This window comes from Coregonus lavaretus (assembly GCF_964263955.1).
Source record: "Coregonus lavaretus genome assembly, chromosome: 15".
Lineage (NCBI taxonomy): Eukaryota > Metazoa > Chordata > Actinopteri > Salmoniformes > Salmonidae > Coregonus > Coregonus lavaretus.
Window position 1 is genome coordinate 23,358,622 of NC_140002.1, and position 72,089 is coordinate 23,430,710.

At 43.5% G+C, this 72,089-nt stretch overlaps 1 protein-coding gene across 1 annotated transcript; it reads right to left on the reverse strand.

Moving 5' to 3' along the window:
* Nucleotides 1-10,879: 10,879 nt before the first annotated feature.
* On the reverse strand, nt 10,880-58,573 carry LOC311143195 (G protein-coupled receptor kinase 6-like). Its single transcript, XM_084178982.1, has 16 exons — nt 58,486-58,573; nt 49,118-49,213; nt 35,273-35,385; nt 33,269-33,346; nt 32,938-33,038; nt 32,164-32,256; nt 25,409-25,472; nt 24,819-24,959; nt 23,359-23,549; nt 22,806-22,843; nt 21,801-21,890; nt 21,397-21,605; nt 19,173-19,310; nt 17,426-17,563; nt 16,298-16,432; nt 10,880-14,609 (listed from the first exon to the last, which is right to left on the reverse strand). Exons 1-16 carry the CDS (start codon nt 58,535-58,537, stop codon nt 14,559-14,561), a joined length of 1,728 nt encoding a protein of 575 aa, XP_084035108.1. The 5' UTR covers nt 58,538-58,573; the 3' UTR covers nt 10,880-14,558.
* Between the last annotated feature and the right edge of the window lie 13,516 nt (nt 58,574-72,089).

Genomic DNA, 72,089 nt, shown 5'->3' on the forward strand with positions numbered 1-72,089 from the left:
TTATTTTATTTTATGCCTGCTACTGGAGAGAAGAATGCTCGATCGTGAGGTGATATAGAAAGGAGCTGTTGTTTGGCGAGGTCTCTCTAACTGAAAATACACAATCTAAGTGATTGACAGTTCGTATTCTGCAGTCATAAAAGTATGCCTTATTTACTTTGAAGAACTACTAAAATAGTGATTTTGTCAGCTAGCATAGGCAGCAGCTCTATAGAGTTTAGTTGACTTGGAATGAAATAATAAAGTCATCAAATAAAACAAATGTAATATACACAACAACTGAAATATTTTATTAAAGTAATGTGAATAAATTATGGTTAATAAGTGATAAGCCGTAATGGGCAGTCACTACCATCATGGGACTTTTGTTTTATTCTGCATTTTTACAGCATTCAAACATAATGCACAGTGCATTTAAGAAAATTATAATAATAATACTACAACGGAATCCTTGATCATTATTTTTATAATCGAACAGAAACCGAACAGACCTCAAAAATCACTAATTGCTCAGCACTTCAGCTAGCACATAAAGTTCTGAGAACCATATGTTTCTTAGAGCTTGGTGAGAGAGTGGTTGTCCTATGCTTATTTTGCATACACCCTTCCCACACCTGTAACAGGTGTGGCTAAAATAGCCAAATCCACTAATTTGAAGGGTTGTCCACATACTTTTGTATATTTAGTGTAGGTTCTTAATCTCCCAACCCCATAATTGCTATCAAGCCATTTCAGGCTATCAATCAAGTTAGAGTAGCTAGTCTAACTATCTTAGTTAAGATAACCTGTTGAAAAATAGACATAGCTTTTACCCTCGGAATACCACCCATACCATCTTCATGTTGCCTACTTCAAGCCCCCTCTAAAATAATGGGTGCATGACGCCCCTAAAGCAATATTTATTTAGCATGAGCACCTGATGAATGTCAGGTTGGGAGATACAGCTTGCCATTTCCATCAAATCTGATCATGAAAATGTCAATACAACTCGTTGTTTACCTTTGTTGCCCGTGCGTTTCCTTGCGTCCTGATAGGTTATCCTGATGGACTGAACTCAGAGACACGACTCGCTCCGTTCCATTTAAATGGCCGTCGAGCTCACAGTTTATGACAGCAAGAGAAACCCTTGAACCAAGGTGTTTCGGATGTATTTATCAATAAAGTAAATACAGATATCATAAAGTATTTGTTCTGTTGTCTTGAGCGCAAATTACTTCCTCTCCATCCCCACAGCATGCAGTCATTCAGTGAGTGATGTTACGCCTCCGTTCCACGCGAACTTCCTCTGGTTCCTTTGAATCTCCTTTCATGAACGATGCGTGGCAATTACGAGCGCTGTGTCGTGTTTGGTAATGAGGGCTAGAATACCGTAGGCTACATTCACCTTGGCAAACTGGCTCCTCCCTTTCTAGCTATCGTTTATTCAATCAATCTCCTCCTTTCGCTCCATCGTAATCGTGACATTCAAGCGGTGTAGTTTATACGGCCACACAATCAATGCAGATAGGAGTTTTCCAAGGACGTGAACTGAGAGGAGCGCAAATACTGCAGCCTGCTCTTGAAAAGGTTCAAATTCATCTTTGATATAGCAGGGCATGATTATCTCTCTTGAATATTATATGCTGTGTCATTATCCAGACTTGCAAATGGCACACTTGCTGTTCTATTTCAAATAGCATGCATCATAATACTTCAAATGTAGTCAATATATATCCAGGTTCAACTGATCCTGTAAGACAGCTCACAGCTGATCGTGTATCTGCTCCAACAAATAAAATATTCAAGGTACCATTTGGCTAATGACACAACACTACAAATTGTGTGTGTAGGCTACTTTACTGTATTTATACATGGGATATTGCTTTTCAACAGTAAAAATCGCTGGAGGACAATTCCCTATTAGGAAAGAGAAGGTAGTAAGTAGCCAACACATGCTCACATGACTGTATGGCTTTGTTTTAGGATTGTGTACTTTAGGGAGTTGTGAGCCCAATTCAAAAACTTGATTTTGCTCATCTGCAATAATGGCACCGCTAACCTGTGTAATTAGCCATTGGAGATTTCCACTTTTCCTCACTGACAGAGAGCCAGCCTGTTACACTACTCACCATATCCACTCTCTCACAATACAGCTATTGTGTGTTCATGGATCATTGTTTGACAAGTGAGGCTTAGATTGAGAGGTAGACCACACAATACAGCCTCAGAACAATACAAAGAATCATCATTCAATCGTTATTCTTTGTTAATACGAGTGAAATTGTGTTGCCATAAACTTCTGTCAAAGGGTGGCGGGGAGAGGAGGGTTTGACGTTGTTCTTTCAGTGAGCTGTCTTTTCCAGTGGTCCTGTCAGAAACCAACCTCTGTGGCCTCTTTTCCTTCACCCCCCCCCCCCCCCCCCCCCCCCCCCCCCCCCCCCCCTCCACTCTTGGCAATCCAACATTTGATCTCCAAATAGTCTCCAGCTGTTCAACAGTCAATAGAGATACTATACACTAGAACTCTTGGCTTCTCCATCATGAGATGTATTTGTTTCCCAAGAAGTGATTTCAATTGGACTCTTTGCCTAGCTCAATTGGACTCTTTTCCTTGCCCCTGGCTATGTTCCTTTGAGAAATGCTCACCCATATTTCAATGGGTCGTATAGAGCTGGCTCAGAAACCTCCATGTCAGAGAAGTCTCCAAGACTGTGTTACTGGGTAATTAATTATTAAGGTCATGAGATAGAGATCATTCTACACAGCCTGCTAAACATTTGAGGCTGACTAAGATTGAACATTGAATGTCAAACGTTGAATCTTAAAAACTGTGAAAATCTTGACTGAAAACAACATTTTGTCAGATGGTCTGCTGTGCAAACGCAACTTTAAAAGCTTCTACACTCTTAGAAAAAAAGTTCCAAAAGGGATCTTCGGCTCTCCAGTGGAATTCACAACTTTTATTCATTTAGCAAATACAGTGTCCATATTAGGACACACTCAGTCTCCATATGGACACCATACAGACCATATTTCATGCATGTACTGTAAATAGCTAGGGAAATGCTGTAGCATGTAAAGGGTTTGTGCATTTCTTACAGGGACAGCTAGGATCTCTCCCCTGCTTAGTGTTCAGTGGCTTATGTGTCAGACGAGATCTGTCTGTCACCTAGGCTGCCAAAGCACTGGATGACAAATAATGAATATGAATTTACTTACAATGTCCTCCTCTACCACATGTACTGTTGAATGGATGACAAAGGCCAGAATTCAATCCGATCATGCTTTGTGGACAATGCAGCTTTTAAAGGCAATGTCCCCGCTTTCACAGAGACTGTATTCACGGTAAATGCTGCATATGTCGACTCAATCGGAAATTACCTTTATATGGCGTATTGTCGACAAAGCGTGATCGGATTGAATCCCTAAATCATTCTGGTCAGAAAGAGACTTGTGTTGTTGTTGTTGTTGTTGTTGCTTGAAATGTGCCTAGAGTAGACCCCTAGATTCCATTCCAGACTGTTTTATTACAACGTTAGGGAATCTGGCTACAATAGCAGTTCTAAACATGGTCAAACAGTTTTCTAGCTCTAGACTAGCTTTCTGTGGTTGGGTGACCTATCGCTCTATTTGGAATCTGTACAACATTATCACCATGAAACAATACAGACATTGCTATGACAACACTCACAGCGGAGGGATATTGTAAAAAAAAAAGTAATGTATGCAAATGTACTGTATGTAAAATGTATTCATGCATGACTGTAAATCACTTTGGATAAAAGCATCTGCTAAATGGCATATATTATTTTAAATTCCAGTACAAAAGGCTATGAACGATCTCTCTCACTTCACCTTTGTTTTTGTGCAATAAGAGATAACAAACATATCAGAGAGCATGCAGATCCAAGAGGAAAGATCACTGGAGCAGTGGGATCATAAATACGCTGTACGCTGCCTCATGGTGCTCTAGTAATAGAAACGGTATACAACAGTACTGTCATTCTCTGTTTTGGACTGCATTTGGATTGATTCATCTCATCACTACAGAGGTAGCTAAATGGAAACCCTGGCACACTAACATACTATTGTACTGTACTTTTGTTATATTGTTATATTGTTATGTCTCTTTTCCAAGTTGTGAAGAAAGCCAAGAGAGACATCTTGTTTCTAACAGTTTCTTCAGACAATTTGTTCCATATGCGAGCTGACTTTGTGTTTATAGTCAAGTGTTATCCAGTATTTTGTAAACACAAACATCTAAATCATGACACATCAGTACAGCACGTTCACAAGGAATCACGACCATCAGCTGCTGAGAGCTGTAATTTGTTGCTTCATTCCCATGGGTTTGGTGAAGGTGGGTAGTAAGCACGAATCATGGTATAGTGCAACCGAGAGAATTCAAAAACACATTTCATCAAAAATAATGATAGTGTCCCATCTCATGCGGAATTACTAGAACAAATCATTGGAAGCTATAATTTCTCCCCTCTTCATTCCCAGTGGTGTACTCAAGGCCACGAACAAGATGGCACTGACAGACATGATCGCCTTGTTTCTAGCTCCTAGCCAATTTAATAAGAATGGCTCACCCCTTGTTCAAAAATGGCATTTTTCCCTTTATCCAGATTACAACCTCTCACTTTCAGTTATTAGAAAATTTATAATTTTCAAAATATCACCCTTTCTAAAACAAGCCATACAAAACTGGTTGCAATTCCAGTTTGATCCTCCAGAAAAGACAGAACAAATATAACAACAAATAATGTTTACATTCAAATATGCTAATTGATTAAAAAAAACATTCTTTATGGAAAAAATGTTTTAAAAAATAATTATTTGTTAATGATATTATGAATAAGAAAGCTGGAGTTATGTCACGTGCAGTTAACAATATGGAAATGTTTGCTCTATCCAAAATTACAACCAACTGATTGCAGCATTACCACAAAAATGTAGGAGGCAAGTGGAAGGGGGAGAAGGTAGGGAACTTGATTGTCTGCCTTTGATTAAAATTGGCATAAATATAAAAATATATCAGTTTTACTTGAGGACCAAAGTGTTGTCCACAGCGCCATTCAGGTTGCAAAATAGTTGGGAAGAGATTTTCGATATGCCGATTCCACAAAACAACGCTTGATTCAACACTTAATTAGTAAAAATATGTATCTTTAACTTACAATCTGTAGAAACTATGCAATTAGACAGGCTCAGAATCTATGTGAAACATCCCAGCACAGTTAAAATATATGGCACATGGAAATCTGCCATGTGCAGTTTACGGATATACTGTAGGTTGGATGGACTGAGAATAGCTGAGGGGTGGGTTTAAAAGCGCATGTTCTATAATAGTTATGACTGAAAACACAATGTACACAAGTACTATCTATCTAGATGTAATGTACAGTACATTCGGAAAGTATTCGGACCCCCTGAAGTTTTCCACATTTTGTTAAGTTACAGCCTTATTCTAAAATCGATACAATTGTTTTCTTTCCTCATCAATCTACACATAACACCCCATAATGACAAAGCAAAAACAGGTTTATAGAAATGTTTTTTTTTTTTTTTGACTGAAATGTCACATTTACATAAGTATTCAGACCCTTTACTCAGTACTTTGTTGAAGCAACTTCTGCAGCAATTATAGCCTCGAGTCTTGGGAATGAGCTTGGCACACCTGTATTTGGGGAGTTTCTCCCATTCTTCTCTGCAGATCCTCTCGAGCTGTCAGGTTGAATGGGGAGCGTTGCTGCACAGCTATTTTCAGGTCTCTCCGGAGATGTTGAAATCTGGTTCAAGTCTGGAATCTGGCTAGGCCACTCAAGGACATTCAGAGACTTGTCCCGAAGCCACTCCTGCATTGTCTTGGCTGTTTAGGGTTGTTGTCCTGTTGGAAGGTGAACCTTCCCTCCAGTCTGAGGTCCTGAGCGCTCTGGAGCAGGTTTTCATCATGGATCGCTCTGTACTTTGTGGCGTTCATTTTTTCCTCGATCCCCGCAGCATGATGCTGCCACCACCATGCTTCACCGTAGGGATGGTGCCAGGTTTCCTCCAGACGTGACGCTTGGTATTCAGGCCAAAGAGTTCAATCTTGATTCTCATGGTCTGAGAGTCCTTTAGGTGCCTTTTGGCAAACTCCAAGCGGACTGTCATGTGCCTTTTACTGAGGAGTGGCTTCAGTCTGGCCACTTTACCATAAAGGCCTGATTGGTGGTGCTGCAGAGATGGTTGTACTTCTGGAAGGTTCTCCCATCTCCACAGAGGAACTCTGGAGCTCTGTCAGAGTGACCATCCAACCTGACAGAGCTTGAGAGGATCTGCAGAGAATGGTAAACTCCCCAAATACAGCGTCATACCCAAGAAGACTTGAGGCTGTAATCGCTGCCAAAGACACTTCAACAAAGTACTGAGTAAATGAATACTTACGTAAATGTGATATTTCAGTTTTTTGCAAACATTTCTAAAAACCCGGTTTTGCTTTGTCATTATGGGGTATTGTGGGTAGATTGATGTGGAAAAAGTCAACGGGTCTGAATACTTTCCGAATGCACTGTAAAGGAATATCTCCCCGTAGCATTCACTTCTGTCATCATGAAATGCTTTGAGAGGCTAGTTAAGGATCATATCTCTGACACCTTACCCAACACCTTAGACCCACTACAATTTGCATACCGCCCCAAACAGATCAACGGATGACACAATGCCATCGCACTGCACACTGCCCTATCCCATCTGGACAAGAGGAATACCTATAATAGTGCCCTCCAAGCTCATCACTAAGCTTGGGGCCCTGGGTCTCAACCCCGCCCTGTGCAACTGGGTCCTGGACTTCCTGACGGGCCAATCCCAGGTGGTGAAGGTAGGCAACAACACTGCCGCCAGGCTGATCCTCAACACGGTGGCCCCACAAGGGTGCGTGCTCAGCCCCCTCCTGTACTCCCTGTTCACCCATGACTGTGTGGCCACGCACGTCTCCAACTCAATCATGAAGTTTGCAGACAACACAACAGTGGTAGGTCTGATTACCAACAATGGCGAGTCATCCTACAGGGAGGAGATGAGGGACCTGGTGGAGTGGTGTCAGGAAAAAAGCCTGTCACTCAACATCAACAAAACGAAGGAGCTGATCGTGGACTTCAGTAGACAACAGAGAGAGCACGCCCCCATCTACATCGACGGGGCTGCAGTGGAGAGGGTGAAAAGCTTCAAGTTCCTCGGCAATTGCACTGTCCTCAACCGCAGCGCTCTCCAGAGGGTGGTGAGGTCAGCTCAACCGGGGGCACACTGCCTACCCTCCATGACATCTACAGCACTCGGTGAAAGATAAACATTTTGCTGCACCTGCGATAACATCTGCAAAATATGTGTACACGACCAATACAATTTGGTCTATTATTGAGGGACTGTAGAAGCAAGCAAGCAACCTCCCCCCCCCCAACACGGATTGTGTTTTGCTAGGCTGACTTACACCGTGGCCTCAGTGGTCGGATGCAGTGTCAGGCTGAGATGAAGGAAACCTATTTCCCACATATTGAGGAGGAGTGATATTTTCATTTCACAGCAGGGGTTAACCATTCTGTGTGTGGGAAATCACAGTACTATGTGACCTAAGCTTGACTAAACATCCATAAAGTGTCCACCCAGCAAACCAGTGACACAGGATATTTCCAGTGTCGTCCTATAGGGAATAGGAGACTGTGGCTTGTTCATAGTATGTGTGTGTGTGTGTGACTAACGTGACCTAGTGAGTGAGAGCAATAAAAAAAAAGTCACTCCAGTGATCATGTGCTCACTGGAGTGACATCAAAGTCACTAACTGTCCATTGTGATTGGTTGTTGTGACTGAGTGTGACTGACACGTGGCACACGGAGGTGTAATTCAGATAGATACTATCAGTGACACAGCAGCATCAGGGAGGCCAGGTCGGGGCACAATGGAAAGCATTGTGTCGTGACGTCGGGTCCCGTTCACTCTCTCTCCCCTTGGGCTTTATTCTGGGTTTTTCCCTGGAAGTTGACTCAAGTGAAGTTCTAATTTCCCAGTAAATGGAGAATACCTCAACTGGGCACAACACGTGGTCATCCCAAATGGCACCCTATTCCCTATTTAGTGCACTACTTTTGACCAGGGCCCACCGGGTAGGGGCCACTTGGGACGCAGTCTTAGAGAGTGATTCAGAAGGCTAATGAAATGTAGTGTCTCTTCCATAGAAATGAAACGCTCAGTGGTTTTAGTCTCCTATTTTTTATCGGTTGCAAAGAGACTTGATGCACACTAAGTAAATCACAAGTGAAATAGCCTGAAGAACAGTCGCCACCTAGATACCTACAGTGCATTCGAAAAGTATTCAGAACTTCACTTTTTCCACATTTTGTTACGTTACAGCCTTATTCTAAAATGTATTACATTGTTTTTTCCCCCTCATCAATCTACACACATTACCCCATAATGACAAAGCTAAAATGTTTGCAAATTTATTAAAAATAAAAAGCTGAAATATTACATTTACATATGTATTCAGACCCTTTACTCAGTACTTTGTTGAAGCACCTTTGGCAGCGATTACTGCCTCGAGTCTTCTTGGGTATAATGCTATAAGCTTGGCACACCTGTATTGTAAACAAATCAAATTTTGTAAACAAATCCCATTTTGTTAAACTCCCATATATATTGGGTGAAATGCCACAGTGCGCCATCACAGCAGCAAGATGTGTGACCTGTTGCCACAAGAAAAAGGCAACCAGTGAAGGGGGGCGGGTGGGGGTGCCTGATGCCACTCTGGGACACATGAAAGCTGTGAGAGGAGCTAAAGCTATAGTTCCTCCATGACCCTGGTTGATAAGGCAGCTGAGAGTTGGCAGCATAGAGTCATCTCTGGCTAATACAAATAGGCAGAGAGGAGGGAAACAGAGAAACAGCTGTCTTTCTCACCCGTGAACCTCCTGGTTTGAAGACAGTTCTAAGATCCACATGCAGTCAGGATGATGAAAGAGTGTTGTCGCCAGTAGAGGTACCTGAGGGAATGCATGAAAGATATAGGTGATACAGATGAATGTGATTAAATGGAGACAAAGTTTTGAATTAAAAGGGTTTGTTCAAAAGCTTTGTTCACATGCTGTAAAATCATTAAGGTTACAAAGGTCTCTATACCTGAAGGGACAGCAGCTGAGCCTAAATATGGGTTTTGCTGTGCTCTACATCATCATTGTCATCTGCTCTAATCAGTAACTGACTGACTTCAAACATAAACCTTTAATGGTTGAGAGGGGATGAGAGTTGGGAGGCGGGATAGATATGCTGGTTCTGGTGTTATACTGTATGCTTCAGGATTGTTGTGGAGAGAGAAATAGAGAGACTAAGAGAGAGACAGAGAGAGAGAGAGAGAGAGAGAGAGAGTGATTGGTGCCCCTCTATTCACTTAATCACACACTCCCAATCAGCTAATGTCTACATAAAAACAATACATTCAACGTCCTTGGTGATCCACGACTGGGAGAGAAAAATACAAAAACATTGTGTTTCACTCTCTCTCTCAGCGTGCAACACCCCAGCCTACCCGGATGATACATTCATGCCTTAAAGACAGTCTGCACTGGGCCTCCTTTCAATATTAAAAAACAGAAGTCTATTTGCAGCATTATTTATTTATTTTAAATCCCTCTTAAAGAGGGTTGCCTGGCAACGGTGGAGAGGCTGGTGAGGAGTGAGAGAGAGGAAAGAGAGAGAGGTGTGAGGGAGGGAGGGAGGGGCACTGATGATGGTTTGGAGAGGAGGAGAGCCAGACAGATGAAGGCTCAATCAGCTCTGTATGGTGAAAATAAGTGCTGGGACAGAGAGGCTCTCTGGTAGAATAGCATACAGTGATGTGGGAGCTACACAATACACATCATAATCCTACAGGGAGAAAGAGTTCAAATGGATGGTGGGTACCAACACCAGGTGATGCACCTGCTGCACCAATCAAATGCAGCTTTCCTCCAAATTAATTATCCCTCCAAATTCTCTTCAATTGAATATTTTCTTGAAAATCTGATGCCCAAAGGAATGCAGGTGCAGCGGAGATAATTTGAAATCACGCTCTCGTGATCAGTAGCCCTGCCTGAGACTCATAAGCCCAATAGTTGCCCTCGGACCAGAGGGATTTTCCTTTGGTCTAATGGTTAATACTTAATTTTGGTTCTCGAGCGAGAGCTACCGGTTTCGAATCCCACCTGTTACACAGGCAACTGTCATCTATACTGAACAAAAATATAAATGCAACATGTAAAGTGTTGGTCCCATGTGCTGAAATAAAACATCCCAGAAATTGTCCATACACACAAAAAGCTTATTACCTTCAAATGTGTTTACATCCCTGTTAGTGAGCATTTCTCCTTTGCCAAGATAATAAATCCACCTGACAGGTGTGACATATCAAGAAGCTGATTGAACAGCATGATCATTACACAGATGCACCTTGCGCTGGGGACAATAAAAGGCCACTCTAAAATGTGCAGTTTTGTCATACAACACAATGCCACAGATGTCAAGTTTTGAGGGAGCGCGCAATTGGCATGCTGACTGCAGGAATTTCTGTCTGTAATAAAGCCCTTTTGTGGGGAAAAATGTATTCTGATTGGTTGGACCTGGCTCCCCGGTGTGTGGGTTTGGCTCCCAAATGGGTGGGCCTATGCCCTCCCAGGCCCACCCATGGCTGTGCCCCTGCCCAGTCATGTGAAATCCATAGATTAGGTCCTAATGAATGTATGAACTGTAACTCGGTAAATTCGTTGAAATTGTTGCGTTTATATTTTTGTTCAGCATACATTCTCCTGGCTCCTCCTATCTGCATGACATTTCAAACTGTCATAAATCTTCGTTTGCAAGATTGAATTACACAAGACATGCCAAAGCTAAACCAAAAAAGTTTTATTGAAGTAAAATACTGTGTTACATGGAGGTCCAGTTTTACTGGCCATGACTAACGTACATTTTCACAGGCACCTACTGAGATGGGTTAGAGGCAGACAGTACGAGTTGATAGAGGGGACAGAGAGAGAGAGAACAAAAGAGCTCAAACAAACATCACATCAGAGTGATACATAGCATGTACATGGCACATTTACACCCCATCATCATCATCACTATCCTCTCGGTTGCTTCCATTTGGCATGTTTACACAGTAGGACAACAGAGACATACGTAATGGTCTCTAGTGACACACAGTATGACATTTGGCCTTGCAGAAGACAGGGTGGGAAGGCAATGGAGTCACAAAGGATGGTAACATGAATAAAGTCTCCAACCTTCCTGAGCTCAGGGAGGTATCACACATGCAACGTAACAAACGTTGTGACGTGGATTTAGATACAATGGATCAGACCAAGAAGACTAAGTTCTTGGTTTAATATGGTATTTAAAGAATATATGGACATTGGACGCAATATCATTTCAGATACATAACATGTTCTACAAGTGAAGTGTAACACAAAGTGTGCCTCCAAGGTGTGAGGGCTTAGTGCAGTCTGAACATAGTTGGCAAAATGTCAAGAGTATGGAAACACCAAAAACATTTACAGAATATTTGAACTGAAAGCAGTTTGGAGTGAACACTAAGGTAAAAACATTGAGCACAATAAATAACTGAAATAAAATGTTGAAGTCTTGTACAGGTAGATAAAGATGGCAGGATAATGTTAGGAAGGAAGCACCTTACTAAAGACATGACCAGTTTGACTGCTTAGAATTAGCATAGCCTAGTATTACAGTTCAGCACATGATGCACCCAATAGCTTTTTACAGCTGCTGTAGCTCACCATGAACGCTTGTAGAATCACAGAAGGCTATAAAAACAAGAGTTAAAAGTGTAACACAAAATAACATAAAAGCAGTGAAATTCAACAGATAAATATTAAAAGCGTAAGCAAAAGTCCCTGAACCCTTTAAAGTCAAAGTAAGGTGTGTGAAAAGGCCATGACTTCACTGTCTGGCGCTAGAAGACACTAACTGCCATTTTCACTTCACAGATAGTGCCTTTTCACATAGGGAACAGCCCTATAGTATTTAACTGAAATTCCAAACCTTGAACAAACATATCTCCTGTCCCGTTTGAGCTTGAATTGTTGTTACTAATTGGCCCAAGGGGGTACAGCATCATTCGTGGGGGACATGTTTACTGTTGCCTTGCTTTGATTTACATTTGATTGAGTTGTCAAATAATATGAATTCAATGTGAAATCAACAAAAAATGTCACCATGTCATTGGATTTAGGTTAAAGGTTGGGTGAAAAAAATACAAAATTCCCTGACGTTGCTGACTTTCTGCAAATCCAATCAGCTTTCCACGTTGATTCAACGTCATCACATTGATTTTTTGTTGTTGAAATGAAGTGGAAACAACATTGATTCAACCAGTTATTGCCCAGAGGGTCCATTCCATTCTTTACTGAGGTAAGAATTAAGTACATGTTTGGTAAATTTAACTGTTCTCATACCCACTGTCAAAACCTGTTGCTTTGTGCTCTCCTGTTGGGCTTGGAATACTAACAGAGATTTAGACAACCTCCTGACGTTCCGAGAACATTCCAAGAACTCCCTTGTATAGTAGCACGTTCACTCATCATGAGCAGGACAGAGAGTCTAGTACAGGGTTTCCCAAACTCGGTCCTGAGGACCCCAAGGTGTTCACGTTTTGGTTTTTGCCCTTACACTACACAGCTGATTCAAATAATCAACTAATCATCAAGCTTTGATTATTTGAATCAGCTGTGTAATGCTAGGGCAAAAACCAAAACGTGCAGGTCGCGGGTTCCCAGGACAAAGTTTGTGAAATGATGGTCTAGTGGTTATGGTAAAATATGGACACACACAAAACATCAGTGCATTGAAAGAAGAAAGTGTGACATGGATGCAGACAGACAGAGAGAGGCTCTCCCTCCTCTCACATTGTGTAAGCCTGGCTCAGGAGCACAGAGAAATCATAATAATCATACTAGAAGTCCTGCTCTAGTATCACGGTGAAACTGTTGTTGTTGTGGTTGTAACTTTACACCAGTTTTAAAAAATTATATTGCTAAATAAACAAAAGTAGCATAACTTTACACGGTACAGTATGGTACTGACTGGAATGTAGGCAAGTTAATCTGAGAATCACACACAATAAAACACAATTCAATGAGAGATGGGGACGGTAAGAGGAGTATTGGAAGTCTCTTTCACTTCCGTTGGGAGTGCTGAGGTTTCCATGGAGATGGTTTGACCTCTCCGTGAACTATCCCTTCCCCTTTGACCCCTCTTCCTCAGTCTAATAGAGTCTCTGTTAAGGAGGGTTCAGCGGGGGATACCATAGTCCCATAGTCTGTCAGGGAGCTCAGTCCCTCAGTCCTATTAGTCCCACATCCACAAGGAGAATCCCACTGAGTTACATAATGCAGACACACATCAGCATGGCAAAGGAACACATGAGGTACAACAGCGGCAGAGGAGACAGGAGAGAGAGAGAGAGAGAGAGGCAGCATGGTCTGAACCTACTCGACAGATAGCTTTGTTTGATTTTTGTCACAGAAACAGGTATATATAAAATATGTTAAATACATGAATACCTTAAACCATCAAAGGCACCTTGAATGGGAAGGACTTAATTATTCAAATATTTGGAGGATAAAAACAAACCAGTTTGGTCATAAGGGAAAATGTATGTACTCACTAACTGAAAGTCGCTCTGGATAAGAGCGTCTGCTAAATGACTAAAATGTAAATGTAAAAATAAGTGCAGCGCTAAATTAAACTCAGGAGCTCTGTGACAAACGTGTAGCCATCTAGAGGATGCCGTGGTAGAGGAAACTCCAAGGCCATTCTAGGCTATCCTCGTCTTACGAATTGGTCCCTTTCGGCAATTGAATTACTGTACTATAATGCAGGGCGTTTTCAGAAAATTCCCTTCTCTAGCTCATAATGTGGTTGGGAACTAACATGCTTTCTACCTAAACCCAGATTCTTAGGAAAACACACTTAGGACTTTAGAGGTGATTGTCACATATTTGATACACTTGTTTGTACTTGTGCACTTATATATGCATTGTTTAGTCATATCTATTTGGCTTACATCAAGTGTCTCTAGATAGAACCCTAAAATGTACATATCACCTCATACTAAGTTCACCTCAGTCTTCAATTTCCTTTTAAGCCTACACTTCACACAAATATCCTAATTTGATTGTCTAGAATTGCATGAAGTGAATACAAATAATATATATATTTTATATATATTTAAAATAAAGATGGTTAGTAATCTGAGCCCAGTCGACACTTTTTAGAAGACAAAGAAAAGCAGAAAGAAAAAGGAAAGAGGTTGAGAATGACATCAACATCAACAGATGGGGGGGGGGGGGGCAGTATGGTCACTTAGCAGTTGTTGCCTCGCATGAAAATGTGGACTGGTTCTGAATCATGATTACATTTAAATAACATGGACTTTATGGCTATATATTGAAAATATACATTCCAATATTTATATAGAACTATTTTAAAATACAAATGTGCAAAATTTGTAAACAAATGAGATCCTTGGTGAGGCTGGGAGGAGGGTGCTCAGTCACAGCCTGGTGGGCTCCTCGTCACTGTCGCTGCAGTTCCCACAGCAGTCCTGACAGAGAGCGACAGAGAGCAGGTCATTATCAAGAGGCCCAAAGAGAAGTGTATGACTATAAGTATTGATAGGGATACGGAACACCATTATGTAAGCTTCAGGAGCATGATCTGACAATTAATCTTGATGGTTGTACAGTCGTCTCAAATAAAACTGTGAAGGACCTCGACGTTACTCTGGACCCTGATCTCTCTTTTGACGAACATATCAAGAATATTTCAATGGCAGCTTTTTTCCATATTCGTAACATTTGCAAAAAACAGAAACGTTTTGTCCAAAAATTATGCAGAAAAGCTATTCCATGCTTCTGTCACTTCTAGATGAGACTACTGCAATGCTCTACTCTCTTCGGCTACAGCACTAAATAAACTTCACTTAGTGCTAAATAAGGCTGCTAGAATCTTAAGACTAGAACCCAAAAATGTGATCATATTACTCCAGTGCTAGCCTCTCTACACTGGCGACCATTAAGTCTTTACTGAAGGCTCATCTCTTCAGTAGGTCCTATGATTGAGTGTTATCTGGCCCAGGGTTGCGAAGGTGAACAGCAAGGCTTTGGAGTGACGAACCGCCCTTGCTGTCTCTGCCTGGCCGGCTCCCCTCTCTCCACTGGGATTCACTGCCTCTGACCCTATTACGGGGGCTGAGTCACTGGCTTACTAGTGCTCTTCCATGCCGTCCCTAGGAGGGGTGCGTCACCTTGTGCCAGGCTTTTTTCGCTATACTCAAGTGGGTTGAGTCACTGACGTGCCCCCTCGGGCTCGTGCAGTGGAGGAGATCTTCGTGGGCTATATTCAGCCTTGTCTCAGGGTAGTAAGTTGGTGATCTGTTGATATCCCTCTAGTGATGTTGGGGCTGTGCTTTGGCAAAGTGGGTGGGGTTATATCCTGCCTGGTTGGCCCTGTCCAGGGGTATCGTCGGACAGGGCCACAGTGTCCCCCGAACCCCCCTGTCTCAGCCTCCAGTTTCTATGCTGCAATAGTCTATGTGCCGGGGGGCTAGGGTCAGTCTGTTATATCTGGTGAAATTCTCCTGTCTTATCTGGTGTCCTGTGTGAACTTAAGTATGCTCTCTCTCTTCTCTTCCCCCCCCTCTCCCCCCAACTGACATTTACTCCTGAGGTGCTGACCTGTTGCACCCTCTACAACCACTGTGATTATGATTTGACCCTGCTGTTCATCTATGAATGTTTGAACATCTTGAAGAACGATCTGGCCTTAATGGCCATGTATAATCTCCACCCAGCACAGCCAGAAGAGGACTGGCCACGACCTCAGAGCCTGGTTCCTCTCTAGGTTTCTTCCTAGGTCCTGCCTTTCTAGGGAGTTTTTCCTAGCCATCGTGCTTCTATTTCTGCATTGCTTGCTGTTTGGGGTTTTAGGTTGGGTTTCTGTATAAGCACTTTGTGACATCTGCTGATGTAAAAAGGCTTTATTTGATATGATGTACTACAGTACCCATACTGCTCATTGTGAGATCTTACACAGAGCATTATGGGTGATGTAGTACATCATGCTACAATAGGTGCATTCTGGTTTATCAAAAAATCCCAGTAGTCAATTAGAATCCATACACCTAGAGGCCAAAATATACAGAGACCTAACAAATCAAACAGAAAATATAATGTAGAGTCAATGACACACACAACACTGAGGCTTTAGGTTTAGTAAGGTTGAGGATCTCACCTGTCTCCCAAAAAGCCTCTGTAGCAGCCCCTGTTTAGGAGTTGGCGAGGGCTGCCCTCTCCAGTCCAGGTCCGGGGGAACTGTCCCGTCCGTATGAAACACGTTGAGCTCCTGAAAGCACTCGGACTCGATCATCTGGAACCAGAAGAAACTATCCGTTCACAACCTCAAACCCCAAATCCATCGTTTCACAGCTTCTTTGATAAAGGGACATGTCAGGGTAAAAGGGGACTTTAAGAAGGCGTACCAAATGGCACCCTATTACCTGGTCAAAAGTAGTGGACTACATAGGGAATAGGGTGCTTTTTGGGACGCACATGAGTGTTTTTTGCAAGGATATTGATCAGAACATCAGTATGATGAAAGTAAAAGCCATCTTGATAGGACGGGGAAGAGAAAGCACTAAAAATAGGACAAATTTTTTTCTCCGAAAATTACTCAAAGTAAATGTGGTGTTTTAAAACGGGCTGATGTCAAATCTAACCACATCAGTCATTCAGAAGACTTAATTTGATAATAATAATAAATAATATGCCATTTAGCAGACGCTTTTATCCAAAGCGACTTACAGTCATGCGTGCATAAATTTTTTTTGTGTATGGGTGGTCCCGGGGATCGAACCCACTACCCTGGCGTTACAAGCGCCGTGCTCTACCAGCTGAGCTACAGAGGACCACGGTGCACTACTTTTAACCAGAGCCCTGTGTCTTCTTGGCGCCAAAGCAGCTGTTTTGATACAAATCACAAGTTGCTTTTATAACCCACTGCTAACTCAATTGGCCCTGTGTCCGTCTGTCTGTCTGAACTGCCACAGACAGTAGCCTGCAGTATGCTCTGGACTACGACCCCATTAGGCATATTTTCTGACCTCCATAGTAAATATGGGTCTTTGTGGCTCGACCTAGTGCCTCTATATTGGGCCTTTCCTAAATATTGGTTGGTTGTACACCTGAGGGGGCTAATATCTAGCGTCTACATACTGAGCCCGAGTGTCTTCATATTGCATAAGACAAGTTTCAATTAATTTACTTGTTCAGGACGTTATGTAATGTGATAAAGGTTCATTGATGAAAATATTGAGTACAGGTTGCTTCCTTTTGGTGCGCGTGATATTGTGTGACCTCTGACCTCCATCTGCCAGGGGATGGACACGCTGCCTGTGGACACTTTACAGTAGAATGAGTCATCTTTGGGCTCCAACTCCACCCCCTTGACCGTGGAGAACTGCTCGATGTCCAGCACGTCCTTACAGTAAATGGCCTGGGGCTGGGGAAGCAAACAACAATGTACACTACCAGTCCAAAGTTTGGACAAACCTACTCATTCAAGGGTTTTTCTTTATTTTTTTACTATTTTCGACATTGCAGAATAATAGTGAAGGGGAGGTATACAGAAGATAGCCCTATTTGGTAAAAGACCAAGAACAGCTCAAATTATCAAAGAGAAACGACAGTCCATCATTACTTTAAGACATGAAGGTCAGTCAATACGGAACATTTCAAGAACTTTGAAAGTTTCTTCAAGTGCAGTCGCAAAAACCATCAAGCGATGAAACTGGCTCTCATGAGGACCGCCACAGGAATGGAAGACCCAGAGTTACCTCTGCTGCAGAGGATTAGTTCATTAGAGTTACCAGCCTCAGAAATTGCAGCCCAAATAAATGCTTCACAGAGTTCAAGTCACAGACACATCTCAATATCAACTGTTCAGAGGGGACTGTGTGAATCAGGCCTTCATGGTCGAATTTCTGCAAAGAAACCAATAATAAGAAGAAACCTGCTTGGGCCAAGAAACACGAGCAATGGACATTAGACCGGTGGAAATGTGTCCTTTGGCCTGGAGTCCAAATTGGAGATTTTTGGTTCCAACCGCCGTGTCTTTGTGAGACGCGGTGTGGGTGAACGGATGATCTCCGCATGTGTAGTTCCCACCGTAAAGCATGGAGGAGGTGTTATGGTTGGGGTGCTTAGCTGGTGACACTGTCTGTGATTTATTTAGAATTCAAGGCACACTTAACCAGCATGGCTACCACAGCATTCTGCAGCGATACGCCATCCCATCTGGTTTGGGCTTATTTGGACAATCATTCGTTTTTCAACAGAACAATGTCCCAACACACCTCCAGGATGTGTATGGGCTATTTTACCAAGAAGGAGAGTGATGGAGTGCTGCATCAGATGACCTGGCCTCCACAATCCCCCGACCTCAACCCAATTGAGATGGTTTGGGATGAGTCGGATGGCAGAGTGAAGGAAAAGCAGCCAACAAGTGCTCAGCATATATGGGAACTCCTTCAAGACTGTTGGAAAAGCATTCCAGGTGAAGCTGGTTGAGCCAAGAGTGTGCAAAGCTGTCATCAAGGCAAAGCGTGACTATTTGAAGAATCTCAAATATAAAATATATTTTGATTTGTTTAACACTTTTTTGGTTACTACATGATTCCATATGTTATTTCATAGTTTTGATGTTTTCACTATTATTCTACAATGTAGAAAATAGTAAAAATAAAGAAAAACCCTTGAATGAGTAGGTGTGTCCAAACGTTTGACTGGTACTGTATGTCTACTGTACATCCTGTGTTGCATGCACTGTACATTTATGTAATCATGTGCTTGTGCTCTGGGGATGAATAAGGTTATATGGCATATAAACACATGCACATACACTATAACATCATCAAGTGGAGGCAGCTGATTCATCCTATACGAGAAGACTACCATAGAAAGACCAAAACGCTAGATGTTTCATGTCATGACAGCGTCACTACACAGTGATATTCTTGGATGTGTCACTCTTGGAATCTATCCAAATGATGCATTAGGGATTATGACGTCTGTACAGTAAACAGATTGGATCATGCAGTGTGTTTCCTTACATCAGGGGTGAAGGGGGCCTTCAGCCTGCCAGCTTTCAGCCTCTTGAAGTTGATGGATCGGAAGATGGGGTGGGCCTTCACCTCCGTAGCCCCCTCCCCCTGGCAGCCCAGCCTCTTACTGGGCTCTTTGGCCAGCAGCTAGGCAGAGACATGAGAGAGTGACAGCAGTGTTACTAAGCAACAAAGTAAATATGTTATGCTGTTATACTGTTGAATTAGGCACTGATCTGCTTGCTGTATGTGTTTGAAGTTAGTTTTAAAATCATGACAGACAACCTTCTTTGCTTATGATATTACAAGCCATAGAAAACCAGAATAAAAGCATCCTTCATGCACATACAGTCGTGGTCAAAGGTTTTGAGAATGACACAAATACAAATTTTCACAAAGTCTGCTGCCTCAGTTTTGATGATGGCAATTTGCATATACTCCAGAATGTCATGAAGAGTGATCAGATGAATTGCAATTAATTGCAAAGTCCCTCTTTGCCATGAAAATGAACTTAATCCCATAAAAACATTTCCACTGCATTTCAGCCCTGCCGCAAAAGGACCAGCTACCATCATGTCAGTGATTCTCTCGTTAACACAGGTGAGAGTGTTGACAAGGACAAGGCTGGAGATCACTCTGTCATGCTGATTGAGTTAGAATAACAGACTGTAAGCTTTAAAAGGAGGGTGGTGCTTGAAATCATTGTTCTTCCTCTGTTAACTATGGTTACCTGCAAGGAAACACGTGCCGTCATCATTGCTTTGCACAAAAAGGGCTTCACAGGCAAGGATATTGCTGCTTGTAAGATTGCACCTAAAATCAACCATTTATCGGATCATCAAGAACTTCAAGGAGAGAGGTTCAATTGTTGTGAAGAAGGCTTCAGGGCGCCCAAGACAGTCCAGTAAGCGCCAGGACCGTCTCCTAAAGATGATTCAGCTGTGGGATCGGGGCACCACCAGTGCAGAGCTTGCTCAGGAATGGCAGCAGGCAGGTGTGAGTGCATCTGCACGCACAGTGAGGCGAAGACTTTTGGGGGATGGCCTGGTGTCAAGATGGGCAGCAAAGAAGCCACTTCTCTCCAGGAAAAACATCAGGGACAGACTGATATTCTGCAAAAGGTACAGGGATTGTACTGCTGAGGACTGGGGTAAAGTCATTTCATCTCTGATGAATCCCCTTTCCGATTGTTTGGGGCATTCGGAAAACACCTTGTCCGGAGAAGACCGGACAAGGTGTTTGTCATGCCAACAGTCCTGTGTCATGCCAACAGTAAAGCATCCTGAGCCAATTCATGTGTGGGGTTGCTTCTCAGCCAAGCGAGTGGGCTCACTCACCATTTTGTCTAAGAACACAGCCATGAATAAAGAATGGTGCCAACACATCCTCAGAGAGCAACTTCTCACAACCATCCAAGAACAGTTTGGTGACGACCAATGCCTTTTCCAGCATGATGGAGCACCTTGCCATAATGCAAAAGTGATAACTAAGTGGCTCGGGGAACAAAACATCGACATTTTGGGTCCATGGCCAGGAAACTCCCCAGACCTTATTCACATTGAGAACTTGTGGTTGATCCTCAAGAGGTAGGTGGACAAACAAAAACCCACAAATTCTGACAAACTCCAAGCATTGATTATGCAAGAATGGGCTGCCATCAGTCAGGATGTGGCCCAGAAGTTAATTGACAGCATGCCAGGGCGGATTGCAGAGGTCTTGAAAAAGAAGGGTCAACATTGCAAATATTGACTCTTTGCAGAAACTTAATGTAATTGTCAATAAAAGCCTTTGACACTTATGGAATGCTTGTAATTATACTTCAGTATACCATAGTAACATCTGACAAAAATATCTCATAACACTGAAGCAGCGAACTTTGTGAAGACCAATACTTGTGTCATTCTCAAAACTTTTGACCACGACTGTACATCATGAATGCAAATCTCTTGAACACATGATGCTGCCTTCACAAATAAAACTATTACCATAAAGACTGATTTTGATATGCAAAGCCAACAGACAACAAAGCATGATCCCATGTTGTTGACAATATTTGACATTTTAGTCATTTAGCAGACGCTCTTATCCAGAGCGACTTACAGTTAGTGAGTGCATACATTTTTCATACTGGCCCCCCATGGGAAACGAACCCACAACCCTGGCGTTGCAAGCGCCATGCTCTACCAACTGAGCTACACCGGGCTCTGTAGGAGGAGGTACTGTAGTCAGGTACCATTTTGCAGAGGGACTTGGCGTCCTCTGAGAACTTGTCTGAGTACTCCTCCTCCACGTCTCTGACCAGCCTCTCTACGTCCTCGCGTTTGATCTTCTTCTTGCGCTGCTGGAAGGGAGACTGGCCCTCGATCATCTCATACAGCAGACAGCCCAGCGCCCACCAGTCGGGGCTGAAGGTGTAGCGCTCATTCTTCACCACCTCTGGAGCTGACACACACACACACACACACATTAGGATGACAGGCACACAGGCACGCATGCACGCGTACACACACATAGACACACAGAGACATGATTACAAATACTGAAAGTATATTGGTACTGTACATTACACAGTACAGTAACAGTATTTGAAAAAAGGTGTTGAATATCTTTTGTTGAATGGTGTTGAATAGTGCTTACCCATGTACCCTACGGTGCCCACCCGACCCTTGATGGTCTCTCCCTCGGGAACGTGGACCGCCAAGCCCAGGTCTGATATCCGGATATGACCTAAAGGAACACAGCACAACACGCACTGTGTTACAGTACACACCAATTGCTGGAACAGTTAACCTTATGCCATATCACATGCTATCCCCACAAAAGATGCATCTCAATCGAGATATCCGAAAATGACATGACAGAACACATACATACAGTATAACAGACACATTCAGTATTACCTATAACACACCTCAATGCTGTGACACTTAACCTTATGTCATATTTACATTTACGTCATTTAGCAGACGCTCTTATCCAGAGCGACTTACAAATTGGAGGATTGTGACATGCTATCCCCACAGATGATGCATATCAATGGATATAGAAGGAGACGGCCAATCACGATGCAACAAAACAAGACATACAGTATTACATATAACACACCTCAATCCTATGACATTCAACCATATGTCATATGACATGCTATCTCCAGTCTGGAGTCTGGACCACAGACTATGTATATCAGGACATCCTTTGGTCAAAGCAGATCTTATGAAAGCCATGTACTTTAGAAACCTTATGTTGTTTTGCCAAAGAGCACTATTCAGTGGCCGCAGGCTCTACTGACAACCTTGAGAAAGCAGGAGCCCTCCTGTCCTGAGAGAGGTATTTTCATAGACAATCTGCTCCCTCTATTGGTGAATTACAGAACGACAGCCTCGGTTCACACATGCAGTGGTTACTGTACCAACTCTGGTTATGGAGAGCTATAATGTGTGCAGGCTTTTGTTCCAGCCCATCACTAACACACCTGATCTATTATTCAATTAATCATCAAGACCTTGATTAGTTGAATCAAGTGTTTTAAAGTAGTGCTTGGCTGGAACTATAGCATTGTTCCAGGACCAGGGTTGGTCCATAAAACATTTATTTACTTGTATAGTGGGCATTCATATTATTTCCATCTCGATCTCTACTCACCATGGTCATCCAATAGTATGTTTTCAGGCTTCAGGTCCCTGGAAAAAGACAGCAATACAAGGAGTTATAAAACCAATAACTAACGTCTATCTCTTCCATGAGCAGATTTACAAAACTTTGAAAGCTCTCTGCTCTTTGTCTTCCTTTGTCTCACTTTATAATAATAATAATATGCCATTTAGCAGACGCTTTTATCCAAAGCGACTTACAGTCATGCATGCATACATTTTTGTGTATGGGTGGTCCCGGGGCTCGAACCCACTACCTTGGCGTTTCAAGCGCCGTGCTCTACCAGTTGAGCTACAGAGGACCACTTTCTCTCTCCCAACGTCTTGCTATCTATCGTTCTCCCCTCACCTCTCTATCTCCATCCACCCTTGTAAGCTGATAGTTGTGTAAACACTAAATATGCTCCATAAACTTCCTGTAGCCTTGTACGCAGGAAGTCGAGTACCCACTGAACCATTCTATCAGAACAGCCTTGTGTGTGTGTGTATGCATTTCTGTGTGCGTGTGTGTGCCTATGTGTGTGTGACTGTGTGTGTAGCCTCACCTGTAGACGATCCTCTCTCTTTGCAGGTCCTCCAGGCCACAGGCCAGCTCTGCAGAGTAGAACACAGCCCTCCTCTCCTCGAAGCCAGCCTCTCCCATGTGGTAGATGTGGAACTTGAGGTCTCCTCCGTTCATCAGGGTCAGCACCAGACACAGAGCGTCCTTCGTCTCATACGCGTATGCTAGACTCACCTCCACGACACACGGTCATATTCATTAGGCACCAAACAGATGAAAACAAAACAAAACTGACTAAAATGGGGAGGGATTACCTGAACTTGTTCAATAAGAAGCGCTTTTTTTTGTCTTTTGTCGCAAAAATGTTTCCCTACATTCTGCTATGGTGTGCCCTAAAGAATAGAACACTTGGCTAAGAGACCGGTTTGAAAATCATACTTCTACTACTTCAAATATACACAATTAACAAAGCTATGAGGTAGGAGAAGGAGAGTAGAATTTGTGGGAAACAGAATTAACATCTGTCCACTTTTGGCCAACACATTGGACCAGTGATGGATGTCCAAATAAAATATGTCGAAATTGGATTGTGTGGGGTCACTTGAAATGAAAACAAACCCAACTGAATCAAACCCTGATGTTATCTTTTAATTAATAGTGTTATTATTATTATTATTATGATCTGATCTGAGTTATCAGACAGTAGTCTGGAAGAGCCATCTAGACTCAACTGGTCAAAAGTTTTAATGTTGCGGTCAAAAGCTGAGTTGCAGTCGACAGTTTAAATCATTGAGTTCAGTCAACTTGACATCTTTGTAAGGAAAAATTAGTAAGTGGTGCATCAAATATTAATGTAGTTCATAGATACATTACAAAACATTAGGAACACCTGCTCTTTCCAAGCCATAGACTGACCAGGTGAATCCAGGGGAAAGCTATGATCCCTTATTGATGTCACTTGTTAAATCCACTTCAATCAGTGTAGATTTACATTTACATTACATTTTAGTCACTTAGCAGACGCTCTTATCCAGAGCGACTTACAGTTAGTGAATGCATACATAGATGAAGGGGAGGAGACACGTTAAAGATGGATTTTTAAGCCTTGAGACATGGATTGTGTGTGCCATTCAGAGGATGAATGGGCAAGACAAGATTTTAAGTGCCTTTGAACGGGGTATGGTAGCAGGTGCCAGGCGCACCAGTTTGAGTGTGTCAAGAACTGCAACGCTGCTGCGTTTTTCACATTCAACAGTTCCCCGTGTGTATCAAGAATGGTCCACCACCCAAAGGACATCCAGCCAACTTGACATAACTGTGGGAAGCATTGGAGTCAACATGGGCCAGCATTCCTGTGGAATGCTTTCAACACCTTGTGGAGTCCATGCTCTGATGAATTGAGGCTGTTCTGAGGGCAAAAGGGGGTGCAACGCAATATTAGGAAGGTGTATTATACATAATGTGACACATGGTAGGAGGTAAGTAGGTAGCTCGTACACTTACTACAAACCTACTGTTGACTTTCTCTAGAATCTGCTTCTCGTTTAAGGCCATGGACTCTCCTTTCCTCTTCTTGATCCTCTTCTTCTCTAACTTCTTACACGCGTACATCTTCCCTGTGGCACGCACCTGGCACGCACACACCTGACGAGAAGAGTGGATGAAAGAGAGACAAAGAGAGAGAGAGGGGGGGATAGATATAGAAAAGGCTAGTTAACTGAATATTGTAGGTTTTTCATAGTTGAACACCACAGTGTTGTCTACTTTGACACAGTAAATACACTGTAATGGAGGCATGACCATGGCTCAGGCCATTTCACATGAGGAGAGCTCAAGAGGACACCAGTTAATGGCACTTGTATCCCGAAAACACACAACAACACAGTTGATAATTTTATGGGCCCATCAATTCACATCCACACTGAGGTCTTTGTTGTACCTCATTGATCATTTATAAGTTCATCCCTTTGAGGGTCTGATGATGAAGATTATAAGAGACACTATATTTATTTCTTATTATCTACTTGTAAAATATAATTCTAAATGAAAGGAAGCTTTAGTTAAGGAGACAAAGAGACAGAGACAGTCCTTACCTCACCGAAGCCTCCCTTCCCTAATACCCTGTACTGTCGGAATGTGTTCTTAGTGACTGGCTGCCTGTGAGAACACAGAGAAAGGGGTCAACACAATACAAAACAACAACTTTATTGTCTATCGTGGGAAAATGTGCTCAACTATATCGACATACACTGACTGTACAGCAGCAATGCATCTGAACATACACATCTGACTTTGTAAGTAAAAAGGCTTGACCGTTACACTTTTACAAAATGTTTGCTTTAAAAACACTATTCTATCAAAGGAAAGCAATAGGGGGAATAAAACCCTCTTTTTTAATATGTTCTGGCTTATATTATAACTAGACTTGAGTTCGGCCCAGTACCAAATGCAAGATAGGACTACTTTCTTAAGACCTTTAACAAAGTGTTGGAATATTTACTGTGAGTCAAAGGTTGCATCCCAAATGAAAATGACACACTATTCCCTATATAGTGCACTACGTTTGACTAGAGCCCTAATGGGCCCTAGTCAAAAGTTGTGCACTATAAAGGGAATAGGGTGCCATTTGGGATACACACCGTGATGAAAGAGTATGGGTAAACTTATCTCTTTAGTCACATCTATGACTCTTATGGGAAGATCATTGCACAAGCCTTGCCTCTGCTAGGCTGGAGAGTGGAGACATGTTCTGTTTGCTAATGTATATAAATATAGAGACCAGGGCTCATGTATTTCCATAAATAAATCTGTTCCCCAAAGGACTCGTTTGCATTCCATCCACCTCTACGCAGACGACACCATTTTGTATACATCTGGCCCTTCATTGGACACTGTGTTAACAAACCTCCAAAAGAGCTTCAATGCCATACAACACTCCTTCAGTAGCCTCCAACTGCTCTTAAACACAAGTAAAACTAAATGCATGCTCTTCAATCGAACGCTGCTGGTACCCGCCCACCCGACTAGAATCACTACTCTCGGCAGGTCTGACCTAGAGTATGTGGACAATTACAAATACCTAGGTGTCTGGTTAGACTGTAAACTCTCCTTCCAGACTCACATTAAGAATCTCCAATCCAAAGTTAAATCTAGAATCGGCTTCCTATTTCGCAACAAAGCCTCCTTCACTCATGCTACCAAACATGCCCTCGTAAAACTGACTATCTTACCGATCCTTGACTTCGGCGATGTCATTTACAAAATAGCCTCCAACACTCTACTCAGCAAATTGGATGTAGTCTATCACAGTGCCATCCGTTTTGTCACCAAAGCCCCATATACTACCCACCACTGTGACCTGTACGCTCTTGTTGGCTGGTCCTCACTACATATTCGTCGCCAAACCCACTGCCTCCAGGCCATCTATAAATCACTGCTAGGCAAATCCCCGCATTATCTTAGCTCATTGGTCACCATAGCAACACCCACCCGTAGTATGCGCTCCAGCAGGTATATCTCACTGGTCATCCCCAAAGCCAACACCTCCTTTGGCCGCCATTCCTTCCAGTTCTCTGCTGCCAATGACTGGAACGAATTGCAAAAATCTCTGAAGCTGGAGACTCTTATCTCCCTCACTAACTTTAAGCATCAGTTGTCAGAGCACCTTACCGATCACTGCACCTGTACACAGCCCATCTGAAATTAGCCCACCCAACTACCTCATCCCCATATTGTTATTTATTTAGCTAATTTGCACCCCAGTATCTCTATTTGCACATAATCTCTTGCACATCTATCATTCCAGTGTTAATACTAATTGTAATTATTTTGCACTATAGCCTATTTATTGCCTTACCTCCATAACTTGCTACATTTGCACACACTGTATATATATATTTTCTGTAGTATTTTTGACTTTATGTTTTGTTTTACCCCATATGTAACTCTGTGTTGTTGTTTTTATCGCACTGCTTTGCTTTATCTTGGCAAGGTCGCAGTTGTAAATGAGAACTTGTTCTCAACTGGCTTACCTGGTTAAATAAAGGTTTAAAAAAAAAATATGATAGTCCTGCTGGGATAAAAGGTATTTAAATAGACAAGCACGAGTATGGATGTGAACAAAACCAAAACTGTAATGAGCAATAATGACTGTATAAAATAAATAATTAATATACTGAGCTATATCGTATGCTAAAAACAATGGGGAAATTATATTATTTTATACTAATACAATTGCTCAAAGAAAGAGATTTTGTTTAATAAGTAATATTATTTTATCTCAAAAAGGTAGGGTTGAAAATTATTGACACACATAAAGATTCTTATAAATAAAGTAGTCAAAAGTTTAGTATTTGTTCCCATATTCCTAGCACGCAATGACTACATAAAGGTTGTGACTCTACAAACTTGCTGAATGGATTTGCAGTTAGTTTTGGTTGTGTTTCCGATTATTTTGTGCCCCATAGAAATGAATGGTTGATAATGTATTGTGTCATTTTGGAATCACTTTTATTGTAAATAAGAATATAATAAGTTTTTAAACACTTCTACATTAATGTGGCTGCTACCATGATTACGGATACCATGATCAAAGATCATACCCCCAAGACATGCTAACCTCCCCGGTTATTGGTGAAAGATTAGCATGTCTTGGGGGTATGATCTTTGACCTTCTGTAACTTTCTCACTCAACCTTGAGAGGAGCCACTAATACATATGCTGAATCTACAAAACATTAAGAACACCTTCTCTTTCCATGACATAGACTGACCAGGTGAATCCAGGTGAAAGCTATGATCCCTTATTGATGTCAATCAGTGTAGATGAAGGGGAGGGTTTTTACGCCTTGAGACGATTGAGACATACAGTGAGGGAAAAAAAGTATTTGATCCCCTGCTGATTTTGTACGTTTGCCCACTGACAAAGAAATTATCAGTCTATAATTTTAATGGTAGGTTTATTTGAACAGTGAGAGACAGAATAACAACAAAAACATCCAGAAAATGTACATGTATGTACATGTAGGTAGAGGTAAAGTGACTATGCATAGATAATAAACAGAGAATAGCAGCAGCGTAAACAATGCAAATAGTCTGGGTGGCCATTTGATTAGCTGTTCAGGAGTCTTATGGCTTGGGGGTAGAAGCTGTTAAGAAGCCTTTTGGACCTAGACTTGAAGCTCCGGTACCGCTTGCCGTGCGGTAGCAGAAAGAACAGTCCTAAATGACTACCGACCCGAAGCACTCACGTATGTAGTCATGAAGTGCTTTGAAAAGCTGGTCATGGCTCGCATCAACACCATTATCCCAGAAACCCTAGACCCTCTCCAATTTTCATAGCGCCAACAGATTCACAGATGATGCAATCTCTATTGCACTCCACACTGCCCTTTCCCACCTGGACAAAAGAAACACCTACGTGAGAATGCTATTCATTGACTATAGCTCAGCGTTCAACACCATAGTGCCCTTAAAGCTCATCAATAAGCTAAGGACCCTGGGACTAAACACTTCCCTCTGCAACTGGATCCTGGACTTCCTGACGGGCCGCCCCCAGGTGGTAAAGGTAGGTAGCAACACATCTGCCACGCTGATCCTCAACCCGGGGGCCCATCAGGGGTGCGTGCTCAGTCCCCTCCTGTACTCCCTGTTCACCCATGACTGCATGGCCAAGCACAACTCCCAACACCATCATTACGTTTGCCGACGAAACAACAGTGGTAGGCCTGATCACCGACAATGATGAGAGAGCCTATAGGGAGGAGGTCAGAGACCTGGCAGTGTGGTGCCAGGATAACAACCTCTCCCTCAACGTGATCAAGACAAAGGAGATGATTGTGGACTATAGGAAAAAGAAGAGGAGTGAGCACGCCCCCATTCTCATCGACGCGGCTGTAGTGGAGCAGGTTGAGAGCTTCAAGTTCCTTGGTGTCCACATCAGCAAGAAACTATCATTGTCCAAACACACCAAGACAGTCGTGAATAGGGCACGACAAAGCCTATTCCCCCTCAGGAGACTGAAAAGATTTGGCATGGGTCCCCGGATCCTCAAAAAGTTATACAGCTGCACCATCGAGAGCATCCTGGTTGCCATGCTCCACCTGGTATGGCAACTGCTCGGCCTCCGACCACAAGGCACTACAGAGGGTAGTGCGTACAGCCCAGTACATCACTGGGGCCAAGCTTCCTGCCATCCAGGACCTCTATACCAGGCGGTGTCAGAGGAAGGCCCTAAAAACGGTCAAAGACTCCAGCCACCCTAGTCATAGACTGTTCTCTGTGCTACCGCACGGCAAGCGGTACCGGAGCGCCAAGTCTAGGTCCAAAAGGCTTCTTAACAGCTTCTACCCCCAAGCCATAAGACTCCTGAACAGCTAATCTTGGCTACCCGGACTATTTACATTGTCCCCCCACCCCACCCCAACCCCCTCTTTTACACTGCTGCTACTCTGTTTATTATTTATGCATAGTCACTTTAACTCTACCCACATGTACATATTATCTCAATTACCTCGACTAACCGGTGCCCCCGCACATTGACTCTGTACCGGTACCCCCTGTATATAACCTCCCTACTGTTATTTTATTTTACTGCTGCTCTTTAATTATTTGCTATTTTTTACTTATCTATTTTTAACTTAACACTTTTTTTTTCTTCTTAAAAACTGCATTGTTGGTTAAGGGCTTGTAAGTAAGCATTTCACTGTAAGGTCTACACCTGTTGTATTCGGCGCATGTGGCAAATAACATTTGATTTGATTTGAAATGTCAGTGAAGACACTTGCCAGTTGGTCAGCGCATGCTCGGAGTACACGTCCTGGTAATCCGTCTGGCCCTGCGGCCTTGTGAATGTTGACCTGTTTAAAGGTCTTACTCACATCGGCTACGGAGAGCGTGATCACACAGTCGTCTGGAACAGCTGGTGCTCTCATACATGCTTCAGTGTTGCTTGCCTCGAAGCGCGCATAGAAGTCATATAGCTCGTCTGGTAGGCTCGTGTCACTGGGCAGCTCGCGGCTGTTTTTCCCTTTGTAGTTCGTAACAGTTTGCAAACCCTGCCACATCCGACGAGCGTCGGAGCTGGTGTAGTAGGATTCAATCTTAGTCCTGTATTGACGCTTTGCCTGTTTGATGGTTCTTCGGGGCATAGCGAGATTTCTTATAAGCATCCCGCTCCTTCAAAGCGGCAGCTCTACCCTTTAGCTCAGTGCGGATGTTGCCTGTAATCCATGGCTTCTGGTTGGGGTACGTACAGTTACTGTGGGGACGACGTCATCGATGCACTTATTGATGAAGCCAGTGACTGATGTGGTGTACTCCTCAATGCCATCGGAAGAATCCCGGAACATATTCCAGTCTGTGCTAGCAAAACAGTCCTGCAATTTAGCATCTGCGTCATCTGACCACTTCCGTATTGAGCGGAATCTATACACAATACCCCATAATGACAAAGCAAAAACAGATTTTTCGAAAGTTTTGCAAATTTAAAATAAAAAATAAACAAAATAAACCTTATTTACATAAGCATTCAGACCCTTTGCTATGAGACTCGAAATTGAGCTCAGGTGCATCCTGTTTCCATTGAATGTCTGCAGCATTGAAAGTCCCCAAGAACACAGTGGCCTCCATCATCCTTAAATGGAAGAAGTTTGGAACCACCAAGACTCTTGCTAGAGCTGGCCGCCCGGCCAAACTGAGCAATCGGGGGAGAAGGAACTTGGTCAGGGAGGTGACCAAGAACCCAATGGTCACTCTGACAGAGCTCTAGAGTTCCTCTGTGGAGATGGGAGAACCTTCCAGAAGGACAACCATCTCTGCAGCACTCCACCAATCAGGCCTTTATGGTAGAGTGGCCAGACGGAAGCCACTCCTCAGTAAAAGGCACATGACCGCCCACTTGGAGTTTGCCAAAAGGCACCTAAAGACTCTCAGACCATGAGAAACAAGATTATCTGGTCTGATGAAACCAAGATTGAACTATTTGGCCTGAATGCCAAGCATCACGTCTGGAGGAAACCTGGCACCATCTCTACGGTGAAGCATGGTGGTGGAAACAGCATGCTGTGGGGATGTTTTTCAGCAGCAGGGACTGGGAGACTAGTCAGGATTGAGGCAAAGATGAACGGAGCAAAGTACAGGGAGATCCTTGATGAAAACCTGCTCCAGAGCGCTCAGGACCTCAGACTGGGGCGAAGGTTCACCTTCCAACAGGACAACGACCCTAAGCACACAGCGAAGACAACGCAGGAGTGGCTTCGGGACAAGTCTCTGAATGTCCTTGAGTGGCCCAGCCAGAGCCCAGACTTGAACCCGATCGAACATCTCTGGAGAGACCTGAAAATAGCTGTGCAGCAACGCTCCCCATCCAACCTGACAGAGCTTGAGAGGATCTGCAGAGAATGGGAGAAACTCCCCAAATACAGGTGTGCCAAGCTTGTAGCATCATACCCAAGAAGACTTGATACTGTAATCGCTGCCAAAGGTGCTTCAACAAAGTACTGAGTAAAGGGTCTGAATACTTATGTAAATGTGATATTTCAGTTTTAAATTTTTTATACGTTAGTAAACATTTCTACAAACCTGTTTTTGCTTTGTCATTATGGGGTATTGTGTGTAGATTGATGAGGGAAAAAAAATATTTAGACAATTTTAGAATAAGGCTGTAATGTAACAAAATATGGAAATAGTCAAGGGGTCTGAATCCTTTCAGAAGGCACTGTATATAGAGGCGGTGTGAAGTAACTGTAACATTTAATCATTGCGCTGTGTAGGGGTTCTCAGGCTTATACATCTGTCTGTCTGTGTGTCTGTCTGTGTGTCTGTCTGTGTGTGTGTACGTGTGTGTGTACCTCTCCAGCCACTTCCACTGCAGGAATCGGTTATAGTACATGCTGTCGATGTAGTCTGCGAAGGGAGCCACACTCAGGTAGTCATGGATCAGTCTAGAACAGCGGACAGAGAGACAGAAGACAGTCAGAACACATACAGCCCACTACATCACCTAAACAGGAAAAACTCTGGTCCTTCCCTAAGGCCCAGAGTTTTTCCTGGTCAGGTCACATGGTCAGGAAAACCTACATGCCCTACACATGTCCCATGCTGCTACGCCATGGGTCCATCTCTCTGACTACTATACCCCAAACATCAGCTCACATCTAAACATTCATTAACCACAACCAGAGGCAGGAATGACAGAAAGGGTCTGTTCAGGGTCGTAGTGTTGTTGGAACAGTTGTGAGAACGTTCAAAAATAGAAACGTTGCTGAACGGAATGGCGGGTGATTGAAGTGGCTAGGGGTGATTAATTAGAACAGTATTCATCAGCAACCACATACCCTCAACATGCTATTGACACGCCCATACAACAAGTGTGGACAACTGTTCAGAGGATGTTGCACAATGCAGTAGACAGTTTATAAGAAAATTCAGAGATTCTGTCTCTGGGCATATCTCATCACTGAAAATTACCCTTTATTCTTAACTGACTACCTTTGTTGAATAATGGTGAAATTATCTTAAAATATCTACCTTTTCTGATCTTGAATACATCCCATATGCTGAGTAAGTACTGTATGTTAGCATATTCTCTGTGACTGTGTTTCTGTATTGACAGACAGACTCACTTGGTGCACTCGTTGAAGAGTTCTTTACAGGGCTCCTGCTCCAGCCTCTCTGTAAACTGACCCACCATGTCCTCCCCCAACTCAGGAACGTGATCCTCTGACTACAGGGCGATGGAACACAATACAACGTGAATTACGTATATATGACATCATAGGCCCAGATTAAGCCCACTCCTGGATTAAAAAGCGTGCTCGATGGAATATCTCAATTGAAAGTGATTTTTAGTCCAGGAATAGGTTTAATCTGGGTCTGGGAAACCACACCAACCTCAATTATTGAATATTTGACCACAAATCACTCATTGCCTGAGAATAGGTTATTCTACTGTACCTTTGGGCTGAAGTACCTGTCTAGGAGCTCCTGAGCACACTCCCTCCTCTTCTCATCTGGACTGACCTCATACTCTGCCTGTGGGGGAAAGAAACAGTAACACATTATTCAAACAGACGCACGGGCACACGCACACACCTGTACAGTGACATCTGCTCCAACAGGTCAGTTCTACCTTTTCCACTATAGCTAGTAGCCTACAATCACAGTACTTTCTGTACAACCTCTAATGGTACTAGAACCACGTTACCAAATCACTGCAGTAGGCATGAAACAGGAGAAACCGGCATGAAATAGAAGACTACGTTTTGAATCGGAAGAGTTATTACCAATAAGAACATTGTTTATTTCATTTTTTTATTGCTTCATGCCTACTGAACACGACCCAGGCCTACTGTAAGTACCTCCCTAGTACACTACAGCACAGTTCTACAGAGCCACTCGCCTGGGTCCCACTCCTAACCACCATTTTGATTCATAGTTCTCTCTGGATTGTTGATTCCTGAATCCTGCCAAGTACAACAGAATCAGGCCCTTGTGTCATGCCGTCCTCCACCCTCCCTCCAGCAACATGACTTACAGTAAGCTAAGAGCCTCACTCTAAAATGCGTCCGCTGGACTCTCAGCACTACTTGTCCATAATGGTTAGTGACTGTTCAGACGGTTCAAATCTCATTTGCTCTCTTTCTCATGTAGCCCAGACTCCGTGAGAGGGAGGAAGGAGACAGTGCAGTAAAAGGACGTGCTCACTACTTTGAAGTTGGAGAAGACTGTCTGCTATCTCTTATTTCACAAATTCAGCCATCTATTCATCATTCTACTTCCATTGACTATATTCACTGTGCTAGTAGCATCCTCCTATTAAGCCTTTTTCTACTTGTAGGCTTTTGCATTTGTTAATAAACCAGAGAGGATCTAGCTACAACAACACTCCTCAGATCAACAGTTATAATGTGTTAGAGGGAAGGAGATAAAGTGGATAGGTCATGACTGAGTGTGTGTGACTGCATGCATGCAGGAGTGAGTGTGTGGTGTGTGTATATGTATATCTGTGCTCCAGAACAGTATGTTAGAAGAATGCCACACAATGCCACAGGGGTCAGCCAGGGTGGAGAGAGGAAGTTCAGGTTTATCATTGAGTCATCAGGAGGGGGCTCTGAACAACACTCTGGTAGGCTACCCCTCTCCCCTGTCACTATCCAACACTGCCCCCCCCCCCCCTCTACCCCCACTGGGACTGGGTGGTAAGAACACCACCAAGAGCGTAGTGTGGGGCACATTCACTGAGAAAGAAGAGGAGGGGGAGGGGGCAGCGGAGGGTGGTATACTGACTTTGCTCCCAGAAGTCAAGAGTTCCTGTATTTCATTAGCTACTACTCTTCCCTCCTTCCCTCCCCTCCTACCCACTCCCTCCCCTCCTACCCTCCCCTCCTACCCTCCCCTACTCTCCTTCCCTTCCCTCCTACCCTCCCCTCCTCTCCTTCCCTCCCCTCCTACCCTCCCCTCCTCTCCGTCCCTCCTCTCCTTCCCTCCCCTCCTACCCTCCCCTCCTCTCCTTCCCTTCCCTCCTACCCTCCCCTCCTCTCCTCCCCTCCTCTCCTCTCCTCTCCTCCCCTCCCACCCTCTCCTCTCCTTCCCTTCCCTCCCCTCCTACCCTCCCCTCCCCTCCTACCCTCCCCTCCTCTCCTTCCCTCCCCTCCTACCCTCCTCTCCTTCACTCCCCTCACTTCCTCCCCTCCCCTCCCCTCCCCTTCCCTCCTACCCTCCCCTTCCCTCCTACCCTCCCCTCCTACCCTCCCCTCCCCTTCCCTCCTACCCTCCCCTTCCCTCCTACCCTCCCCTCCTACCCTCCCCTCCCCTCCTACCCTCCCCTCCTACCCTTCCCCCTAATACTAGAGAACTTGAGATACATCTAGACAAGCTCGTTCAGAGTCCTTCTGAAGATGTGCATCTTGAGGAAAAACAAACACAAGCGTTTTAATCCTGCCTGTCTGTCTTTCTTACCACAGCGTCCAGGAATTTGACACAGCGCCTCAGCTCAGCCCGGGTTTCACAGAACTGCCGAAAGAGCGTGCGTCCGATTGGCTGCCGCTCACAAAGGCCGATGTAGTCTTTCTCTGTTGAAGGACACAAGACAGGACAGAGAGGGAGTCAATAAGGGCCTCTCTCAGGGTAGAATGAAAACACTTGAGCACAAAAACACACATTAGAAGTCAGGCTGATGTACACAAACAAAATAAACAAATATATACTGTGCATAATACACGTGCTCACACCTACTCAAAGGCATTTGTGCACTTAAAACACATTGTATACACACACAGAGCATATTAGCAAATGTATGAGTACTATGGTATCAAACTAGGCGGCAGGTAGCTTAGTGGTTAAGAGCGTTGTGCCAGTAACCGAAAGGTCGCTGGTTCTAATCCCAGAGCCGACTAGGTGAAAAATCTGTCGATGTGCCCTTGAGCAAGGCACTTAACCCTAATTGCTCCTGTAAGTCGCTCTGGATAAGAGCGTCTGCTAAATGACTAAAATGTAAATGTAAACTATTCCCACACACCTCTGCCTAACACTACCCTCTGTAGGCGGAGAAATGTTAATGAATTATGCCTAAACGTACCCAAAACACACAGCACAATCTCATCTTCAACTACGTAAACAAAACAGAAATGGTCCATCATCTCTTCACACGTGTAAACAGTAATATATAGAGGTATTCTAGATGTATGTATGTATCCAAGTTATTAGGCCCCATTTCCTCTTTAGCGTATGTGTGTGTGTGTCTGGTGAACAACAAATTGCCAGAAGGAAACTGCGATTTGCATCTGTGGCTCAGGTAGACACAAATGAGACCCAGGAGGCTGTATGATGGATCCAGGAGGATGTGTGTAGGTGGCCGATATTGATAGCAACCATGACTAAATACATTGAGAGCTGATCCAAGCTCGTCTCGGTAACCAGAGAGCAGCTGTAGACACATACCAGCGCATGTGCACATGCACACAGTTATAGCTAGCTGTTCATAAAGACAACGGCAGAGAATGTTCCTTTTCCATTCTCTGAATACGCTAAAGGAGAACATCCTTTGGTATTTTTCAGGAGCATACATCGTTTTGGAGGTGTTAGGCCTATATGTGCTGTAAGTTACCTTACATGCTCTCTACTCAAACGCAAAAGCTCTACTGTGCCTTAATGAAATTCATTTAAGTTTATTTATAACTTAATTCATTTAGTTTAATTCTGTTATGCGATAATACTGTAGAGATGTCCAGTGATGCACCCTAAGGTTAAAATCATGTTGCAGACTAATTTAGCAACATGCTTTTCTTATTTGGGTCTATAATGTCTTATTTGTCTACGATCAAATTACAGATTTGCCCTTTAATGTCACTACAACTGTCACGCCCTGGCTCTGGGGACTCTAATATGTTGAGCCAGGGTGTGTAAAGTCTATGTGTTTTGTTCTAGGTTTCATTTCTAGGATTGTTGTTCTATGTTGGCCAGTGTGGTTCTCAATCAGAGGCAACGTGATTCAGCTGTTGCTTGTTGTCTCTGATTGAGAACCATACTTTAGCAGCCTGTTTCCCCACAGAGTTTGTGGGATCTTGTTTCTAGTCTGTTGTGTTAGACCGTGAACTGTCACGTTATCGTTTTGTTGTTTTTGATCGTGTCTCTAATAAAGAGTATGTTTGCCTGCAACGCTGCGCCTTGGTCCTCATCTCTGTTAGACGATCGCGACAGAAGATCCCACCAAGACTGGACCAAGCAGCAAGTCCAGGAGCCAGCGCCTGAGAGATCTCTAGCGGATCTCCTTCGCCTCCTCGACTGGGTCAAGCCATGTGAGGAAGAGAGGGGCTTGACGTGGAGGCAGAAGGGCGAAAGGCTGGCGAGAAGCATGGAGACCTGGTCCACGGGTAGGAGTGAAGCCCATACATTTTTTAGGGGGGGGCTAACGCCGTGGACGACGGGGCAGCAGGAGGCCGCCAGGTTACGGGAGTCACTGGTCACCAGGGGGAAGGAGGATGTAGAGGCACGGCGAGAGGTACTGGCGTGTGTTGCCAGTCCGGTCCGGCCTGTTCCTGATCCCCACGTAGGGCCAGTGGTGTGTGTTCCCAGTACGGTCCGGCCTGTTCCTGCCACTCGCACCAAGTCTACGGTGCGCGTCGCCAGCTCGGCCCGGCCCGTTCCTGCTCCCCGCACCAAGTCTGTGGTGCGCGTCGCCAGCCCAGTCCGGCCCATCCCTGCTCCCCGCACCAAGTCAGTGGTGCGTTTCGTCAGCCCTGTCCGGCCCGTTCCTGCTCCCCGCACCAAGTCAGTGGTGCGCGTCGTCAGCCCGGTCCGGCCCATTCCTGCTCCCCGCACCAAGTCAGTGGTGCGCTTCGTCAGCCCGGCACGGCCCGTTCCTGCTCCCCGCACCAAGTCAGTGGTGCGCTTCGTCAGCCCGGTCCGGCCCGCTCCTGCTCCCCGCACCAAGTCAGTGGTGCGTTTCGTCAGCCCGGCTCGGCCCGCTCCTGCTCCCCACACCAAGCCAGTGGTGTGCGTCGTCAGTCCGGCACGGCCCGTGCCTGTTCCACCGGTGGCTGGTCCGGCACCGGTCAGATGCTTCACGCCGGAGCTAGAGCAATCCGCTCCACCAGTGTGCAGTCCAGCTCCGGCCAGCGGGGCCAGACCGGACCAGGGGTACTTTGGGGGGTTGGAGCGGGGATCAGGCCCGGAGCCGGATCCGCCGCCTAAGCGGAGTGCCCACCCGGTCCCTCCCCTGTGGTATTTGGTGGGCGCGGTCGGAGTCCGCGCCTTTAGGGGGGGGTACTGTCACGCCCTGGCTCTGGGGACTCTAATATGTTGAGCCAGGGTGTGTAAAGTCTATGTGTTTTGTTCTAGGTTTCATTTCTAGGATTGTTGTTCTATGTTGGCCAGTGTGGTTCTCAATCAGAGGCAACGTGATTCAGCTGTTGCTTGTTGTCTCTGATTGAGAACCATACTTTAGCAGCCTGTTTCCCCACAGAGTTTGTGGGATCTTGTTTCTAGTCTGTTGTGTTAGACCGTGAACTGTCACGTTATCGTTTTGTTGTTTTTGATCGTGTCTCTAATAAAGAGTATGTTTGCCTGCAACGCTGCGCCTTGGTCCTCATCTCTGTTAGACGATCGTGACAACAACAGTAGAACTACCCATGTCTTTCCACTAAATCATTTTGATACATGCTCATGAGCTGTCGGTTGTTGTGGTTCTGTTGTGTATCTATAGGGCCCTATGTGCTCTGTCAGTGGCCTATGCTAGTGGTCTCTGATTGGGTTCTACAATGGAACGATGAGGAGGACAAAACAAGATTTGAACCCCTAATGGCCGTTTCATAGAGATAATCGAATTAGCCACAATGCAATTTAATTCAGCCCCTGACAGAGGCTCTATTGACAGTAAGATAGTTGGAAGAGATCATGTAGATCCCCCTCTGAGCCCTGGCCTTTTTCACATCTATTGTTGCTTTCAATGGATAGATGGTTTTTGGCCCTGCTACAAGACCACCTGACTCAACTAAAATGTGAGTCAGAAGATTGAGAGGAGAATTGAAATTCATCACTGCATTTGGTGTAATTTAATCAATTCAAAGAGTATAAACTTGATTCCACCGGCTTCATGTTTACATCAACGATGGGCTCTTAAAAACTGTGTAGTGATGTTTCAATTGTGAAATTCATCCCACAAGATCACAGCCATTAAAACAGTAAGCTATTTGGATTCTGCGGCATATTGCATTGGGGCTGATAGCCTGATACTGCACTCTGCCTTGTTCCATCTCCTCTCTCTGCTTGCTGCTCTGACTATCAATGGGGGCAATTCTCTGATAACAGAGTCAAATGTATGGAGAGAGGAGGGAGGCAGAGAGCGCAGGCGGCAGTATGGTAAACCTGAAGCCAGCGCTCATTAACAGTTACAGAGAGTGCACAAAGCTTTATTGACTGCTGGACGATTGGATGGCCACTACAGGCCGTGCAGTGGGGAGAGGAAGAGGGGCGGGCTGGGCCTTTCTAAATGGCTGAGTCATTTCGGAAATGAGAAACGTCATTTCAGTCAGTGCCTTTCGCGTTAGTTTCCTGGGAGAGTGGAAGGACACAAAAATAAACTGGGGGTGTGCATGGGTTTTCTCCAGAGGGCATCAGACTATCTTTCTCTGTCAGGCCTCGCCTCGCCGGTAAACACGGAAGTTGAGGGTTTCCTGTGCCCCTCTCTCTCTCTCTTTCTCTTTCTAGACAAGATTTGTTTGAGTTGGTGCTCGGCCGCCTGTCTGTGTTTATCCCGCACAATCTCAGGTGGAGGTGGCTCTCTCTCTGTCACTGTGTATCAGACAGCATCTGGTGAGGGTAAACACCAGTGAACAATGAGAGATATCCACATGTCATCCACTCAGGCCTGTAATGATGCCCTATGCTGTACTGTGTGTACAGTGCCTTCAGAAAGTATTCACACCCCTTGACTTTTTCTACATTTTGACATGTTATAGCCTGAATTCTAAATATATATGAAATTGAGATTTTGTGTCACTGGCCTACACACCATAATGTCAAAGTGGAATTATGTTGATTTTTTTTTACACATTATTCAAAATGAAAAACTGAAATGTCTTGAGTCAATAAGTATTCAACCCCTTTGTTATGGCAAGCCTAAATAAATTCAGGAGTAAAAATGTGCTTAACAAGTCACATAATAAGTTGCATGGACTCACTCCGTGTGCAATAATAGTGTTTAACATGATGTTTGAATGACTACCTCATCTCTGTACCCCACACATACAATTATCTGTAAGGTCCCTCAGTCGAGCAGTGAAATTCAAACACAGATTCAACCACAAAGACCAGGGAGGTTTTGCAATGCCTCGCATAGAAGGGCCCCTATTGGTAGATCGGTAAACAAAAAAAAAGCAGACAGTGAATATCCCTTTGAGCATGGTGAAATGATTGATTACATTTTGGATGGTGTATCAATACACCCAGTCACTAAAAAGATACAGGCGTCCTTCCTAACTCAGTTGCCGGATAGGAAGGAAACCCCTCAGGGATTTCATCATGAGACCAATGGTGACTTAAAGACAGTTACAGAGTTTAATAGCTGTGATAGGAGAACATTTAGGATGGATCAACAACATTGTAGTTACTCCACAATATTAACCTAGTTGACAGAGTGAAATGAAGGAAGCCTGTACAGAATAAAAATATTCCAAAACATGCATCCTGTTTGCAACAAGGCACTAAAGTAATACTGCAAAAAAATGTGGCAAAACAATTAACATTTTGTCCTGAACGAACGTGACAGAAGATCCCACCAAACGAGGACCAAGCAGCGTGCCCAGGCGGAGCGAATAGCCATGTCACTGGTGGGCAATTTGTGGTCATGGGAAGAGATATTTGCGGGGAGAGGACCATGGGCTAAGGTAGATGCCCAGGCAGGAGAGGAGCAACGGCAACACGGAGGAGGCCGGTCGAGGAGGAAGCCTGAGAAGCAGCCCCCAAAAAAAAAATTGGGGGGGCACACGGGGTGGTTGGCGGAGCCTAGTGTCAGAGCAGAGCCAACTCCCCGTACTCACGCGAGGAAGCGTATGACTGGGCAGGCTCCGTGTTATGCGGAGCTAAGTACTGTGTCGCCAGTGCGCCGGCACAGTCCTGTACGTCCTGTGCTTGCACCACGCACGTGCCGTGCGAAGATGGGCATCCAGCCAGGAAGGGGTGTGCCGGCTCAACGCTCCTGGTCTCCAGTACGCCTCCTCAGTCCTGCATATCCTGCGCCAGTTCTACGAACTGTATCGCCAGTGCGCGTACACAGCCCAGTGCGTCCTGTGCTGATGCCTCACATATACTGTGCGGAAGTAGGCATTCAGCCAGGACGGGTTGTGTCAGCTCTCCGCTCCAGACCTCCAGTCCGCCTCCACAGTCCGGCCCGGCCTGTTCCTGCTCCTCGCACCAAGCCAGTGGTGCGTGTCGCCAGTCCGGCCCGGCCCGTTCCTGCTCCTCGCACCAAGTCCGGTCCGGCCCGTGCCTGCTCCTCGCCCCAGACCAGTGGTGCGTGTGTCCAGTCCGGCACGGCCCGTGCCCGTTCCACCGGTGCCTGGTCCGGCACCGGTCAGCTGCTCCACTCCGGAGCCAGAGCAGTCCGCTCCACCGGTGCCTGATCCAGCTCCGGTCAGCTGCTCCACTCCGGAGCAAGAGCAGTCCGCTCCACCGGTGCCTAGTCCAGCTCCGGTCAGCGGCTCCAGTCCGGAGCCTGAGCAGTCCGCTCCACCGGCGTCTGGTCCAGCTCCGGTCAGCAGCTCCAGTCCAGACCATGACGTCAGCCCCTCTCCAGGTTCGGGGTCTCCCACACCAGGGTCCAGACAGGGCCTGGAGTATCGTGGGAGGAAGGAGGGGAAGCAGCGCGCCGAGATCCAGACCAGACCAGGGGCGCAACAGGGAGGCGGAGAGGGTGTGGTCGTCACGCCCGGAGCCGGATCCGCCTCCAAGGCGGAATGCCCACCCGGCCCCTACCCTGGTATGTGAAGGTTGTGCGGTCGGAGTCCGCACCTTTGGGGGGGGGGGGGGGGCACTGTCACGCCCTGACTCAGGGGACTCGTATATGTTGAGTCAGGGTGTGTATCTTCTTTGTTATGTAGTATTTTCTATGTGGGATCTAGTATGTATAGTTCTATGTTGGCCGGTGTGGTTCCCAATCAGAGGCAGCTGTCGTTCGTTGTCTCTGATTGGGGACCATACTTAGGCAGCCTATTGGCACTATTGAGTTGTGGGATCTTGTTCCGGTTAAGGTTTGTTGTGTGTCTACCTTAAGACTTCACGTTTCGTTTCGTTTATTGTTTTGTCGTGTGTTTATTAAGTTGAATAAACATGTACGCATATCACGCTGCACCCTGGTCTGACCCGTCCTTGAACGAACGTGACACACTGGGAGATTAATTCACCTTTCAGCAGTACAATAACCTAAAACAAGGCCAAATCTGCTTACCAGTTGAGTTGCTTACCAAGAAGACAGTTAATGTTCCCAAGTTGCCGAGTTACAGTTTTGACTTAAATCTGCTTGAAAATCTATGGCAAAACTTGAAAATGGTTGGCTAGCAATGATCAACAACCAATATGATAAAGCTTGAATGGGCAAATATTGTAAAATCCAGGTGTGCAAAGCTCTTATAGACTTACCCTGAAAGACACACAATTATAAACGCTGCCAAAGGTGATTCTAACATGTATTGATTCAGGGGTGTGAATACTTATGTAAATGAAATATTTCTGTATTTAATTTTCAATACATTTGCAACAAATTCTAAAAACACATTTTCACTGTCATTAAGGGGTATTTTGTGTAGATGGGTGAGAAAAAAAAATATTGAATCCATCTTGAATTCAGGCTGTAACAACAAAATGTGGAATAAGTCAAGGGGTATGAATACTTTCTGAGGGCACTGTATGTCCGCAAAGCAACAGTAAATACTACAGTATTCACTGTAGTGTTTTTGTAGACTTTAGCTTGCAAAAACACTACAGTGAATACTACAGTAAATATTTAACCATAGTATACCATAGTATTTTTTCATGTGGGTGATCTCTACATTAAAAGGGATACTTTGAGATTTTGGCAATGAATCTACTTTCCCAGAGTCAGATGAACTTTTATATGTCTCTGCGTGCAGTTTGAAGGAAGTTGCTAACTAGCGTTAGCGCAATTGCTAATTAACATTAGTGCAACATAAGTGAACAATACACCACTACAGACTCAAGACTACTTCACCCGCATGTTTTCTACCACCACCATTCCCACAATTCAGCACAGCAACACTGTCTGCCAAGGCTGAGATATAGGCCTAGAAGCCAGCCTGGCCTTGTAGATCTAGCGGTTGTAGCTTCAGGACAGAAAGCACTGCAAAAAATACAAATATTAAAAATACATTTGTTCAAAGCCTCAGGGTGAAAAAATATATTTTTTAAGACTTGGGAACAATCAATGTGTCTATTGTATGTATGGAAGGCCACCATAGGAGCTGGAGTCATAACCCAAAAGGCCCTTGGCCAGGAGCCTCAGCCCAATGATATGCATCTCAACCTAATCTCCTGCCTTATGGAGATAAATCACGATAATGGGGAAATCATATGATTTCCTTTAACCTTAATCGTTTATTTTCTTTCTTTGTTCACCACCACCTCCCAACCTACTGTTTCACCCTGACCAATGGAGGAAAGTAGCCTATTCTCAGAAATTGGGCTCAAATCCATACAATCGTTCTACTCTTATGAACAAAATGGATAAGAACTAGGAAGAGGAGCCACAATCACAATGGTGTCAACGTGGTGTTGTAACAATGCCCCAAACTGGATGTAGGCTAAATACTGTAACGACAGCCTTGAAAACAGCCATCTCATCCTAAAGTTTGGGCTTTGAGCTTCCACTTATATTTAATTGTGTTACTTTCCTTTAGATTGTGTTTTGTATGAAACTAATGCAATCTCTTAGACCTGCTGCAGAACAAACACTCAAATATGCAACAAATATATATTTTCTACCGTCTACATAGTAAGAAATGTCAATTATCATTAGTGAGATCTCACAGCAAAACTGTGTCTACTTTGTGTTCCAAACCAGTGACCTATAAACATTTGTCACCATTTTCTTTTTGAACGGCAAAATGAGTGAAAAGAGTGAATTCAAACAAACATGCGAGTCAGCTTCCTCTTTCTGCCCAGGCCACAGCTTCCTCTGTGGTAAAATAGAAGCACAGTTACATTATGTCTGCCTCTGGTTCATGGCTGAAGCCAATGATAAAATGCACTCAGCATTTACAGCTTAAACAGGATTCACTTCACAATCATCCATCTGAGAGAGCAATGGATGAGAGGGATTTATAAACCCTCTCGGTGCCGCAGTAGAAAAGCTGCCGACAATGCCTCTAAAATATCGGAAAACAGAAAAACTAAAGTTACCACAGCAGCCTATCTTCATCATTCACGTGTTTCACAGGATACAATGCAAGCCCCATGATTACAAAATACTGTGCAGTTAGCTGATCCGCATTGGTGTGACTCCATGTTCAACAACTCCTAACCACCACCAGCAGTACCAGCCACATATATAAGATTGTCAATCGCCATAAACACAATGCAAATATACTGTATGTTTCTTTGTGCACAAAATAGCCAATAACTAATGTACTTCCTAAGGAAATAATGGGATGATTGAATAATGACTCCTGATTAGATAATAGGATAATTGACGCATATTATACAGGCCTGCATTCCAACTGTACTAAATTATACATACAGTATACTTCTTGTCTTGAGGGGATGGGGTGGGGATTTCCTCCACCATTGAAAGCACTGTATGGCCAACTGCCATCAGACTACTTCATAACATAACACAGTCCGTCATCACCTACCCCACCTTGACTTCTGTCAGACCACAGTGTCTGGGCGGCAGGTAGCCTAGCGGTTAAGGGTCAGTAACCGAATCCCCGTGCTGGCAAGCAGTAAAAATCTGCCGTTCTGCCCTTGGGCAAGGCATAACCCCCAACAACAACTGCTCCCTGGGCGCCGATGACGTCGATTAAGGCAGCCCCTCGCACCTCTCTGATTCAGAGGGGTTGGGTTAAATGCGGAATAACCATTTCGGTTGAATGCAGTCAGTTTTGCAACTGACTAAGTATCCCCCTTCCCAGACCTACAGTGGACAAACTTCAATCTCAGCCTCTAGTTATACAGTGGGGAAAAAAGTATTTAGTCAGCCACCAATTGTGCAAGTTCTCCCACTTAAAAAGATGAGAGAGGCCTGTAATTTTCATCATAGGTACACGTCAACTATGACAGACAAATTGAGAAAATAAAATCCAGAAAATCACATTGTAGGATTTTTAATGAATTTATTTGCAAATTATGGTGGAAAATAAGTATTTGGTCACCTACAAACAAGCAAGATTTCTGGCTCTCACAGACCTGTAACTTCTTCTTTAAGAGGCTCCTCTGTCCTCCACTCGTTACCTGTATTAATGGCACCTGTTTGAACTTGTTATCAGTATAAAAGACACCTGTCCACAACCTCAAACAGTCACACTCCAAACTCCACTATGGCCAAGACCAAAGAGCTGTCAAAGGACACCAGAAACAAAATTGTAGACCTGCACCAGGCTGGGAAGACTGAATCTGCAATAGGTAAGCAGCTTGGTTTGAAGAAATCAACTGTGGGAGCAATTATTAGGAAATGGAAGACATACAAGACCACTGATAATCTCCCTCGATCTGGGGCTCCACGCAAGATCTCACCCCGTGGGGTCAAAATGATCACAAGAACGGTGAGCAAAAATCCCAGAACCACACGGGGGGACCTAGTGAATGACCTGCAGAGAGCTGGGACCAAAGTAACAAAGCCTACCATCAGTAACACACTACGCCGCCAGGGACTCAAATCCTGCAGTGCCAGACGTGTCCCCCTGCTTAAGCCAGTATATGTCCAGGCCCGTCTGAAGTTTGCTAGAGTGCATTTGGATGATCCAGAAGAGGATTGGGAGAATGTCATATGGTCGGATGAAACCAAAATATAACTTTTGGGTAAAAACTCAACTCGTCGTGTTTGGAGGACAAAGAATGCTGAGTTGCATCCAAAGAACACCATACCTACTGTGAAGCATGGGGGTGGAAACATCATGCTTTGGGGCTGTTTTTCTGCAAAGGGACCAGGACGACTGATCCGTGTAAAGGAAATAATGAATGGGGCCATGTATAGTGAGATTTTGAGTGAAAACCTCCTTCCATCAGCAAGGGCATTGAAGATGAAACGTGGCTGGGTCTTTCAGCATGACAATGATCCCAAACACACCGCCCGGGCAACGAAGGAGTGGCTTCGTAAGAAGCATTTCAAGGTCCTGGAGTGGCCTAGCCAGTCTACAGATCTCAACCCCATAGAAAATCTTTGGAGGGAGTTGAAAGTCTGTGTTGCCCAGCGACAGCCCCAAAACATCACTGCTCTAGAGGAGATCTACATGGAGGAATGGGCCAAAATACCAGCAACAGTGTGTGAAAACCTTGTGAAGACTTACAGAAAAATGTTTGACCTGTGTCATTGCCAACAAAGGGTATATAACAAAGTATTGAGAAACTTTTGTTATTGACCAAATACTTATTTTCCACCATAATTTGCAAATAAATTCATTAAAAATCCTACAATGTGACTTTCTGGAATTTTCTTTCTCATTTTGTCTGTCATAGTTGACGTGTACCTATGATGAAAATTACAGGCCTCTCTCATATTTTTCAGTGGGAGAACTTGCACAATTGGTGGCTGACTAAATACTTTTTTCCCCACTGTAGTTTTGTGGGACTTTTCCACCTCTTACAGTGCCTTCAGAAAGTATTCATACCCCTTGACCCCTTGGAATATTTTTATTCTGTACAGACTTCCTTCTTTTCACTCTGTCAATTAGGTTAATATTGTGGAGTAACTACAATTACGTTGATCCATCCTCAGTTTTCTCCTATCACAGCCAATAAACTATGTAACTGTTTTAAAGTCACCATTGGCCTCATGTTGAAATCGCTGAGCGGTTTGCTTCCTCTCTATCAACGGAGTTAGGAAGGACGCCTGTATCTTTGTAGTGACTGGGTGTATTGATACACCATCCAAAGTGTAATTAATAACTTCACCATGCTCAAAGGGATATTCAATGTCTGCTTTTTTTTATTTGTATCCATCTACCAATAGGTGCCCTTCTTTGCGAGGCATTGGAAAACCTCTGTGGTCTTTGTGGTTGAATCTCTGTTTGAAATTCACTGCTCGACTGAGGGACCTTTCAGATAATTGTATGTGTGGGGTACAGAGATGAGGTAGTCATTCAAAAATCATGCTAAACACTATTATTGCACACAGAGTGAATGCATGAAACTTATTATGTGAGTTGTTAAGCAAATATTTACTCCTGAATTTATTTAGACTTACCATAACAAAGGGGTTGAAGACTTATTGACTCAAGACATGTCAGCTTTTCATTTTTAATTAATGTGTAAAAAAAGAAATCCCCTTTGACATTATGGGGTATTGTGTGTAATCCATTTTAAATTCAGGCTATAACACAACAAAATGTGGAAAAAGTAAATGGGTGTGAATACTTCCTGAAGACACTGTATTTGAGTGTGGAGTGCAGCTTTTCCCTCGTGTTTGGACTTTTACTACGAATTTACAGTGAACAAAAATATAAACGCAACATGTAAAGTGTTGGTCCCATGTTTCCTGAGCTGAAATAAAAGATCCCAGAAATTTTCCAAACACACAAAAAGCTTATTTCTCTAAAATGTTGTGCACTAATTTGTTTACATCCCTGTTAGTGAGCATTTCTCCTTTGCCAAGGTAATCCATCCACCTGACAGGTGTGGCATATCAAGAAGCTGATTCAAAAGCATGATCATTACAGAGGTGCACCTCGTGCTGGGGACAATAAAATGCCACTAAAATGTGCAGTTTTGTCACACAACACAATGCCACAGATGTCTCAAGTTGAGGGAGCATGCAATTTTGTATTTGTATTTATTAGGGGACCCCATTAGCTACTCTTCCTGGGGTCCAAAGACATTAAGGCACTTACATCACACATAAAACAAAATATAAAACAGTACATCATATAACATTATTACACTACTACATATCTATAATACAAAATGTATAATACCACCATACAACAATATTACAATGTACATGTGTGTAGAGTGCGTGTGCTAGCATGTGTCTGTACCTGTGTGTGTGTCTCTTCACAGTCTCTGCTGTTCCATAAGGTGTGTTTTTATCTGTTTTTTTTAATCTGATTCTTGCATCAGTTACCTGATGTGGAATAGAGTTCCATGTAGTCATGGCTCTATGTAGTACTCTGCACCTCCCATAGTCTGTTCTGGACTTGGTGATTGTGAAGAGACCTCTGGTGGCATGTCTTGTGGGGTATGTATGGGTGTCTGAGCTGTGTGCTAGTAGTTTAAACAGACAGCTTGGTGCATTCAGCTTGTCAACACTTCTTACAAAAACAAGTAGTGATGAAGTCAATCTCTCCTCCACTTTGAGCCATGAGAGATTGACATGCATATTATTAATATTGGCTCTCTGTGTACATTTAAGGGCCAGTCGTGCTGCCCTGTAAATGAGCCAATTGTAATTTTCCTAAGTCCCTCTTTGTAGCACCTGACCACATGACTGAACAGTAGTCCAGGTGTGACAAAACTAGGGCCTGTAGGACCTGCCTTGTTGATAGTGTTGTTAAGAAGGCAGAGCAACGCTTTAATATGGACAGAGGTAGGGTTTCAAGTGTCTCCGGAAGGTGGTCAGTGACTCCACTGTCCTGGCGTCGTGGGGGAGCTTGTTCCACCATTGGGGTGCCAGAGCAGTGAATAGCTTTGACTGGGCTGAGGGGGAACTGTGCTTCCGTAGAGGTAGGGGGGCTAGCAGGCCAGAGGTGGATGAACGTAGTGCCCTCGTTTGGGTGTAGGGTCTGATCAGAGCCTGAAGGTAAGGAGGTGCCGTTCCCCTCACAGCTCCGTAGGCAAGCACCATGGTCTTGTAGTAGATGTGAGCCTCAACTGGAAGCCAGTGGAGTGTGCGGAGGAGCAGGGTGACATGAGAGAACTTGGGAAGGTTGAACACCAGACGGGCTGCAGCGTTCTGGATAAGTTGTAAGGGTTTAATGGCACAGGCAGGGAGCCCAGCCAACAGCGAGTTGCAGTAATCCAGACGGGAGATGACAAGTGCCTGGATTAGGACCTGTGGCGCTTTCTGTGTGTTGCGTTTATATTTTTGTTCAGTATATCTATCAATGGGCTAGCAAGCAGAGGAGAGGAGAGGAAGCATACCTGTAGTTTGCCGGAGCTCCTCACACAGGCTGATGTGGGGAAACTGAAGCATCTGTTTCCATTTCTTGCTTTTTCCTTTTCTGTTGCCACCACCTCCTGTAAAAGAACAGTGGTTGATTAAATCAAACAAAAGAAAAATATAACACATGGGCAAACACTAAAATACTGCCTGATACATACAGTAAGTAGCCTAAGCCTTGAGCAGCCTATAAAGTACATACAGCCCCTAAAAACACTCAGAACAAAAGTGCTGTTGTAGATTGGTCAAGATAAAGAAGAGGGTCAGGGTGATTCATATAATGGCTGTCCTGGAGTATGTGTCAAGAAGACAGAGAGGTTATTCATTTGTTGACATAGAAAAAGCACACTTACTGTATTCTAGTCTAACTCTTTAAATCAAATCAAATGTTATTGGTCACGTACACATATTATGCAGATGTTATCGTGGGAATTAATAAATATATAAATATTAGAACGAGCAGTGTCAGAGTCCGGAATATAAATATATATGTATATGGTGGTGTGTATAGACATTATGGACAGTATATGAATATAAAAAGGTGTGTACAGCAGCAGTTATATAGGATGAGCCTTGACTAGAATACAGTATATACATATGAAGTGGGTAAAACAGTATGTAATAATTATTAATTATTCATATTAAAGTGACCAGTGTATGACTATGTACATAGGGCAGCAGTCTCTAAGGTGCAGGGTTGAGTACCGGGTGGTAGCCTGCTAGTAACGGTGACTAAGGTTCAGGGCAGGGTACTGGGCGGAGGCCGGCTAGTGGTGACTAACAGTCTAATGGCCTGGAGATAGGAGCTGTTTTTCAGTCTCTCAGTCCCAGCTTTGATGCACCTGTACTGTCTCCGCTTTCTAGATGGTAGCGGGGTGAACAGGCCGTGGGTTGGGTGGCTGAGGTCCTTGATGATCTTTTCGGCCTTCCTGTGACACCGTGTGCTGTAGATGTCCTGGAGGGCAGGCAGTGTATCCCTGGAGATGTGTTGGGCTGACCGCACCACCCTTTGGAGAGCCTTGTGGTTGCGGACGGTGCAGTTGCCATACCAGGTGATGATACAGCCCTTGAGCATGCTCTCAATGGTGCATCTGTAGAAGTTTGAGGGCCTTAGGGGCCAAGCCGAATTTCTTCAGCCTCCTGAGGTTGAAGAGGCGCTGTTGCGCTTTTTCACCACACTGTCTGTGTGGCTAGACTATTTCAGGTTGTTAGTGATGTGCACGCCGAGGAACTTGTAGCTTTTCACCTTCTCTACTGTGGTCCCGTCGATGTGGATGGGGGCGTGCTCCCTCTGCTGTCTCCTGAAGTCCACCCAAGGGGTGCACGTTTTGTTTTTTGCCATAGCACTACACAGCTGATTCAAATAACCAAAGCTTAACGATGAGTTGATTATTTGAATCAACTGTATAGTGCTAGGGCAAGAAAACATAACATGCACCCCTTGGGGTCCCCAGGACCGAGTTTGGGAAACACTGCTGTAGGCTGTCTCGTCATTGTTGGTAATCAGGCCTACCATTGTTGTGTCGTCTGCAAACTTCATGATTGAGTTGTGCGTGGCCACACAGTATTGGGTGAACAGGGAGTACAGGAGGGGGCTGAGCATGCACCCTTGTGGGGCCCCGTGTTGAGGATCAGCGTAGCAGAGGTGTTGTTGCCTACCTTCACCACCTGAGGTCGGCCCATCAGGAAGTCCAGGACCCAGTTCACAGGGCAGGGTTCATACCCAGGGCCCCGAGCTTAGTGATGAGCTTGGAGGGCACTATGGTGTTAAAGGCTGAGCTGGAGTCGATGAACAGCATTCTTACATTGGTATTCTTGTCCAAAAAAGGGTTAGTACCCAACCACAATGCTAACAAATAGCCTACAGATTTTGAATGTCTAAGTTCATGACCCAGACATTGACCTTGAATGGCGACTAGTGAGAACTTGACCCAGAGACTGGCCAAGGTCATGGGTTCTGATACAGCCAGATGGACTACAAAACCCAGATGCCACCTTCCAATACATTATAGAAAACAGCACAACATGAAAGTACGACTTTGCTCAACTCCAAAGGTTATTAGTAGAGGGTTTTTTCTCTCCATTTCTCTTTTCTACCAGGTGTCCAGCCCAGCCTGAGGCTCCACTATTCCTTCCCTCCCCCAGACCTGTGAGCTGCAGGCATCCTGGAGTGGCTTCAGGAAAATAATCATGTCAATGCCATGAGAATGCCCCGCTGGCCTGACGTCTGTGAGACCCATGTCAAATGCTGCAGCATTCACACACAGCGAACAGGCAGAACAACTGATCCAGGTGGGAGGCCCTGCTGCTCCCTCCTTATTAGAAAAGCTGGCTTGTCATCAGGCCGTCCAGGTAAAGGTCACAGGGGTGTTGTGTGTGTGTGTGTGTGTGTGTGTGTGTGTGTGTGTGTGTGTGTGTGTGTGTGTGTGTGTGTGTGTGTGTGTGTGTGTGTGTGTGTGTGTGAACCGGAGCCTACAGTACACAGAGAGGCAGGGAGTTTGAGGCCTTTTATCTTTAGAGTGGTAGAGGAAATCAACAGGGAGGGTTAGGGTTAGTGTAGCGATACGTAGCCTAGCCAGTAGCCATCAGGGGTTGGAACCTAAATTATTTTCCAATCATTCCATTCCGAGCAGAACCCCTATTTATTTAACCCCTATTTGTTCCAGTGTTCCGACCAGCATAAAGTTCTGAACCGGTTCGAACCCCAAAAAGGTAACAGTTCATATAGGCTGCGTTTACACAGGCAACCCAATTCTGATATTTTTCAACTAAACCAGATCAGCTCTTTTGCCAATATTTGGGCCTGTGTAAACGCAGCCATAGTTCCTTCTCGTAAATGTTTTACCCCGTGAAATCAAAATAGTTTGAACATTTAGCTCAATCATTTACTACACCAATTACCGTGGTTAGAGCAGCTTGCTATGGAACGTGTAAGCTACTATAGTTGTTTACATGTCTGATGGACAGATAAGTGCAGGCGTGAGATTCGACTGAAATGTCACGGGTGGGGAGAGAGCGAGAGAGAGGGTGGACATGGAGGGGGCTTGGCTTGAAGCGCTGAGCATCATGACAGGACGTGAATTGGAATGTGTTTAGGCTATTACTAGCATCATAACTTCACTGAATTAGAGAATGATATACTAGAAATTAGGAATATTTTTGAAAAAAACAACAACATTATTAACCGGTTCTCAAGATTTGAAAGTAACGGTTCTGTTCCGGAACACTAAAGATCACTTTCATTCCCGGTTCTGTTACCGTTCCTCAAAAATGTCCATTAAATCGGTTCTGTTCCCTCAATTGGTTCCAACCATGCATGGTTTCAGGGAAGCAATGAGGAACTTGAAGAGTTAACATCTGTCCCGCAGACGAATAACATCAAAAGATAAAAAATTAAGTAAGTTCGTTATCTTCAGTTTCAAGTAAGTGCCAGTTAAAAAGCTAAGAGTTACTTGTTGCCCTATGCTAATGGCAGTGGACCTTCAACAAATCTACAGAACTCAGATTTAAAACACAACTTTGCCCAGCTGATCATTATCCTGAGTGAACTTTTACAAGTGCAATAATGGACCCCTGCTCCAGACAGCAACCATGCAACCATCTTTGCTCATGCCAATCTGAAACTGGTCAATGGTAGCACTAGCTACACTGAACAAAAATATAAACGCAACATGCAACAATTTCAAAGATTTTACTGAGTTACAGTTCATTTAAGGAAATCAGTCTATTGAAATAAATTCCTAAGGCCCTAATCTATGGATTTCACATGACTGGGAATACAGATATGCATCTGTTGGTCACAGAAAAAGATAAGGTAGGGGGCGTGGATCAGAAAACCAGTCAGTATCTGCTGTGCTCACTATTTTCCTCATGTATTGCGACACATCTCCTTCGCATAGAGTTGATCAGGCTGATGATTGTGGCCTGTGAAATGTTGTCCCACTCCTCTTCAATGACTGTGCGAAGTTGCCGGATATTGACGGGAACTGGAACACGCTGTCGTACAAGTCAATCTAGAGCATCCCAAACATTCTTAATGGGTGACTGGTGAGTATGCAGGCCATGGAAGAACTGGGAAATGTTCTGCTTCCAGGAATTGTGTACAGATCCTTGCGACATGGGGCCATGCATTATTATGCTGAAACATGAGGTGATGGTGGCGGATGAATGGCACGACAATGGGCCTCAGGATCTCATCATGGTATTTCTGTGCATTCAAATTGCCATCAATAAAATGCAATTGTGTTCGTTGTCCATAGTTTATGCCTGCCCATACCATAACCCCACCGCCACCATGGGGCACTCTGTTCACAACGTGGACATCAGCAAACTACTCGCCCACACGACACCATACACGCTGTCTGCCATCTGCCCAGTACAGTTGAAACCAGGATTCGTCCGTGAAGAGCACAATTCTCCAGCGTGCTAGTGGCCATCGAAGGTGAGCATTGGCCCACTGAAGTCGGTTATGACTCCGAACTGCAATCAGGTCAAGAACCTGGTGAGGAAGACGAGCACGCAGATGAACTGGCATGGTTACACGTGGTCTGCGGTTGTGAGGGCAGTTGGACGTACTGCCAAATTCTCTAAAATAACATTGGAGGAGGCTTATGGTAGCGAAATGAACATTAAATTCTCTGGCAACAGCGCTGGTGGACATTCCTGCAGTCAGCATGCTAACTGCACGCTCTCTCAAAACTTGAGAGATCTGTGGCATTGTGTTGTGTGACAAAACTGCACATTTTAAAGTGGCCTTTTATTGTCCTCTGCACAAGGTCCACCTGTGTAATGATCATGCTGTTTAATCAGCATCTTCATATGCCACACCTGTCAGGTGGATGGATTATCTTGGTAAAGGAGAAATTCCCACTAACAGGGATGTAAACACATTTTTGCACAAAATCTGATCGAAATAAGCTTTTTGTGCGTATGGAACATTTCTGGGATATTTTATTTCAGCTCATGAAACATGGGACCAACACTTTACATGTTGCGTTCATATTTTTGTTCAGTATAGTTACAGTACGACAACAAACAAATTGGCAAGCAGAATAGGCCTAGGCCTGCTACCTACGCTGTAAAGTTGCCCATCTTGGTTGGGTGGTGAAACCAACTCTATAAGTGGCATGAGAAGGAACTGGATGCCATGCCCAGTAACATTTGCTATTCAAATAGTGGTTGGAAGTGAACATATTGACAGTATGTCTGACTAACAATGTTTTATCACAATGGGAAGTGGACAAGATGCAAATGAGACGCTGAGCGTATTGTTTATGCCTGGCAAAGAGATGTACAAGTCTGACAAATGACCAATGATTTTTATATATATATATATATATATATATATATATATATATATATATATATATATATATATATATATATATATATATATATATATATACAGTGGGGGAAAAAATATTTAGTCAGCCACCAATTGTGCAAGTTCTCCCACTTAAAAAGATGAGAGAGGCCTGTAATTTTCATCATAGGTACACGTCAACTATGACAGACAAAATGAGGGAAAAAAATCCAGAAAATCACATTGTAGGATTTTTAATGAATTTATTTGCAAATTATGGTGGAAAATAAGTATTTGGTCAATAACAAAAGTTTCTCAATACTTTGTTATATACCCTTTGTTGGCAATGACACAAGTCAAACGTTTTCTGTAAGTCTTCACAAGGTTTTCACACACTGTTGCTGGTATTTTGGCCCATTCCTCCATGCAGATCTCCTCTAGAGCAGTGATGTTTTGGGGCTGTCGCTGGGCAACACGGACTTTCAACTCCCTCCAAAGATTTTCTATGGGGTTGAGATCTGGAGACTGGCTAGGCCACTCCAGGACCTTGAAATGCTTCTTCGAAGCCACTCCTTCGTTGCCCAGGCGGTGTGTTTGGGATCATTGTCATGCTGAAAGACCCAGCCACGTTTCATCTTCAATGCCCTTGCTGATGGAAGGAGGTTTTCACTCAAAATCTCACGATACATGGCCCCATTCATTCTTTCCTTTACACGGATCAGTCGTCCTGGTCCCTTTGCAGAAAAACAGCCCCAAAGCATGATGTTTCCACCCCCATGCTTCACAGTAGGTATGGTGTTCTTTGGATGCAACTCAGCATTCTTTGTCCTCCAAACACGACGAGTTGAGTTTTTACCCAAAAGTTATATTTTGGTTTCATCTGACCATATGATATTCTCCCAATCCTCTTCTGGATCATCCAAATGCACTCTAGCAAACTTCAGACGGGCCTGGACATGTACTCGCACTGCAGGATTTGAGTCCCTGGCGGCGTAGTGTGTTACTGATGGTAGGCTTTGTTATTTTGGTCCCAGCTCTCTGCAGGTCATTCACTAGGTCCCCCCGTGTGGTTCTGGGATTTTTGCTCACCGTTCTTGTGATCATTTTGACCCCACGGGGTGAGATCTTGCGTGGAGCCCCAGATCGAGGGAGATTATCAGTGGTCTTGTATGTCTTCCATTTCCTAATAATTGCTCCCACAGTTGATTTCTTCAAACCAAGCTGCTTACCTATTGCAGATTCAGTTTTCCCAGCCTGGTGCAGGTCTACAATTTTGTTTCTGGTGTCCTTTGACAGCTCTTTGGTCTTGGCCATAGTGGAGTTTGGAGTGTGACTGTTTGAGGTTGTGGACAGGTGTCTTTTATACTGATAACGAGTGGAGGACAGAGGAGCCTCTTAAAGAAGAAGTTACAGGTCTGTGAGAGCCAGAAATCTTGCTTGTTTGTAGGTGACCAAATACTTATTTTCCACCATAATTTGCAAATAAATTCATTAAAAATCCTACAATGTGATTTTCTGGATTTTTTTCCCCTCAATTTGTATGTCATAGTTGACGTGTACCTATGATGAAAATTACAGGCCTCTCTCATCTTGTTAAGTGGGAAAACTTGCACAATTGGTGGCTGACTAAATACTTTTTTCCCCACTGTATATACACTAGAAGACTAACTTGTGTTGAAGCCACTGTGCCTCCATCTTGACACTCCCCCACTATTGTAAAAAATATTTTGGGAGCTATAGAACATAATTTATTAATGTCTAGATTACAAACACCTTTAATGCATACTTTGAAATTATATTATGTGAGCTAAACATACAAATAAAACATAAAAACATTTTCCTTAAAGTATAATTTTTTTGAGATTACTAATGTTACTGTCCCTAATACAACAAGAAAATACTTAAACACATGTAATTTTGTCCTTGAAACATTGAATTGAAATACTGTAGAATTCCCTTCATTCCTATGGAGGACTGCTTCTACTTGGGAGTGCCAATATGACCGACCGGTGGCTTAAAAGCCTCTCAAATGGCCAATAAATAGCATCAACAATCCAGGGTTTATATACTGCAAATGACAGTGTACAGTATGTTATCACTAACTTAGTATTGTTTGATGGAAATATACTCACTGGTGTTGAAAGAATGAGATCACATCCTGCATTAGTGCAAATGCAAAGACCGACAAACCATATGGAAATAATAGCGCAAATCAGAGAGAGATCCAGTGCCTCTTATTCTTTCCCTCTGCCGCTCTTTTCCATCTTAAACTGGTGTTTGTGACAGAAAGTATTAATGTATTATTACTATTTGATAATAACAGAATAACAGTGTTATTACCACCACCATCAACAACAAGAGGGGAAAACAAAGTAGAGGTGCTTCTACTAGAACACCATATTGGGGTGAAGCAGATACAATAATACTGATTTGCAGTAATAAGTAGTTATTATGTGGATTTGATCATACCACTTCACCTGGCTACCGAGTAGGGTTTGGTCTCTCAGAGATATAATTTGATCATTTACAAATCTTTTCACATTCTCCTGCAAAACACACCCTCTTAAGTCCCTGATAAATGTAATAAGACTGGCACTCTAAAGAGATTTCAAGTAGAACTTAGGGTTGACAATGTCCTACATTCAAATATAATAACACTTCACAGTGGTATTTAATGTGGATTTCAATGGCAAACAACGTGACCAGAGAGAGGCGACGTGAAAACAGAAGTCTGTGTAATGTCTATGGCAGATTCAATACTTCTCCTCTATCAAACAAACAGAGACAGTACATTGATACTAGATAGAGAGTACAGTATTGATCCTACCAGAGATTACAATAACACTTTGAACACTGTGTTTTTCTGTCGGCTACCTCCGACATACAGTACAATTGTTTTTGTTCGTTTTCCATTGTAAAGCATTTCACAAATGAAAATCTGATTGGTTGATTGGAAATATATACATTTACAGATCAGTATGATGTTATTTGATGATGATACCGATGTTCCCTCTGGGAAAAATACAAGTTATTCTATGCTATTCTATTTTTACTGTATATATCCAAAATATGCAATGTGACCAATATGGCCAGAGTGGGGTTCATCAGACTAGGATCAACCACCCTGTGAATGGAATGATTCTGTTTGGAGGAAAAACATTCCTGAGTTTTAAAACAAGACCTTTGTTTATTGTGTTTGCACTAATTGATTTAGTATGAAGGAGGTATAACAAATAGATAGATCAAATGTCTTACTTTTGTCCCACATGATAGCCGACTTCTTTTACTGTAGTTAGTTCATTACTGTCAGTGCTTCCAATGTATCTGATAGTAGGACCACTATCAGATAATCTGTGACTGGGGCATAAAATTATATAGTGTTGCCATTTGTGTTTCAGATGGATATATTATAGGTCTACAGTAATTAGAAAAAATGATATCCGGCTTGTTACAGTATCTGCAACAGCTAGATACACCAGCTAGAGTATATAGTGCTGCTTACTCAGTGATCATCTTTATGTTGTCATTTCACAAATTGACATAGGCCTTATGTTGACACCCTACCAACACAACTACAATCCGCTAACATGGAGCACACTGACATACGCTGTCATTGCCAACAATAGGTCCACAAATGAATGTCTACTGGCGTTAATTTTGTATGTGTGTAGCTAGCTCTTCATTGCAAATTGAATACGGGATTATTTTCAACATCCTGTTTCGACAATGACAGAATGATCCTGTAGTGTAGAAAGACAGAAAATCTAATGTCTCGCAGTCTGATTGACAGTCGCATTTTTTTCTGTAGCCTACCAATGTCCAAGGTTAAGCTCGGATAAATATTGTGTAAATATAATATATTGTTAATATAGTTATCTTAACGCTTCAGAGGCTTTGCAAATAATAAAGAGGTGCAGCAATCATCCAGCTCCTATCTCTGTGGCCTGCGCTTCCTGGGGGAATCCCCAGGTTCTGAGCTGGTTCTGGTGGTGCAGAGAGAGGAGCTGTCAAGCTGGTTATCCGTCCCTACGCTCCGACATCTCTTACCTTCTCTTGCTTTCAACAGGACGGTGTTGGCCACGATATTCTCGAGCTCCATGTTTTCCTGGGTTGCAGGCACCGCAGGCCCAATCTCGTCGCCGGTTTGTCAGTAGTATGTCCTCCCCCACCCCCCCACCCCCAAGGCAGAATATTTTAACCCTGATGACTCTCGGCTCCGTCGTTCGCTCCCGCTTTCCGCCCGGAAGGTTGAGATGCGTCGATTCCAACTCCGCCCGCACGTCAACTATTGGTGTATTCTGACATCGCAGGATAGTTTTAGTTTCGTCTTCGCCATAACCACGCCCCTTTAACGCCATATGTGGATCAATATTAATATTCACATTCGATTAGTTATTCAAAATGATGACCTCATTTGGCTCCGTTCACATAAAAGAGACGGTATATTTGGTTCCCAAACGGTTCTTCGTTCAAAATGCTTAAAAATATCCAATGTAAAGACCAAAATGTAGGCTGTCATTATGTCAGATCGTGAAATCCGCGTTCAAATACATTTTTACCTGGCCAAATTATTAGATGGCCTGCAAAAAAATATAGTTATTTTTTGCGCACTGAAAAAAATCAGCGTGGACCAGATTGACGTGCTCTCCCCACTATTTATTTTTACTGCAGTGAAGATTCATATGAGGCGTAATACGGGTCTATACCTCGATTGTAAAATGTAATATTAAACTAACAACTGATAACTCAATGTCGCAATAGAGTGATTATTGGAAGACTCGAACTGCTCAAGCAACGAGAACCGGAAGTGACGACTGCTAAGGTGAGGCGAGTGGATGATGATTGTAAATGCAAACTTCAGTTCAAATTTCTTTAGAAGATTGTTGTTGCGTAAATGTGGACGCCGAGGTTCGACTTCAAACAAGGAAGCGAAATAGAATCCATAGTTCTATGTTGTGGTAGACGGTTTTAGCAACAGCTGTGCTGGACTGTGGTCGACATGGATGATAGTTCTGATGGTATGGTTGGGGATGATGAAAATCATGGACCTGGATGGTCTGTGGGAAAAAGTAAAATAAAAAAGAATGGCCCTGCTATAAGCGCTGCTGACAGCAGTGGCAGTTATAGTGTTGAGAACGTGAAGAGGTGAAGGTAGTGTAAAACAAAGGTAATGATGTGTCGGAGTGGAAAGTTGTAATCGTCTTTGATTCGAAAGCGGGGTCTCATCTACTCCCTATTCGATTAACCAATGCCGTTAAGAAAGATTTGGGGGAAGTCACATTAGCCCTGTTCATTGGTGATGGTAGAGTGTTAATATTCTGTGCCGACCATGTTCAGGAAGGGAAGATTCTGAAAATGAAAACTAAATGGGAAGAAAATCGACGGACGGACACATTGCAGCATTTGGTGGATGCCAGGTGTAGAAAGAGGCTAGAGAGGCCCAAAGATATAAAATCACTCATAATGTCTCTTATGCAAAGGCTGCAAGGCAGATTGGTGGAACTATTAGGCAGAATGATGGCGATAATAGGGTTACTCCTGGAATAAGTGGACCTACTGTAGGAAATGTTACTTATGTTGGTCCAGACACGGATACGAGACCTGCTCAGAAATCTTGCTCTCACAAATGTGTCGTTTCAAAGGACACCTTAATAGTTAATCAGATTTACTTTATAGCCTTCATTGGCAAGGTTATCAAACTGACTGCGTTTGTGAAAAGAAGAACTGCCAAGTTGAAGATCATTGTGGAAGCAGCAACAGAGTTTTTAGGAGTAACATATGTTTCTGTCGCCATAATTGTTAATATGTTGACTCCTAATAATACTAATGATGGAATGTCTCAGTATGATGATAATTAGTTATGGTTTTTGTTATCCTTCAGTGGAATGCCAGAAGCCTTATTGCTAACGGTCAGGAGTTAAATAAATATGTAATAGATTTAGAGATCAAACCTGATGTGATACGTGTTCAAGAAACATGGCTTAGACCACATCTTGATTTTATTATTCCTGGTTATTGTTCAATTAGATCTGATAGATCATTTGGACAGGGTGGTGGTTGTGCTACATTCATGAGAGAAGGTCTTGTATATCGTAATAAAACTGTCCCAGCTGAATATGAATGTGTGATGGTGGAAATCTACTGTGCAGGTAGTAATATTAAGTTACACAATTTTTACAACCCTTGTCGTCAACTATCTGTAGCGATGTTTGATGAAATATCAGGAGAATTGGACTCTAGAGCAATATGGTGCGGCGACTTTAATGCACATAATGGTTTATGGGGAAGCACACATACAGATGCTAATGGTACTATTGTGGAAGATATGATGGAAATGAGCATTAGTATGTCTTAACGATGGATGTGGTACAAGAGTGGATGTTGTTAGAGGGGTTACATCCTGCCTGGACCTCACAATGGCTTCTAACTCTATTGCATCTATGTGTGAATGTAATGTAATGAATGATTCTACAGTTGGAAGTGATCATTTCCCGATTTCGTGTACCATGAACTTTGATGTTACTATTCCAGATAGGCTACCATTCAGAAGATGGTGCTTTCATAAAGCAGACTGGGAAAAGTTTGGTGATCATTGCTTAAAGTCTGTTGGACAGTTGTCTTTAGAGAGGCTGGTTGATGTATGTGCTGCCTCTGTGAACTCTCTCATTTTGAGTGCTACGAATGTATATGTACCAGTGAGTAAACTGGTTAAGAAAAGGAAGGTGGTTCCTTGGTGAAGAGTGCACTGCGGCTAATCGAGAAAGAAATAGGGCTTACAGAGTGTTGTGTAGGAATATGACTTCTGCATGGAGACAGTTCTGCTCTACAAAAGGCAGGGGTACTGAGCTGGGGGATGTATGGTCTATGTTGAAGAAGATGACTGGAAGAAGCAAGTCCACTCGAATTCCAGTTTTGGTTGTGGGTCAAAAAATTGCTGTAACTGATAAAGAAAAAGCTGACTTGTTGGGGAAGACAAGTTGAAAAAACTTTGGTCATCAAAGAAGTAATGGCTACTGTCTTTTTTGACATTGAAAAGGCTTATGACACTATGTGGAGAGAAGGCCTACTGATTTAAGATGGAAAGACTTGGTATTGGTGGGAGATTATATAACTGGGTTTTGGCTTTATTTAATCGCTCTTTTCGAGTTAAAATAGATTCCATTTTATCTGATGCCTATGGAGTTGACAATGTTATTCCTCAAGGCAGTGCTATCAGTCCTATTTTGTTCAACATTATGATTAACGATGTGTTTTCGAATGTAGGTAGGGATATTGGGGCTTCCCTATATGCTGATGATGGAGCTATTTGGAAGAGGGGAAGGAATGTCTCGTGATCAAATCTATTCAACAAGCTATAGTGGATGTTGAAAGATGGTCGATTGATAGGCGTTTTAAATTGACAGTGGCGAAGTCTTGTTTTATGTTCTTCTTGAAAAAGAAAGTTGCTGATAATATACAGTTGTTTCTGTATGGACAGCCTATGGGGAGGGTTTCTAAGTACAAATATTTAGTTGGAAGGGATTTGGGGGATGGGTGAGGGTCTATTAGAAGTTAGTAGGGCTCTTTTTTTATTTTCCCAGAAGTACTGAGTAAGGTAGGAGGATTTAGAAATGTTGTAAACCGTGATTGACCACACAATCCAGCACAGTAGGGGGCGGCATGCACCTTTTAACGTTGGTTTGCGGACCGCCATTATATCATAGAAGTAGAAGACTGTTGTGGAGGGAGGGAGGGAGGGAAACGGTAGGGGGCACAATGTGCAGCTACAGCTCAGACTGCTATGGAATGTTGAGTGGAAGGTTATGTAATGTGGAATGACTAGCTGGAATGGAAGTTAGAGGTCTGATGTGATCGCGTGCTGCTAAAATTGCTTAATTGTTTTGGTTGGTTGGTTCAGCATTGTAATTCGTTGGTATTGCTAGCTAACGAGCTAACTGTAGCAAGCTAGCCATATGCTAACAGCAGCTAGTTAAACTAGCTAGATAGATTACATTCAGTTTGGCTTGATTGTGGCAACAGTAGCTATATAGCTCTCTCTCACTAACGTTAGCTAGCTAGCCAAGCTAAACTCAAGTCTATCATAAATCACGGAGTTGAGATGAGTTAACTTGGCTGGCTAGCTAGCTGTTTTAGATGCTGACCAGACGTGCCACTTCCATATATACCAAACAAAAGGGCTAATGTTAACCCATTGAATGATGTTTCCTAAGCTTGTTACGTTGAAGCCGTGTGTGTGTGAGAGGGAGGAGTAGCTAGCTAGTATGAGAGGGAGAAAGAATGCATCTGGTGAATAACAGCCTCACATGGAATCTGATTATCACAACACTGTAACTTATGCATGGCAACACATGATGTCATGACACATTGTTTTGAGGTATATAGCTAAGTTATCAGTTGTATGTCTGTGTTATATCTTTATAGTGGCAGATACCTGAGCTGATTCCAGACCAGCTGGACAGGACATATTCCTATCAGACTTCAAGGGGAACCCATCTTTAGCTTTTGTCAGGTCACACACAAGTTTACACACACAAACTTACAACATGTCTCTGCATGATAAATTACAATGTTTTCCCCAGCCCAATCTAGTGACCACCGTCCTCTGGACTCAGCCAGCTTAAACAGACGGGTATACACATCACTGGGACATTATTACATTTCCATTAACATCCATTACTACCTTACAGAATGGAGGTTGTACCTGCATCGACTGATCACATCTAATGTCATTCAGTACAAACCTTGATTTCCATCTTTCCATCGAAATCAAGACTAATTGTATTGTCTGTATCTGTGTTGTGTAGCAATAGGTTTGTACGCTGTGATCTGATATGAGGACAACACCCTAAGAACAGGTGGGTTCAAGAAGAATGGAAACCTAGAATTCAACATGAGGGCCATTTTCTACAGGAGATACCCAGACATACACATCTGTATTGAGGTTAAAAAAATACACACATTTACTGGGTTGACACAAAGGTTACAGTACTAATGATTTGAGTCACAGGTGTGTGTGTGTATGTGTGCTTGATTAAAGAGGAGGAAGCTGATGAGCTGCATGTCATATTACCTTGAAGGTAACTATTAGTTATGTATTATCGTTATGTACTATTAGGCCTATATACAGTGGGGAGAACAAGTATTTGATACACTGCCGATTTGCAGATTTTCCTACTTACAAAGCATGTAGAGGTCTGTAATTTTTATCATAGGTACACTTCAACTGTGAGAGACGGAATCTAAAACAAAAATCCAGAAAATCACATTGTATGATTTTAAAGTAATTAATTTGCATTTTATTGCATGACATAAGTATTTGATCACCTACCAACCAGTAAGAATTCCGGCTCTCACAGACCTGTCAGTTTTTCTTTAAGAAGCCCTCCTGTTCTCCACTCATTACCTGTATTAACTGCACCTGTTTGAACTCGTTACCTGTATAAAAGACACCTGTCCACACACTCAATCAAACAGACTCCAACCTCTCCACAATGGCCAAGACCAGAAAGCTGTGTAAGGACATCAGGGATAAAATTGTAGACCTGCACAAGGCTGGGATGAGCTACAGGACAATAGGCAAGCAGCTTGGTGAGAAGGCAACAACTGTTGGCGCAATTATTAGAAAATGGAAGAAGTTCAAGATGACGGTCAATCACCCTTGGTCTGGGGCTCCATGCAAGATCTCACCTCGTGGGGCATCAATGATCATGAGGAAGGTGAGGGATCAGCCCAGAACTACACGGCAGGACCTGGTCAATGACCTGAAGAGAGTTGGGACCACAGTCTCAAAGAAAAACATTAGTAACACACTACGCCGTCATGGATTAAAATCCTGTAGCGCACGCAAGGTCCCCCTGCTCAAGCCAGCGCATGTCCAGGCCCATCTGAAGTTTGCCAATGACAATCTGGATGATCCAGAGGAGGAATGGGAGAAGGTCATGTGGTCTGATGAGACAAAAATAGAGCTTTTTGGTCTAAACTCCACTCGCTGTGTTTGGAGGAATAAGAAGGATGAGTACAACCCCAAGAACACCATCCCAACCGTGAAGCATGGAGATGGGAACATCATTCTTTGGGGATGCTTTTCTGCAAAGGGGACAGGACGACTGCACCGTATTGAGGGGAGGATGGATGGGGCCATGTATCACGAGATCTTGGCCAACAACCTCCTTCCCTCAGTAAGAGCATTGAAGATGGGTCGTGGCTGGGTCTTCCAGCATGACAACGACCCGAAACACACAGCCAGGGCAACTAAGGAGTGGCTCCGTAAGAAGCATCTCAAGGTCCTGGAGTGGCCTAGCCAGTCTCCAGACCTGAACCCAATAGAAAATCTTTGGAGGGAGCTGAAAGTCCGTATTGCCCAGCGACAGCCCCGAAACCTGAAGGATCTGGAGAAGGTCTGTATGGAGGAGTGGGCCAAAATCCCTGCTGCAGTGTGTGCAAACCTGGTCAACACCTACAGACAACGTATGATCTCTGTAATTACAAACAAAGGTTTCTGTACCGAATATTACGTTTTCCTTTTCTGATGTATCAAATACTTGTCATGCAATAAAATGCAAATGAATTACTTAAAAATTATACAATGTGATTTTCTGGATTTTTGTTTTAGATTCCGTCTCTCACAGTTGAAGTGTACCTATGATAACAATTACAGACCTCTACATGCTTTGTAAGTAGGAAAACCTGCAAAATCGGCAGTGTATCAAATACTTGTTCTCCCCACTGTATATATATACACATATATTTAATAAAAATTATACTTTAAGGAAAATGTTTTTATATTTTATTTGTATGTTTAGCTCACATAATATAATTTCAAAGTATGCATTAAAGGTGTTTGTAATCTAGACATTAATAAATTATGTTCTATAGCTCCCAAAATATTTTTTACAATAGTGGGGGAGTGTCAAGATGGAGGCACAGTGGCTTCAACACAAGTTAGTCTTCTAGTGTATATACAGTGGGGGAAAAAAGTATTTAGTCAGCCACCAATTGTGCAAGTTTTCCCACTTAAAAAGATGAGAGAGGCCTGTAATTTTCATCATAGGTACACGTCAACTGTGACATACAAATTGAGGGGGAAAAAATCCAGAAAATCACATTGTAGGGTTTTTTATGAATTTATTTGCAAATTATGGTGGAAAATAAGTATTTGGTCACCTACAAACAAGCAAGATTTCTGGCTCTCACAGACCTGTAACTTCTTCATTAAGAGGCTCCTCTGTCCTCCACTCGTTACCTGTATTAATGGCACCTGTTTGAACTTGTTATCAGTATAAAAGACACCTGTCCACAACCTCAGTCAGTCACACTCCAAACTCCACTATGGCCAAGACCAAAGAGCTGTCAAAGGACACCAGAAACAAAATTGTAGACCTGCACCAGGCTGGGAAGACTGAATCTGCAATAGGTAAGCAGCTTGGTTTGAAGAAATCAACTGTGGGAGCAATTATTAGGAAATGGAAGACATACAAGACCACTGATAATCTCCCTCGATCTGGGGCTCCACGCAAGATCTCACCCTGTGGGGTCAAAATGATCACAAGAACGGTGAGCAAAAATCCCAGAACCACACGGGGGGACCTAGTGAATGACCTGCAGAGAGCTGGGACCAAAATAACAAAGCCTACCATCAGTAACACACTACGCCGCCAGGGACTCAAATCCTGCAGTGCCAGTACATGTCCAGGCCCGTCTGAAGTTTGCTAGAGTGCATTTGGATGATCCAGAAGAGGATTGGGAGAATGTCATATGGTCAGATGAAACCAAAATAGAACTTTTTGGTAAAACCTCAACTCGTCGTGTTTGGAGGACAAAGAATGCTGAGTTGCATCCAAAGAACACCATACCTACTGTGAAGCATGGGGGTGGAAACATCATGCTTTGGGGCTGTTTTTCTGCAAAGGGACCAGGACGACTGATCTGTGTAAAGGAAAGAATGAATGGGGCCATGTATCGTGAGATTTTGAGTGAAAACCTCCTTCCATCAGCAAGGGCATTGAAGATGAAACGTGGCTGGGTCTTTCAGCATGACAATGATCCCAAACACACCGCCCGGGCAACGAAGGAGTGGCTTCGTAAGAAGCATTTCAAGGTCCTGGAGTGGCCTAGCCAGTCTCCAGATCTCAACCCCATAGAAAATCTTTGGAGGGAGTTGAAAGTCTGTGTTGCCCAGCGACAGCCCCAAAACATCACTGCTCTAGAGGAGATCTGCATGGAGGAATGGGCCAAAATACCAGCAACAGTGTGTGAAAACCTTGTGAAGACTTACAGAAAACTTTTGACCTTGCCAACAAAGGGTATATAACAAAGTATTGAGAAACTTTTGTTATTGACCAAATACTTATTTTCCACCATAATTTGCAAATAAATTCATTAAAAATCCTACAATGTGATTTTCTGGATTTATTTTCTTCTCATTGTGTCTGTCATAGTTGACGTGTACCTATGATGAAAATTACAGGCCTCTCTCATCTTTTTAAGTGGGAGAACTTGCACAATTGGTGGCTGACTAAATACTTTTTTCCCCCACTGTATACACACACATATATACGTACACACACACTATCGGTCAAAAGTTTTAGAACACCTGCTCATTCAAGGGTTTTTCTTTATTTTTACTATTTTCTACATTGTAGAATAATAGTGAAGACATCAAAACTATGAAATAACACATGGAATCATGTAGTAACCAAGAAAGTGTTAAATCAAAATATATTTTATATTTGAGATTCTTCAAATAGCCACCCTTTGCCTTGATGACAGCTTTGCACACTCTTGGCATTCTCTCAACTTGTCATCTCCCGTCTGGATTACTGCAACTCGCTGTTGGCTGGGCTCCCTGCCTGTGCCATTAAACCCCTGCAACTTATCCGGAATGCTGCAGCCCGTCTGGTGTTCAACCTTCCCAAGTTCTCTCACGTCACCCCGCTCCTCCGCACACTCCACTGGCTTCCAGTTGAAGCTCGCATCTACTACAAAACCATGGTGCTTGCCTACGGAGCTGTGAGGGAATGGCACCTCCTTACCTTCAGGCTCTGATCAGACCCTACACCCAAACGAGGGCACTACATTCATCCATCTCTGGCCTGCTAGCCCCCCTACCTCTACGGAAGCACAGTCACTGACCACCTTCCGGAGACACTTGAAACCCTACCTCTTTAAGGAATACCTGGAATAGTAATCCTTCTACCCCCCCTTTACTACCACTGTCTTGTGTAAACTAACACCTGACTTATTTCACCTGCTTGGACCGACTTGTTTAAAGAAATGTACTTATTGTGATCGAGATGTAGTTGTCCCAGACTGCACTGACTTTGCTCACAGCTGCTTGTTTGAAATAGTGTACTTACTGTGATCAAGATGTGGTTGTCCCACTTGCTATCCTAAGTTGAATGCACCAATTTGTAAGTCGCTCTCGATAAGAGCGTCTGCTAAATTACTTAAATGTAAATGAGAGAATGCAAAGCTGTCATCAAGGCAAAGGGTGGCAATTTGAAGAATCTCAAATATAAAATATTTTGATTTGTTTAACACTTTTTTTGGTTACTACATGATTCCATGTGTTTTGATGTCTTCACTATTATTCCACAATGTAGAAAATAGTAAAAATAAAGAACAACCCTTGAATGAGTAGGTGTTCTAAAACTTTTGACCGGTAGTGTGTGTGTGTGTGTGTGTGTATATATATATATATATATATATATATATATATACACACACACACACACACACACATACATACATACATACACACACACAGTATCTCACAAAAGTGAGGACACCCCTCACATTTTTGTAAATATGAGTATATCTTTTCATGTGACAACACTGAAGAAATGATACTTTGCTACAATGTAAAGTAGTGAGTGTACAGCTGGTATAAGTGTAAATTTGCTGTCCCCTCAAAATAACTCAACACACAGCCATTAATGTCTAAACCGCTGGCAACAAAAGTGAGTACACCCCTAAGTGAAAATGTCCAAATTGGGCCCAAAGTGTCAATATTTTGTGTGGCCACCATCATTTTCCAGCACTGCCTTAACCCTCTTGGGCATGGAGTTCACCAGAGCTTCACAGGTTGCCACTGGAGTCCTCTTCCACTCCTCCATGACGACATCACGGAGCTGGTGGACGTTAGAGACCTTGCACTCCTCCACCTTCCGTTTGAGGTTGCCCCACAGAGTCATCTGGAGACATGCTTGGCCAGTCCATCACCTTTACCCTCAGCTTCTTTAGCAAGGCAGTGGTCGTCTTGGAGGTGTGTTTGGGGTCGTTATCATGTTGGAATACTGCCCTGCGGCCCAGTCTCCGAAGGGAGGGGATCATGCTCTGCTTCAGTATGTCACAGTACATGTTGGCATTCATGGTTCCCTCAATGAACTGTAGCTCCCCAGTGCTGGCACCACTCATGCAGCCCCAGACCATGACACTCCCACCACCATGCTTGACTGTAGGCAAGACACACTTGTCTTTGTACTCCTCACCACACACGCTTGACACCATCTGAACAAAATAAGTTCATCTTGGTCTCATCAGACCACAGGACATGGTTCCAGTAATCCATGTCCTTAGTCTGCTTGTCTTCAGCAAACTGTTTGTGGGCTTTCTTGTGCATCATCTTTAGAAGAGGCTTCCTTCTGGGACGACAGCCATGCAGACCAATTTGATGCAGTGTGCGGCGTATGGTCTGAGCACTGACAGGCTGACCCCTTCAACCTCTGCAGCACTCATACGTCTATTTCCCAAAGACAACCTCTGGATATGACGCTGAGCACGTGCACTCAACTTCTTTGGTCGACCATGGCGAGGCCTGTTCTGAGTGGAACCTGTCCTGTTAAACCGCTGTATGGTCTTGGCCACCGTGCTGCAGCTCAGTTTCAGGGTCTTGGCAATCTTCTTATAGCCCAGGCCATCTTTATGTAGAGCAACAATTCTTTTTTTCAGATCCTCAGAGAGTTCTTTGCCATGAGGTGCCATGTTGAACTTCCAGTGACTAGTATGAGGGAGTGTGAGAGCGATGACATCAAATTGAACACACCTGCTCCCCATTCACACCCGAGACCTTGTAACACTAACGAGTCACGTGACTCCGGGGAGGGAAAATGGCTAATTGGGCCCAATTTTGACATTTTCACTTAGGGGTGTACTCACTTTTTTTGCCTGCGGTTTAGACATTAATGGCTGTGTGTTGAGTTATTTTGAGGGGACAGCAAATGTACACTGTTATACAAGCGTACACTCACTACTTTACATTGTAGCAAAGTGTCATTTCTTCAGTGTTGTCACATGAAAAGATATACTCAAATATTTACAAAAATGTGAGGGGTGTACTCAATTTTTGTGAGATACTATATATATATATATATATATATATATATACACATACATACATACATACATACAGTGCCGTCAGAAAGTATTCAGACCCCTTGACTTTTTCCACATTTTGTTAGGTTACAGCCTTATTCTAAAATGTATTAAATTGTTTTTTTCCCCCCTCATCAATCTACAGACAATACCCCATAATGACAAAGCGAAAACAGGTTTAGCCTGGCTGAGTCCAGTGGTCACTAGATTGGGCCGGGGAAGACATTGTATCTGCATCATAAATTAAATGTTGTAAGTTTGTGTGTGTAAACTTGTGTGTGACCTGACAAAAGCTAAAGATGGGTTCCCCTTGAAGTCTGATTAGGAATATGTCCTGTCCAGCTGGTCTGGAATCAGCTCAGGTATCACACAACTGATAACTTAGCTATACCTCATAACAATGTGTCATGACATCATGTGTTGCCATGCATAAATTACAGTGTTGTGATAATCAGATTCCATGTGAGGCTAAGTTATTCACCAGATGCATTCTTTCTCTCCCTCTCATACTAGCTAGCTACTCCTCCCTCCCTCACTCACACACACACACACACACACACACACACACACACACACACACACACACACACACGGCTTCAACGTAACAAGCTTAGGAAACATCATTCAGTGGGTTAACATTACATTAGCCCTTTTGTTTGCTATATAGCGAAGTGGCCCGTCTGGTCAGCATCTAAAACAGCTAGCTAGCCAGCCAAGCTAACTCATCTCAACTCCGTGATTTACGATAGACTTGAGTTTAGCTTGGCTAGTTAGCTAACGTTAGTGAAAGAGAGCAATATAGCTACTGTAGCCACAATGGAGCCGAATTGAATGTAATTTATCTAGCTAACTAGTTAGTTTAACTAGCTGCTGTTAGCATACGGCTAGCTTGCTACCGTTAGCTAGCTATCTAGCAATACCAACGAATTACAATGGTCAACCAACCAAAACAATTTTAGCAGCACGCGATCACATCAGACCGCATACCTTCCATTCCGTTCCCTCTTGACTACATTAGCTAGTCATTCCACTTTTCCACAACAGTCTTCCAATGAAGTTTGCACTTTCAATAGTCCACTCTCTTCCCCTTAGCAGTCGTCACTTCCGGTTCTTGTTGCATGAGCAGTTCGAGTCTTCCAATAATCACTATATTGCGGCATTGACTTATCAGCTGTTAGTTTAATATTACATTTTACAATCGAGGTATAGCCCCGTATAACGCCTCATAGATTCACCCTCTTTAGATAATTATTTTGTAATTTACCTGCAGAGTTTTAATAACTTTTAGGGAATACAACCACCGACTTTTTCCTCATTGCTGGTATGCCTATATAAACTGAGATTATTTTGGGTCCCTACCCCATTGAAGTTGACATTGTAAATGGTTAAGGTTAGGTAAGGGTTATGGTTAAGGGTAGGCAAAGGTTAGGGTTTAGGGTAGGAAGGGACGTCCCAAGGATTCCAGATAGCACGGACCCAATTGAATCTCAGTTTACGTAGTAGCCTACAAGCAACGAGGAAAAAGTTGGTGGTTGTATTCGGTAAAAGTTTTTATTAAAAGTATTTACAGTTCAAACATAGGTAGAGGTAAGCGTTTTCATAATTGACATTTTTACAAGAATCGACTGATGGTGGCTCAATGTTGTTGCTAACAAATCCTGTGACCAGTTTTCAAAACTAAACTCTGCCTCGAGAACGGAGTTGAACATTCTTCAACTAGGTTACAGGGTCATCTAGAGCAGTGGTTCCCAACCTTTTTGCTTACTGCACCACCAATTAAATGTTGCTCTGCCTGGAGTACCCCTGAAGTACTCCCTCGTGCATTTTACCAGTAGGCCAATTGTATGAGTCTTTTCAAGTTCCCCCTTGTGGATAGGCCAAGTACCCCCAGGGGTCCTAGTACCCCTGGTTGGGAACCACTAATCTAGAGCATAGATAGATAGCAGTAGATAGTGTAGCGCTGACGTCATCCACATGTTCCTGTGGAAAACTCCCGATGGCTCATGAAGCCGGAAGTATTTGAATTTGAAGTGTGCCATATAGACAAAGATTTGTATAACTAACCCAAAAAAGACCACGGCCAGTCGTTTCCAATGGGAGCAAATTAATCACAGTGGGCAGAACAAGTAAGGTGGGCAAATCCAAGCACGAGCTTGCGAGATCCTATTGGAGCGTTCTAGCATGTATGCTTATTTCCGCTAGGGAACGCCTACTCTGTGAAGTGCGCATGTGCAATAACTAAACTCAGCCAAAAAATAAACGTCCCTTTTTCAGGACCC

Coding starts and splice junctions, on each gene's coding strand:
- LOC311143195 (XM_084178982.1), bottom strand. CDS start 58,537: ATGGAGCTCGAGAATATCGTGGCCAACACCGTCCTGTTGAAAGCAAGA. Junction 24,960..25,408: donor GGAAGGGAGGCTTCGGTGAG/GTAAGGACTGTC, acceptor TCTTCTCGTCAG/GTGTGTGCGTGCCAGGTGCG. Junction 16,433..17,425: donor CCATCCCCTGGCAGATGGAG/GTCAGAGGTCAC, acceptor TTCTGGTTCCAG/ATGATCGAGTCCGAGTGCTT.